The 72,089-nt window shown below is 48.4% G+C and overlaps 2 protein-coding genes and 1 pseudogene across 2 annotated transcripts in view; 1 reads left to right on the top strand and 2 right to left on the bottom strand.

Moving 5' to 3' along the window:
- higd2a (HIG1 hypoxia inducible domain family, member 2A) overlaps window positions 1–8,511 on the bottom strand; it is a 10,329-nt gene extending 1,818 nt beyond the window's left edge. Inside the window, exon 1 of the mRNA XM_072512181.1 lies at window positions 8,319–8,511. Coding sequence (XP_072368282.1) covers window positions 8,319–8,469 — 151 coding nt within the window. The 5' untranslated portion in view covers window positions 8,470–8,511. The remainder of the gene's footprint in view (window positions 1–8,318) is intronic.
- Window positions 8,512–8,768: 257 nt separating this feature from the next.
- On the top strand, window positions 8,769–21,524 carry nop16 (NOP16 nucleolar protein homolog (yeast)). Its single transcript, XM_072512180.1, has 5 exons — window positions 8,769–9,033; window positions 12,785–12,893; window positions 16,819–16,882; window positions 17,561–17,667; window positions 21,152–21,524. The coding sequence occupies exons 1-5, from the start codon at window positions 8,927–8,929 to the stop codon at window positions 21,290–21,292; spliced, it is 528 nt and encodes a 175-aa protein (XP_072368281.1). The 5' UTR covers window positions 8,769–8,926; the 3' UTR covers window positions 21,293–21,524.
- Window positions 21,525–35,977: 14,453 nt separating this feature from the next.
- LOC140427392 (ADP-ribosylation factor-like protein 9) lies at window positions 35,978–71,603 on the bottom strand (annotated as a pseudogene).
- Window positions 71,604–72,089: the final 486 nt, after the last annotated feature.

Here is a 72,089-nt window from a genome sequence, read left to right as displayed (position 1 = left end):
ATGTTTTATTGAAATTTTTTCCCCAAACAACAATTTTTCCCCTCTTACAAAGCAAACGCAACAATAACAATACAGAAATTTTAAACAATACACAAGTAACAAAACCCCTTTATCTTTGACCTAAACTAAACTAACCCCCCCCCCTTCCCCCTGGGTTGCTGCTGCTGGTCATCTGTCTTCCCTCTAACGTTCCCCTAGGTAGTCGAGAAATGGCTGCCACCGCCTGGTGAACCCTTGAGCCGATCCTCTCAGGGCAAACTTTATCTGCTCCAGTTTAATGAACCCCGCCATATCATTTACCCAGGCCTCCAGTCCGGGGGGTTTCGCCTCCTTCCACATGAGTAGGATCCTGTGCCGGGCTACTAGGGACGCAAAGGCCACAACGTCGGCCTCTTTCGCCTCCTGCACTCCCGGCTCTTCCGCAACTCCAAATAGAGCTAACCCCCAGCCTGGTTTGACCCGGGCCTTCACCACCCGCGAAATCACTCCCTTCCAATACCCTTCCAGTGCCGGACACGCCCAAAGCATATGTGCGTGGTTTGCCGGGCTCCCGCCACACCTCCCACATTTGTCCTCCACTCCAAAGAACATAGAACATACAGTGCAGAAGGAGGCCATTCGGCCCATCGAGTCTGCACCGACCCACATTAATCCCTCACTTCCACCTTATCCCCGCAAACCAATAACCCCTCCCAACCCTTATGGACACTACGGGTAATTTAGCATGGCCAATCCACCTAACCTGCACGTCTTTGGACTGTGGGAGGAAACCGGAGCACCCGGAGGAAACCCACGCGGACACGGGGAGAACGTGCAAACTCCGCACAGACAGTGACCCAGCGGGGAATCGAACCTGGGACCCTGGCGCTGTGAAGCCACAGTGCTAATCACTTGTGCTACCGTGCTGCCTAGTCTTGCTCCCGTTATGTGTGCTCTATGTAGCACCTTAAATTGAATCAGGCTAAGCCTGGCGCATGAGGAAGAGGAATTTACCCTGCTTAGGGCATCAGCCCACATACCCTCCTCTATCTCCTCCCCTAGTTCTTCTTCCCACTTTCCTTTTAGTTCGCCCACCGACTCCTCCCCCTCTTCCCTCATCTCTCGGTAAATCTCTGACACCTTGCCCTCTCCGACACACACCCCTGAAAGCACCCTGTCCTGTATCCCCTGTGTCGGGAGCAACGGAAATTCCCTCACCTGTTGTCTAGTAAACGCCCTCACCTGCATATATCTCAAGAAATTTCCCCGGGGCAACTTATACTTTTCCTCCAATGCTCCCAAGCTCGCAAAAGTCCCATCTATAAATAAATCTCCCACCCTCCTAATTCCCAACTGGTACCAGCTCTGAAATCCTCCATCCATTCTTCCTGGGGCGAACCTATGGTTGTTCCTGATTGGGGACCCCACCAGGGCTCCCCGCACCCCTCTCTGTCGCCTCCACTGTCCCCAGATATTCAATGCTGCCGCCACCACCGGGTTCGTGGTAAACTTTTTAGGTGAGATCGGTAGCGGCGCCGTCACCAGCGCCTCTAAACTCGTCCCTTTACAGGACTTTCTCTCCAGTCTTTTCCACGCCGCTCCCTCGCCCTCCATCATCCATTTACGTATCATTGCCACATTGGCGGCCCAATAGTAATCGCCCAAGTTCGGTAGTGCCAATCCTCCTCTGTCCCTACTACGCTGAAGGAACCCCCTCCTTACTCTCGGAACTTTCCCTGCCCACACGAAGCTCGTGATGCTCCTGTCTATTTTATTAAAAAAGGTCTTGGTGATTAGTATAGGGAGACATTGAAATACAAATAAGAACCTCGGGAGGACCATCATCTTAATTGCTTGCACCCTGCCCGCCAGCGATAGAGGCTGCATGTCCCACCTCTTGAAGTCCTCCTCCATTTGTTCTACCAACCGTGTCAGATTAAGTCTGTGCAAGGTTCCCCAGCTCCTAGCGATCTGAATCCCCAGGTATCGGAAGTTTCTTTCCACTTTCCTTAGAGGCAAGCCTTCTATCTCTCTACTCTGGTCCCCTGGATGTATCACAAATAATTCACTCTTCCCCATGTTTAGCCTATACCCCGAGAAATCCCTGAACCCCCTCAAAATTCGCATAACCTCTATCATCCCCCCCGCTGGGTCCAACACGTATAACAATAGGTCATCCGCATATAACGAGACTCGGTGTTCTTCTCCCCCTCTAATCACCCCTCTCCATTTCCTGGAGTCTCTCAATGCCATGGCCAGAGGTTCAATTGCCAACGCGAACAACAATGGAGACAGCGGGCATCCCTGTCTTGTTCCCCTATATAGTCGGAAATACTCCGATCTATGTCGACTACGCTTGCCGTTGGAGCCCCATAAAGAAGTCTAACCCAGCTAATAAACCCGTTCCCAAACCTCCTTAACACTTCCCATAAATACTCCCACTCCACCCTATCAAATGCCTTCTCTGCGTCCATTGCCGCCACTATCTCTGCCTCCCCCTCCACTGGGGGCATCATTATCACCCCTAATAGTCGTCGCACGTTAACATTCAGTTGTCTCCCTTTTACGAACCCTGTCTGGTCTTCGTGCACCACCCCCGGGACACAGTCCTCTATCCTCGATGCCAGTACCTTTGCCAACAATTTGGCGTCCACGTTCAATAATGAAATGGGTCTATAGGACCCGCACTGCAACGGATCTTTATCCCTCTTCAAAATTAACGATATTGTCGCCTCCGACATCGTCGGGGGTAGAGTCCCCCCTTTCCTGGCCTCATTGAACGTCCTCACCATCAACGGGGCCAACAAGTCCACATATTTTCTGTAATACTCCACCGGGAACCCGTCTGGTCCTGGGGCCTTCCCTGCTTGCATGCTTCCCAGTCCCTTAATAACCTTGTCCACCCCAATCGGTGCCCCCAGGCCTACCACCCCCCGCTCCTCCACTTTCGGGAACCTCAATTGGTCCAGGAACTGCCACATCCCCTCCTCTCCCTCTGGGGGTTGAGACTAATACAGTTCCTCATAGAAGTTCTTGAACACCTCATTTATCTTTCCTGCCCTTCGCACCGTGTCTCCCTTTTCATCTCTAATTCCTCCTATCTCCCTCGCTGCTGCCCTCTTTCGCAATTGATGAGCCAACAGGCGACTAGCCTTTTCCCCATATTCATACCTCCTCCCCTGTGCCTTCCTCCACAGTACCTTCGCCTTTCTGGTGGTCAGAAGGTCAAATTCCGTCTGGAGTCGTCTCCTCTCCCTGTACAATTCCTCCTCCGGGGTCTCTGCAAATTCCCTATCCACCCTTAAAATCTCCCCCAGTAATCTTTCCCTTTCCTTGGCCTCTGTTTTCCTTCTGTGGGCCCCAATGGAGATCAGCTCTCCTCTGACCACCGCTTTTAGTGCTTCCCATACCACTCCCACAGGGACCTCGCCGTCGTCATTGACCTCCAGGTATCTCTCAATACACCCCCGCACTCTTGCACACACTCCCTCATCCGCCATCAGTCCCACATCTAATCGCCAGAGTGTTCTCTGCTCCCTTTCCTCTCCTAATTCCAGGTCCACCCAATGTGGGGCATGATCCGAAACCGCTATGGCTGAGTACTCAGCTTCTTCCACCCTAGAGATCAACGACCTTCCCAAAACAAAATAAATCTATCCGGGAGTACACTTTATGGACATGGGAGAAGAAGGAAAACTCCCTAGCCCTAGGTCTAAGAAATCGCCATGGATCCACTCCCCCCATTTGGTCCATAAACCCCTTAAGTACCTTGGCCGCTGCCGGCCTTCTTCCGGTCCTTGAGCTGGATCTATCTAGCCCCGGGTCCAGCACCGTATTAAAGTCCCCTCCTAAAATCAAGTTTCCTACCTCCAGGTCCGGTATACGCCCCAGCATCCGTCTCATAAACTCATAAATCCCGCATCGTCCCAGTTTGGGGCATACACATTAACCAACACGACCTCCATTCCCTCCAGCCTGCCACTCACCATTACATATCTACCTCCGCTATCTGCTACGATGTTCTTTGCTTCAAATGTTACCCGTTTCCCCACCAAAATGGCTACCCCTCTATTCTTTGCGTCCAGTCCTGAGTGGAACACCTGTCCCACCCATCCTTTCCTTAGCCTAACTTGGTCCGCCACCTTTAGGTGCGTCTCTTGGAGCATAACCACGTCTGCCCTTAGTCCTTTCAAATGCGCGAGCACGCGGGCCCTTTTTATCGGTCCGTTCAGGCCTCTCACGTTCCACGTGATCAGCCTCACTAGGGGGCTACCTGCCCCCCTCCCGTGTCGACTAGCCATTACCTTCTCTAGGCCAGTCCCATATCCCGCCTCCGCGCTCCCGCTCGCTCCCCCAGCGTCGCACACCATCCCCGCCCGCCCACTCTTTAGCCATTTCCTTTTGGATTTCCGCAGCAGCAACCCAGTTGTCCCCCCCCCTCCCCGCTAGATCTCTTTCTAGCATGATTGCTCCCCCATATTACTTCCGTAAGTCAGCTGACTTCAACTGACCCCGGCTACTCCTGCTCACTCCTCGACCCCCCAGTGTGGGGAACTCCCACCCGCCTTGCGCCTGTCTTCCCGCCTTATTCTTTCTGGCGCAGGAACATCCCTTTACCTGACCCGCCTCTTATGGCGCAGCTCCCTTTCCCCTCCCCCTCCCCTTCCCCATTCTCCAACTATGTCCCGTCTTTCCCCCCTCACCGGCGCCCACATTTCCCCAATGTCTCCCCCCTTCCCAATTTACTTCTCAATTAACTTCAACCATAACATTAACAATAACATTTCCTGCAGCATCAGTCCCTCAGTTCCGATCCAATTTCTCTTCTTTGATGAAGGTCCATGCTTCCTCCGCCGTCTCAAAATAATGGTGTCTCTCCTGATACGTGACCCATAGTCTTGCCGGCTGCAGCATCCCGAACTTCACCTTCCTTTTATGCAACACCTCTTTGGCTCGGTTGAAGCTCGCCCTCCTTCTCGCCACCTCCGCACTCCAATCCTGGTATACCCGTACCACTGCATTCTCCCATCTGCTACTCCGCACCTTTTTAGCCCATCTCAGGACCTCTTCTCTATCCTTAAGGCGGTAAAATCGCACGATTATCGCCCTGGGTGGTTCTCCCGCTTTTGGTCTTCTCGCCGGAATCCGATTTGCCCACTCCACCTCCAAGGGGCCCGTAGGGGCCTCAGCACCCATCAGTGAGCTCAGCATCGTACTTGCGTACGCTCCACAGTCCACTCCTTCCACACCCTCAGGGAGACCCAGTATCCGAAAGTTCTTCCTTCGCGCTCCATTTTCTAGGGCTTCGATCCTTTCAGTACACTTTTTATGAAGTGCCTCGTGCGTCTGTGTCTTAACCGCCAGGCCCAGGATCTCGTCCTCAATATCTGTCACCTTCTGCTCCACCACGCGGAGCTCTGTCTCCTGGGTCTTTAATGTCTCCTTGAGCCCCTCAATTGCCTGTAGCAACGGGGTCAGCACCTCCCTCTTCAGCAGCTCCACGCACCGTCTCACAATTTCATCCTGCTCAGGCCCCCATGTCGCCTGCGCTTCATAATCCTAAATTCAAAGGTGTAAGTGTAGCTTGACAATTCAACTGTTTTCTTAGAATATGGTAAGTCATTTGGACAAATGTGGAATAATTAAGGGAGACCAGTATGGATTTTTAAGGGACAAATTGTGTTTAACTGACCTAATTGAGGATTTTGTTTGAGATGGGGTTGATGAGAATAATGCAGTTGATGTGGTATACATGGACTTCTGATAAGCATTTCATAAAGTGCCACATAACAGGCTTGTCAGCAAAGTCGAAGCCCGTAAAATAAAAGGAACAGTGGCAGCATGGATATGAAGTTGGCTGAGTACCAAAAGAGAGATATGGGGCTGGTTTAGCACAGGGCTAAATCGCTGGCTTTTAAAGCAGACCAAGGCAGGCCAGCAGCACGGTTCAATTCCCGTACCAGCCTCCTTGAACAGGCGCCGGAATGTGGCGACTAGGGGCTTTTCACAGTAACTTAATTTGAAGCCTACTTGTGACAATAAGTGATTTTCATTTCCTTTCATTTTCATAGTAGTGAATCATTGTTTTCTGCACTGGAGGAAGCTATTTAGTGATTTGCTATGAGGACTGCTGTTTTTTTTAAATCTAAAGTAACGATCTAAACTAAAGGAACAGAGTATAAAAGTAGGGAAGTGTTGTCGCAACTGTACAAGGCATTGGTGAGACTGCACCTGGAATACTGTGTACAATTTTGGTCCCCGTATTTGAAGAGTAATGTAGTTGCATTAGAGACAGTTCAAAGGAGGTTGACTAAATTGATATCCGAGGTTTTTTAAAAATAAACCTTAGGTACTCAATTATTTTTTTCCAATCAAGGGGCAATTTAGTGTGGCCAATCCACCTTCACTGCACATCTTTGGATTGTCGGGGTGAAACACACGCAGACAGGGGGAGAATGTGCAAACTCCACACAGACAGGGACCCCAGGGCTGGGATCGAACACAGGACCTCATTGCTGCAGGCAGCAGTGTTAACCACTGTGCCAACATGTCACCCTATATTCATAGAATCATAAGTTACAGTGCAGAAGGAAGCCATTCGGCCCATCAGGTCTGCACCGGCTCTTGGAAAGAGCACCCTACCCAAGCCCACACCTCCACCTTATCCCCATAACCCAGTAACCCCACCCAACACTAAGGGCAATTTAGCATGGCCAATCCACCTAACCTTCACATCTTTGGACTGTGGGAGGAAACCGGAGCATCCGGAGGAAACCCACGCACACACGGGGAGAACGTGCAGACTCCGCACAGACAGTGACCCAAGCCGGGAATCGAACCTGGAGCTGTGAAGCAATTGTGCTAACCACTATGCTACCATGCTGCCCATATTGATTCCAGAGATGAGGGGTTTGCATTGTGAAGAGAGATTGAGCAGCTTAGACCTATTATCTCTCGACTTTAGGAGAATTAGACGAGATCAAATTGAGATATACAAGATGATAAAAGGTATTGGCAAAGTAGACAAAGCGGATGCTTCCTCTTTGTGGGGCATTTTAGAACAAGAGGACACCGTTTTAGGATAAGGGGTAGCAGATTTTAAACACAATTGAGGAGAAATTACTTCTCTCAAAGGGCTGTGAATCTGTGGAATTCACCACCCCAGAGTGCAGTGGATGCTGGGACATTGAGTAAATTTGAGGAGACAGATTTTTAATTAGTAATGGGTCGAAGGGTTATGAGAATGGGCAGGAAAGTGGAGTTGTGGAGGCCAAGAGGAGATCAGCCATGATCGTACTGAATGGCGGAGCGGGCTCGAGGGGCTGAATTGCCTAATCCGGCTGTTAGTTCTTATGTACTTCCTCATTACTGCTCTGCCATTTAATGAGATCATGACTGGTCTGTATTTTAACTCCATCTACTCCCCTTTGTTTCATAATGCTTAAAATACTTACTAAGCAAAATCTATCAGTTTCAGTTTGGATATTTCCTGTTAACCTCCATCTTTAATAGTTGTTTGTGGGAGGGAGTTCAATATTTCCACCATCCCACTAGAATGGCACAGGGTTGGGAACCTTGGCAGAGTGACAAGGCTAGGAGAAATAAGGACAGTAATAAAGATCAGTAAAATGCAAAAATAAGATGGAGAGGCAAGTAGGTCCACAGGACAAATAAAAGTTGGGATGGTTCAAAATGGCAAGCCTAAAAAGGCTTTCTTTCTTAATGCAGAAAGCATTCAAAATAAGGCAAGTCCCGAAGTCCAGCCGGCGTGGGCCCCAAAGGTCCACAAGATGGCAAAAGTTGGTCCCGGGAAAAAAAGTTTGAAAAACACTGATTTAGAGCAATACTGAATTTAACACCATTCATCACTATAGTTAAATTAACCATCGGGATTAAATTAGGTCAATTTTTCCAGCCAGATCCTGTACGATGATTTTGTTTCTCAGAGTCGCACCAAAGTTCGATTGACCTGTATGAATTTGTATTTGAACAGACGAAAGAAATTTAGAGTACTTTTCATTTATATACAGTGCAAAAGAGAATCGCCAGTACATTTAACAAGTTGTGTAAGTAATTACTCTTCTTTGTTAGGGACTCAATGAAAGGTTAATAAACCCAATACCTAATGATCAGTATTCATTTGGTTCTTGGACAACAGCTCCACATGTCAATTGAACAGCAGTTGATCAGTATAGAACCGAGACTGACCATCTGAATTTTAACTCTTCATTACAGGAGGCTGGAGTCCCTCCTCCCCATTGCTCGAAGATTAATGATGGTCCCTTTCCCCCAAAGTCGTGACTCGATAACTTTCACTTAACCCCTGGGGCCCCACTCACCGATTGGCACGAACGGATTTTCCTTCGTTTTCCTGATAAACTTGTCCCGAAACCCTTCCTCCTTGGGTCTGGGCAGCGGGACAAAATCCTCGATGGCCGGCGGCTTGGTCAAATCGAGCATCGAAGCTGCAGAAAACAGCTTCCCCGACATCTTCGTCCGCCGAGTTGGAACACGTGACCAGAACCGCGAACGGGCGGGGCTGTTGGTCTCTGACTGACAGCTAACCACATTCCCCCATCATTCTGAAAGGCGGAGCCTCGGTCTGTGATTGACAGCTAACCACATCTCCCATCATACAGAGGCGGGGCTTGGGTCTGTGATTGACAGCTAACCACATCTCCCATCATAGAGGCGGGGCCTGGGTCGGTGACTGACAGCTAACCACTGATGGCCGATCATTATGTACGCGATCGTATTATCTTATAGCTGAATGATTTAATTAAAAGTTTACTGGGAAGATTACTGACCAGGTTAGTAGCAGAAAGGTGATTTTTAAAATTGTTAATAAAACAGAATTCTGGAACTGACTGGCGGGGAGGGTCAGAGGTCAACGTTGAGGCGCGGGGGCGAGACACGCGGCTGAGTTCGAGTGGACGCTTGGTGAAAAATGCCGAAAGCAAAAGGGAAAACCAGGAGGAAGAAGTTTGATTACAAATCCGATCGTAAGAAGCTCAAACGGAAGATGTTGAAGAAAGCGGTGCCGCGGATCGAGTGGTGAGTGTAAAGGTAGCCGGGGGCTCCCAGGCTGGCAGCCTGTGTTCACTCAGGAGGCCTTCTCCGCACCCAAGAGTCGCTTTTTAAAAGTGCTGGAAACTTCCAGTAGTCACCGGATTGTTAGGCCGCAGGGGGCGACCGTTGGGTCCTTGGTGCCTGTACCGGCTCTCCAAATGAGCATCAAGACTCATTGCCATTCCCCTCATCCTGCACATTGCTTCTCTTCCAGTAATCATCTAACGCCCTCTTGAATGCTTCAATAAACAGCAACCATTCGCTGTGTGAAACGCACCCCCCCCCCAATATTTGCTTCTTTTACAAATCACTTTAGATCTGTGCCGTCTTGTCCTGGATCCTTTTACAAGCGGTCAGGATTCAGTCTGAAAATGACCATGACCTCTCCAATATTTTATTTAATCTCCAGGTTACGCTTTCATTTTTGAACTTTTCCTCCTCCCTTGGGGTTTTTCTTCCTAGTGGGCTGCCTGTAATCCAACTCTCAAGAGTTTCTCTCTTTCTTCGGGGTCACAGCGTCAGGGACGCAACTTCAATTCCGGCCTTGGGTGACTGTGTGGAGTTACACTTTCTCCCCGTGTCTGTGTGGGTTTTCCCCGATGCTCCAGTTTCCTTCCAAAGTCCAAAGGTGTGCAGGTTAGGTGGATTGGCCATGCTAAATTGTCCCTTAGTGTCCAAAGATGTGCAGGTTAGGTGGGGTTATCGGAATAGGACAGGGAAATGGGCCCTGATAGGGAAAGGATCAGGCCGAATGGCCTCCTGCACTGTGGGAATTCTAAGGTTCTGTCACTGTTAATATTGGTTCAGTCGGCAATACCTTTGTTTTGCGTCAGAAGAGTGATTTCCCTAAATGTGGTATTGAGGGATTGCTATATTGAATCAGATGGTAAAGAAAAGTAAGACTTTCTCCAGTGCCTTATGCAGCATTCAGTTTTCAATGCAGACCAGCAAACATTTCTCACAAGCAGGGAAATGAATAAAAGGATAGGTTGATGGGTGAGTTGAAGTAAACAGTGGAAAGAGGTTCATGTGGAGCATACATGAATGTGCTGTATATTCAATCTAGAATTCATTACCTGGTCACTAGTCTTGCTGCTATTTTTGGGTAGAGTGCTGACTGACACCACCATCAGCCAATGGGTTGAAGGTGAGACAGTACTTGTGGCTTAACCTGCAACAAACAATCCATTTTACAGAAAGTAACTTTACAAAAAGAGGCCAATTGTAATGCCTCTACAGCAAAGAAAACTTATGACCAAAGTAGGGTGATTACGGTTAGGTCTCCCAATAAAAAGTGTTATTTTCTAATAATAACGTAGTTAGTGTATAAAATCAATTCCAATCGCTGACAGTATGATCGAATCATTAGCATTCAGTTGCATTGCGTACAAAACACCAGTGACTATATTTTCACAAGTATTTGGTTGTGGAACAAAAACAGAAAACACTGGACAATCTAAGCAGGTCTGACAGCATCTGTGGAGAGAGAAGGGAGCTAATGTTTTGTGTCTGAATGACTCTTTGTCACAGCTAGAGAACTGGAAATGGGGTCAGATTTATACTGGAGGGGGGGGGGGGCTTGATAGGGGGCCAGCATTAGGTGGAGATTGACAAAGATATGGACAGAAAGACAAAAGCAATGTAAATGGAGGCGATGAAGGGTTTCAATAAAGAGTTTCACAGATTACAATGTGTGAATGGCAGAAGAAAGGTGAATCATAGAATTTACAGTGTGTCAAAAGGCAATGAGGAACAGGGAACAGATGGCCCAAATGGGGTGGGCGGATGGGGGACAAAGGGAAATGGACATTAAAATGGGATTAAGGTGGAGGAGAGAGTTCACTGTCTGAAGTTATTGAACTCCATGTTAAGTCCGGCAGGCTGTAACGTGCCTAATCAGAAGATTACATTGGGCTTCACTGAAACATTGCAGCAGGCCAAGGACATGTAGACGTGAGAGCACAATGGTGAGTTGATTGTGGAGTAGTTTGGAATACCTTGAAGGCATGAAAGGTTGTGTTAGTCCATAGGTGGGATGGCATGAAATTATGGACAAACTTTCTGTGGTTTTGAAAATTGGTGAAATCAGAGGAAGAAAGGGACAGTTGGAAAAGATACTTTATGACATGGCAGAGTGGTGTACCGCATAGATACTTTCTAAAGTCATAGTCATTGAGCCATTACGGCACACAATGATTAAAAAGGCTGTGGACAAAAACATAGCTGACTTAGGAAGGTGGGGATGGCTGTAAGAGTGAATTAATAGATTTAGTAAAAAGGGGGGGGGGATAGATCTAACACCCAAATTAGAGTAAAATCATATGCTAGTCAAATGCTATTTCTCAAGGTCGTAACATCAACAAAACTTGCCAGCAAGGTTGCTTACTTGTTTGAAGAACAGACAGTTTTCTAGCTAGAAGATTACAAGCAAGTTTTTGGATATCAGCAGACTGTACCTCCAAAGGTTCCTCTAGGATAGTTTCCACCATGCTTGAATCATGATTAAATATTGTAGCCTGGGTCTCCTGTGGTTAGTTGGAAAAAGTCCACCACAACATGGCAAATTATATTTAAAGTGCACAAGGGCAAGATAATTAAACTAGGATCAGGAAGTAAATCATGGTTTTAAAAAAAAATCCTTTTTTAAAAATAAATGTAGAGTACCCAATTCTATTTTTTCCCAATTAGGGGGCAATTTAGTGTGGTCAATCCACCTAGCCTGCACATCTTTGGGTTGTGGGGGTGAGACCCACGCAAACACAGGGAGGTTGTGCAAACTCCACGAACAGTGACCCGGGGCCGGGATCGAACCTGACTCCTCAGCGCCATGAAGCAGCAGTGCTAACCACTGTGTTGCCCTTATGGTAAAATAAATTAATCAGAAGAGAGAAGATACACAGACATTTAGATTTAACTCCCTGATATAGAAGGTGGTGAATGTCTGGAATTTACTAGCAAGGGAGGTAGTAGAGGCAAAACTACTTTTTGAGTATTCTGCCTGAAGGTGGGTCTTGGAGATTATTTTCTGAACTGAAGCTAAGTGTGGTGACAGGTAGGGCGAAGAAATAGGCCTCGAATTTACTTCAGCCAAAACGCTGATCAACCCTCATGTTGTCAGTATTAATCTGATCGATACACTAACTGTCTAGCCAACTAACTAGGCCCCTTCTAGACAGGGAAATATTTATGGAAAAAATTGATATAGATATTTGAAGGAGCAGTCAGTTTGTTTGTAGAACTGGCCTGATTCATAGCGCCAAGGTCCCGGGTTCAATTCCCGCTTGGGTCACTGTGCGGAGTCTGCACGTTCTCCCTGTGTCTGCCTGGGTTTCCTCCGGGTGCTCCAGTTTCCTCCCACAAGTCCCGAAAGACGTGCTTGTTAGGTGAATTGAATATTCAGAATTCTCCCTCTGTGTACCCGAACAGGCGCCAGAGTGTGGCGACTAGGGGATTTTCACAGTAATTTTGTTGCAGTGTTAATGTAAGCCTACTTATGACAGTAAAGATTATTATTGTTATAAAGTTAAGATTCCATTCTGGCTCTGTCCTTATTTACATTTTTTTTTAAAATTGGTTCACACTTAGTTATCCTGTTTTAATGTTTATTTGCAGTAGTCTCAATTATTTTGCTGGAATATTCTTGGTAATATTTCTTACCACAAATTGTACAAATGATGACTTGATGCTTAATAACTGAGCGGCAAGTTGAACTGAAGATTTGACTTTCTTTTTAAAGTGCACAGATAAGAAAAGCATGGAACATCAAGAAATCAGTTGCTCAGAATTTAGCTGACATGGGTTTGGCATCTGACCCAAATCGCGCAATTCCCATTAAGAAGAACAAGGTATGTACAACTGTGATTCTGTATGATGCTCAAATCTTGCCTATTTACTGACAAACTCCTAAAATCTTTGTCATGAGTGTGACAAAGAATCATAGAATGAGGACTATATTCCACAATTAATACATAATCTGACTGCATGACCTATATAATGATTATTACTTGTTCCTAAAATGAAGAAAATCTTCTCATCTACATTCCCGCCTTAAGTTAATTTATGGGTCCTGAGGCTGAGGGAGTTCCACGGTATGAAGATGGGAATAAAATTGGGATGCTTGCAACAGTGCAGTCGATGGTGAGAGACCCATTTTAAAGGAGCAGACTAGCTGTTCCACTGAAGGTCTCAGCCAAGCCTTCTGCAGCTGAGTGTTGAAGGTTTAATGCAGGTACATCAGGGCAGTTGCTGCTGTTTTCAATGGCTTCTGCTAGCTTTAGTCCTGCAAATTGGCTGTAATACAGGGTCTTTCTGCTGCAACCTTTTGTATGGAACAAGAAATTATTTGTGTTAATGAAAAAAACAGCAGGTATGGGAATACAGATTGGGCTTTAAGCAGTGGTAGGCCTGAATGTCAGATATTTTCTCTCTTACTTTGCTTATTCTGCCCACATTACTGAGGAAAATCTTGGTCTAGGTTTCTATAGAAAGATATGGGGGTGGAGTCTCCATCAGCAGGATCCTCCGTTTCACTGGCAACACACTCGCGCCTGCGGCTTCCTGATGGTGTGGGGCTTCCCGCATGGGAAACCTCATTGGCTGCCTGTCAGGACGGAGAATCTCACTGCTGACGGGGACGCGCCGCACCAGAAAACGGGTGTGGCGGGACAGAGAATCCTGCCCATGATGTAGATGACCCAGATGGTTTCCCTCCTCCTTACTCTTCTGATCAACCATGTCATTGAAAGTGTTGTAGAACAAGAATACTTGTTTTTAACTGGCTTCTGTTTTTCCTTTTCATGGAGGCAAACTTATACCAGTTATGCTTAAAAGTAATGGAATAATCCCGCATTCTACTGGCTTCAGTGATTGTTGATTGGTTTGCGGGTTAGATTAAATTTTTTAAAATTGGTGCGGCACGGTGGTGCAGTGGTTAGCACTGCTGTCTCATGGCGCCAAGGACTCTGGTTCGATCCCGGCCCCAGTTCACTGTCCATATAGAGTTTGCACGTTCCCCCCTTGCCTGTGTATGTCTCATGCCCACACCCAAAGATGTGCAAGGCAGGTGGATTGGCCACGCGAAAATGCCCCTGAACAAAAATGTCTGCCTCCAATGCAATTCTCTTCAATGTGGAAAGACAGATGAGTGATAATCAAGATTTTATGACTTTGTCAAACAAAATCATATAGGTGCATATGGAAGAGATGCACTCTGTCAGCCCCTTTGTTTATGACCCATCATTAAACTGGTATGGGATATTGGTTGACTGAAATTGGACTTGTGCCTTGACTCGGAAGCGTGCACATTAGATCAGGGCTTTAAATTCTAGATTTATTAATGCATCTTTGTGAAAAGCCGTGTCTTTAATGTATTTCTATTTAACCCTGAGTGCAGCTGATCTGAATTTTACCTTTATTTTTGAGCTCTGAACCACTTGCCTTGGTTCAATTGGTAATACTTCTGCCTCTGAATTAAAAGTCCTGTAATAGATCTATGGTCACATTTTGTCCTGCTATTCCAGGAGCGCTGCTCTGCAGAAGTGCTACCCTTTGGGTGGGACCTCAAATCACACTTGTCTGTTCAGGTGGATGTTCAAAGTCTCATGGCAATATTCAAAGAACCTCCGAGAATTCTTTTGACCTGTCCAAAATTTTTACATTAGCAAATATCACCCAAAACAAATAACTGGCATTTAATTTCATTGTTTGTGTGACAGTTTTTTGTGTGCAAAATAACTGCAACATTCACCTACATAAGTGGTGCTTAACTTGTATCCTCCATCATAAATCTCGTGTGCTTGTTTGTTACTTCCTATTTTGTCCTTTTTGAATTTTGAGGAGCTGGAAGTTTTCAAAAGGCTCTTTCTGGTATATGTCTCATTGGTGCATACATCTTAATTCAGTACCAAGATTTACTTTTGTGTTTGCAGCTTGATCTATACACATAACAGAAGTATGGATTTATTTTTGTAACACTTGGAGGTTCAGTGGTACATAACCATATGACCGTGCGATTGCAGTGCACTTCAAAGCAGTATGTGAAGTGTATTGTGATTTCTGAAAAATGTGATGTGTATAAACTAAATTTCTATTAAACATGTACAAAATAAATTCTACAGATTATTTGAACTAAGTTGAATTGAGTTTTTACTTTAATCTTAGATTTTGGGTGATGGGCTTTGAACAGTTGTGATGATGTGGAATTCTGACATAATATTTTTATGGCATTACTTTGTTTTCATTTGGAATCAACATGATATACTTAATTGGGTGTGGGTATGTCATACTGTACAAGAAGTGGAGAATGTAAAGAACATTCCAGGAACTAATCCATACAACTGTAATGTAAAGGAAGATGGTTGTAGTTGTTGGAGGCCAATCATCAGTCCTGGGACTTCGCTGCAGGAGTCCCTCGGGGTAGTGTCCTAGACCCAGCCATTTTCAGCTTCTTCATCGATGACCTTCCCTCCATCATAAGGTCCCGAAGTGAGGATGCTTGTTGACGATCCAGCACCAGCAAGATGATAGTCATGCTTGGGATGATAAGTGGCAAGTAACATTTGCACTGCATCAGGGCCAGGTAATGACCATCTCCAACAAGAAACAATCTAACTATCTCCCCATGACAGTCAATGATGGAACAATCACTGAATCCCTTGCTGCCAGCATCCTGAGGGTTAACGCTGACCAGAAACTGAACTGGACCAACCATATAAATATCGTGGCTACACAGCCAGGTCAGAATCTGGGAATTCTGCAGGAAGTAACTCATCCTGACTACTCAAAGTTTGTCCACCATCTACAAGGCACAAGTCAGGAGTGTGATGAAATACTCTCTACTTGTCTGGGTGAGTGCAGCCCCAACAGTACTGAAACTTGACACCATCCAGGACAAAGCAGCCCTCTTGATTGATACCTTATCCATCACCTTAAATTTGCACTCGCTACACTATCGACGCAGAGTGGTAGCAATATGTGCCATCTACAAGATGCGCTGCAGTAACTCACCAAGACGCCTTCAACAGCACTAGAAGGACATGGGAACACCACCACCTGCAAGTTCCCCTCCAATCCACACACCATCCTGACTTGGAACTATATTACCATTCCTTCACTATTGTGGGGTCAAAATCCTGAAGCTCCCTTCCTAACAGCACTGTAGGTGTACGTACACCACAGACTGCTGCAGTTGAAGTGATTCACCGCCACCATATTAAGGCCAATTAGGGTTGGGCAATAAATGCTGACCTAGCCAGCGACTCCTACATCCTGTGAAAGAATAAAAATCAATGTTTTGTACTGTTTTTGTGCACAAAATGGGGAAGTAGTTTTAGAATAAATTAATCTAGTATTTCTGCATTTAGAATCATAGAATTTACAGTGCAGAAGGAGGTCATTCGGCCCATCGAGTCTGCACCGGCCCTTGGAAAGAGCACCCCACTTAAGCCCACCCCTCCAACCTTTTTGGACACTAAGGGCAATTTATCATGGCCTAACCTGTACATCTTTGGACTGTGGGAGGAAACCGGAGCACCCAGAGGAAACCCACGCACACACGGGGAGAACGTGCAGACTCTGCACAGACAGCGACCCAAGCCTGGAATCAAACCTGTGACCTTGGAGCTGTGAAGCAACTGTGCTACTATGCTGCATTTCTTTTGACAAGTGGGTGTTTTGCTCAAGTTATGGTTTGCTTATAAATAGTATTGTTGACAAATAATGGTGAATTGTGTAAATGATTCTTCACAATTCCGGTGTTAATTTGCTTTACAGAAAATTAAAATGGGAACAGCAACAAAAGGAAAACAAGTCAATATCAAGCCCTATGTCATTAAAGGTTTGTACCAGTTGTCATTTCTTTTAGATACCCGTAACGTCAGCATTATCAGATTTTTGTTTCCTGCCTTTTTTAAACTTTTGCAGCTGTTATTGATTTCACTAGGGAAGCTGTGAACTATATTTGTGTGGGGATTAGCTCAGGATGAGACTAATAGATGCATAGGCGGCACGGTAGCACAGTGGCTACCACTGTTGCTTCACAGCACCAGGGTCCCATGTTCGATTCCTGGCTTGGGTCACTGTCCATCATGTTCTCCCCGTGTCTGCGTGGGTTTCCTCCAGGTGTTCCGGTTACCTCCCACAAGTCCCGAAAGACGTGTTGTTAGATAAATTGGACATTCTGAATTCTCCCTCAGTGTACTCGAACAGGCGCCAGAATGTGGCGACTAGAGACTTTTCACAGTAACCTCATTGCAGTGTTAATGTAAGCCTACTTGTGACACTGATAAAGATTATTATTTTAAGAAATGTTGTTTTGCATTTTATTGTTGGAATGCTTAAATCTTATTCATTCTCTTGGTACAAATAATACTGAATAAATATCAGGTAATAAAAGTGGTGTTTAAAACTGACACTTGGGGGAACCTATAGATGAGCAAATGGCCTTGCTTAATTTTATTAATGTGAAGTTTTGTGAAATGAAATATAAACTACTCCCAAATTTCCCCCATTTCAGAGCTAGAGGCAGAGGCTAGCCTCCCAGAAGTAAAAAAGACTACCCTCTCCAGAGAATTTATTGACTATGTGCGACATATGATTGAGAACTACAAGGACAATTACAAGGTACGAAATATTTAAAAATAAGTTTCATGCAGCATTACTCAACTTTCAGAATATAGAGTTGGCAGGACACAAACCATTAAATAATTGCTCCTTGACAGAAGCAAAGGACCATTGTCTTAGTGGTGAGATCTAGGGTGAGATTTAACCACCGCGTTGAGCCCAGCGTGGATCTGGGCACGCCGGTTAAATAGCGGGAAAGGCTGAAATCTAGATTTGCGCCGGTCGTGAATCACTTTATCTAATCAAGCCACTCCCGATGGTGTGTTCCACGCCCAAATATGGTGAGTATATCATTAACCCTCAATTGCATTAATTTCCATCTCATTAGTGAGATTGCAGTCGAATACAACCGCCTCCCAGGAATTAACCAGCCCCCCCAGCGAGAAATCACGCAGGCATTGTTTAGTACTCCTTTTTTAAAATGTGCCGCTGAGGCGAACTGAGGTGAGTAGCCATTTCCATTTTCTGGCATGCAGCTCATGGGCACTCGAGCGGAGTCCTGGGATCCAGCAGATCTCCAACTGCTGACTCCCTTGGATGTTCCTGCCTGCAGCTGATGTGCATCAGCAATTGTGTGCTGCTCACCAGATTGTTCCCCAAAAGCCTGTTCACTCATGTCGCCCACTGAGGTATGTCTCTGCTGGTGGACGGTGGGGGTGATAACTGTGACTCTTCCCCAGAACTCGCCTCCAAAGTGTTCACTTAGGTGTGGGGGGAGCGAGTCCGGATGGCCCGGCCCCCATCAGATGGAAGTCCTGCGAGAGAATGGACATGTGGTCAGCGAGAGGGATTTATCATTTTGTCTGACATGAACAACTCATTTGAGACAGGTCATCTGGGTGAAGGGGCAGTGGATCCTCACCTCTGTGGGCGCAGGCCAACCTCACTGTCAGTGGCAGCTCTCTCCACAGTCAACCCCATTATTTCCAGGATCCGTTCCTCAGAGGGCCTGAGGACTCGAATCTCTGGTATTCTGCCCCTCCGTCTTTGCCCTATTGTACTTGTATGGGCTTCTTCTCATTCAGGGACAAAGAGAGGGCATTGTGAGCTGCACAATGTGCCAGAGGGGTGGGGTCCTAGAGCAGATGGCATGTGTGGGCACGGCACCTGGACATGAAGGGGCTATGCTGCTGGGTGCCAGTGAGTTCTGAGGAACAAGCATGAAGAATGGATTTGGGGAGGGTGCGTTGTATAAGCGAGTGATTTATGGAGGAAGGGTTGGGAATTCAAGGGGAACTGATGCCAGGAGGGAGGTGGTAACTTGCCCTTGCAGCTTGGTAGAGGTCGTTAGTCTTTTTCCGACATTGTACGGCTGTCCTAAGGCGGCCCTCCTCGTCATGTTGCCTGCACTGACAGCTGCTGTCATTGCCTCCCAAGCGGTATTGGTGACCCTGCCGTTGGTCCCCCGATCCCCTCTGGGGAACAGGATGTCCCACCTTGTATAGATGGTGCTGAGAGGCCTGGTGAAATCAGCAGCCCCAAAGTGAGGAGCAAGTCTCTGCGCTGCCATGCTTGTGCATTGACTGGGCGTGAGTGGTGAGGGAGCGTTTAAAAGCAGCTTCCCCTGGTTAGCGGCGATATGCTGACACACTAGTCCAGAAAATCAGATGACAAGAGAGCCAGTAATGGGGAGAATCTCGTGGAGGCTCACTTCCAGCACTAAGTGCTGTTAAATACGGGCCGCAATCTCGCCAAAGCAGCTGCCGAGAAACACCCCGCCTATCGTGCCCAAACTGGCACTTAGAAATGTTTCTGTTAAATCACGTCCCTCGTGTTTAATATGTGGAGGTGAATAATTGCTACATTTAAACAACTAGGTTAAGGGCAGCACGGTGGCGCAATGTTTAGCATTGCTGCTTCACGTCACCGAGGTCCCAGGTTCAATCCCGGCTCTGGGTCGCTGTCCATGTGGAGTTTGCACATTCTCCCCATGTTTGCGTGGGTTTCTCCCCCTCAACCCAAAGATGTGCAAGGTAGGTGGATTGGCTGCGCTAAATTGCCCCTTAATTGGAAAAACTGAATTGGGTGCTCTAAATTTAATTTTAAAAACTAGGTTAAAATTGGAACGAAGTTTGTAAATGAAAAATGAAATTAAAGATAGATGAGACTAAACCTAAAATCAATTCTAGGACGAGAAGATTAAGCAGTTGTCTCTCGACAACTGTTGGTTGCAGTGCTGAGAAACATGTGTCTATGCAACGCGATTTACTTTGAATAAAGGGCCTATACGAACGTGTGGCCAAGGCTGCACATAGCCCCATTTTTTACAATGGGGAGCTCGTACTCGTTGGAATGCCCCGTTGTAGCGAGAGGTCGGGAAGCCATTTTTAAATGGCTTCCTGATCTCCGAGGCCCACAAAATCCCTGACATCTCTCTCCCCCACCACCATGGCAGGCAACCCTGGCCCGGTCAGGTGCATGCAAAAAAATGCCAGCTTGGCATGCTGGCACCGCCGGGGTGGCATGCAGTGCCAGGGTACCAACCTGCCCAAAGGACATGCAGTTGGGGGCCTCCAATCCCCTTGGAGAACCCCCCCTGTGCCGTTCCGTTCCGTCTGGTCCCCATTTGGGAACACCTCCCCAAATGGCGCTCACCCAAGGTCCCCGAGGCGAAGGGATTGAATCCCAAAGCCTCGGGTACCTTGGGAATCTGCACGTTAGGGTAAGGCTTATTATACTGCCTCGCTCTAAAATGCAGATTTGCCAAAAATTCCCCATGCAACGTCTCGCGAGATTGCGTTGAATCTCATGAGGCGTTCCGAGCTGGGTAGATCTCGGCAGCAGGGTCTCGTGGCTTTCACCAACCACCCTGCACCACAGTGTGCTGCTTTTCTGGCGCAGCGTGGCTGGAAGATTGCGCCCACATTGTTATGAATGCATCAGTTTTTCTTTTTTGCCATATGAGAAATAAAACCACAATTGACATTTCAAAAAAACATTTAGAAAGATGGCTGAAAAAGTTAGAATGTGAAGCCGAAGCGTTTTACAGTTTTTGTTTTAATTTGAGAGCTTGGCAATATTCAGCAATCTAATATTGTAAAACTGAATAGCCAAATAATTATCTGGAATTCAGTAAAACTTCACTGTGTGTATGGGCAATCTGGGGGATGATAACTGATCCACCGGTGGATTTCACACAGCGTCAGCCTTGAGTGGGATTTTTGGATTGATGAGAGATTAGTAAAATAATGGGAAGGTCGAAGAGAGAGTAGGATGGACAATTGGATGTTTGTGTTCCCAAGGCAGTGGTAAAGAAGGTCTTGTTGCCTCCCCTGGCATCCTCCAAAGGGTCGAATCAAGGAAACCAGGCTTATCTAAGAGGGAGCCAAGCCTGCTATGGCAGCAAGAGTAGGAAGGTCACAGAGCACTGAATGTTTGGGATTCGTCAGGGCACGCTACTATACTATTTATGCACTGATTTACAATCACAATGTTGTTTTAAAATCAGAGCCATTGAACTCATGCTTCTCATTTTTCATTTTAGGCAATGGCAAGAGATGAGATAAATTATTACCAGGATACACCGAATCAGATCAAGCAAAAAATTGAATCTTACAAACGTTTTTATCCAAGTGAATACAGTGCTTTGGTTGCTTCTTTACAGGAGAAGATGGATGTAGCATGAGGCTGAATTTAAAAAAAAAACTGACTGCACTATTCAAGAACTACATTATCAGCCTTGAGAACTTTTTTTTTTTGTAATTCAGCTCCTGCATACCATTCTATTTTGCAGAGGGATCATATGTATGTTTCCCTAATGGACTATTGTAATGTTGAGATGAGAGCTATTTGCAAATTTTTATTCCTAGAAGTGAGTGGCGTGGCCTGCTCGTTGTCATTAAAATTATGGATCTGAAGATTGCTTTTTGATGAAGATTGAATTTTGTGTTTAAAAGTAACGAGCACTGAATATAATTCTGTGTAGTTCTATGTTGAGATAGTTTAGGTCAAACTGTTGCTAACTTTGCCTTAGTTTAATTGCTCTGTTTTATTACCTTTGCTCTTGAATCGCCAGGTACCTTTATGATACCGCCACGTGGTTCAAGTCCGAGTAATGATCAATAATCCAGTACACCGATTAGTAAGATTTAAATCAAAGCACATTTAATATACACAGTAATCACTACTCATGCACAAATTCTACGTTTAAGCTACTTCTACAACTAACAGGCCTATACTTAACTTGGAACTGGCCCACCACGTCAGGGAAACAAATGGCCTTTCGTTCGGGTTCTGAGCCTGCGGGATTCGAAGTTGATACAGATTGATAGCTAGGAGCGCCTATCTCGTAGCGAGCGTTGAAGTAAGACTTACAGTTTCGACCAGCTGCTGAAGAGTGAAGAGCTGGAGAAGCGGTGGAGAAGAAAGCGATTTGAACTTGGGGCTCAATTCTTATAGTCACCAGGGGCTTCCCGCCTTTCGGGGCGGACCCTGTACCTGGTCCCAAGTGATTGGACTTTGTCCCAATCGCTTGGTTCGATTTTCTCCAATGCTGGAGTGGTTCCCTGATCGATGGGCGGTCTTGAGGTGGTCGTTCACCTCCTTTTGTGTAGGCTTCTGCTGGCGCCGAAGAGTCTGGTTTTGCTTTGTGTGTCTGAATGTTGCTTATTGTTCCTGGGGATTGCTCATTAGTATGCAGATGGCTGTTGTTTTGTTATGCTGATGGTTGCTGGTATCGATAGTGTCTGGCCTTTCCAGAGGTAAATACACAGCCAACCTGCAGCTGCTGGTTTTTGTCTTGTTGGCTGACTTTCCCATCAGCCTTTGCCGTTCGCCATTTTGAATCGGGAATTGGCCATTTTAAGTGGCTACATTCCCTCCTTGTGATCCTAGCGTGAAGGATCACATAACTATGTTGCTTTCCATTCCCTGACCTGGGGGTAGGGAGGGGGGGCACTTCCTTCATGGCCTCTACACTGACCATAACTATGCAAAAAAACTTTTAACTGACAATTCTAAGGGCGCTATGTCAAACAGGGACATGCATTACAAAACAATAAACTGGGAACCTCTAACTATTCTTAATACACTACACTCACTTAAACATTTCATTATTCTACCTTCCTCAACCATACAACAAAATCATAGAAGTTTATACACAGTTTTCCTGGCTTGGCAGCCAAGCTCAGGATCGTACAATTTGCTCATGAACAGTTCTTTACATTTCTTTATTTACAATAAACGCAAGTGAATGCTCTTTATTATAGATCTCGGGGGTCTGGTCGTATCCGAAAATAGGGGATCTGATCCTATATACCGGGGTTCGAGCGCGATAGGCTCTCATCCATTTCCTTAGACGCATAGTCTGCACGATGCAGCAGAGTTTCGCTAATACTAGTAAGGTTTCTATTACATATGACAGAGTACCAGGTTATAAACCTGGCACACCAAGATGGTCTGGTGACTGGGCTCAGGGTACTGTGGGAAAGTGAAACATTAACAGCTGGGGGGCTTGAAGTCATGGGGTTCGCGTTAACTCGCAACCAAATGTCAATAAAGATGATGATCCGTGTGGAGGAAGTCCTCGTGGTGCTTCTTTTCTTCTCCGGTTCTGGAGTTCTGTGGAAACAAGCATAGTGTCTGTAACTATCTTTGTTTAACATCTCGTACGATAGTCTGTCTGTCCTTTAGTGCCAATTACTCCCTTTATAATTGGTAACTATGTGTGACTCCCTCATTTATTTTTCTCCAAAACCCGAATTTTAGGACACACTTTCAAATACTGAACCAGTGCGAGCGTCTCGCAGACTGTGCAATTTACCATCCAAATGTTTCAGGATGTAAATAGCATGTGGTTGGCAACCTAAGGGTTACCTGAAACAAAACAAAACGTTTTGAACTAAAATCTCCAAAATAAGGTGCGTATGGGCCGCGACGGGTAAGAGTTGGATGGAGTACACGGGTAGGACGGCTACCAATGCCGTGTCTCCCCTACCCAAGCGTAGTTGACCAGAGGGGGGTTTCCCAGGCAGGGCGGGTCCCAAGCCGTTTCTCCACTGCCTGAGCAACCGACAAGAACGGGCAAGAAATGTAGCCATTGTGGTGGGGCTGCCGTAGTGGTTCTTTCCTTCGAACCAGAAGGGCAGTTATGAACGGGCGTCTGGTACATGAACAAGTCTGCAGACAAGCTAGTTCCGCTGAACTAGTGTCTGACAATAGTGAGTCTCTGTGGGCAAGTCCTCAGTAGGCGTGGGGCCGTGAAATTTTTTTTTTTGGTCTGACAAACAACATTCAACAAACTTAAAAACAACATAAAACATGCGGCAGGTTCCATCAGAATACGGGACATCGTAAATCACATTTGGGCTGGGGTGTAACTAGCATATGGAGGGAGTGCAGCGTGCCCGAAGAAAAAAGGAAGGAGGAGTGAAACAAAAATGAAGTGGCCTTGCTGAGGTAACGCCATGAGAAGTGGTGGGTAAGCGCTCACAGTTTGCATGGGGCAGCTGGGACCTTGTAGCTGCTGTGGGTGGTGTTCTCTTTCATATCTGGGGGCTAGTCTAGCTGGTGAAGGTCTCCTGCAATCTCGGGTGAAGTGTCCTGACTGCCCACAGTTGTAACACGATCCCTGGGGCACATAAGGTGGAGCAGGCTCTCTGGTGCGTTGTTCCCTTGGGTATTGTTCCCTGGGTGGGGGGTCAGGGCTGTTGGTGGCTTTGCTGGTTTGGGGGGCATTTGTGGGCTGATTCCGTTGCTGTTTCAGGGGGGCTTGACATTCTCGTGCGTAATGTCCTAATTGTCCGCAATTATAACATTCCGGTGGTTCCTGTGGGGGGCTGTTCCTTCGTTTACCCATGCGGGGTTCTGGTGCATTTTAACTGGATGCATGTCTGCCTGCTCTTCCTGCTGTTCCTCGGGTTTCCTAACTGCGGGTTTGTTTTGTACAGACTGCTCCCAGGTGCGGGACAATCTTTTTAAAACCCATTTCTCATTGTGAGCTTCCTCTGAGGGGTCATAATTCTTACAGGCTTTTTGTCCTGCCTCTGTGGCATGGGAGATAAGGGTTGTTGTTGCTAACTTTAGCCTCAGTTTAATTGCTCTGTTCTATCACCTTTGCTCTTGAGTCGCCAGGTATCTTTATGATACCGCCACGTGGTTCAAGTCCGAGTAATGATCAATAATCCAACACACCGCTTAGAGTTAAATCAACGCACATTTATTATAGACAGCAATCAATACTTATGCATAAATTCTACGTCTAAGCTACTTCCTACAACTAACAGGCCAATACTTAACTTGGAAATGGCCCACCAGGTCAGGGAAACGAATGGCCTTTCGTTCGGGTTCTGAGCCTACGGGATTCGAAGCTGGTACAGATTGATAGCTAGGAGCGCCTATCTCGTAGCGATCGTTGAAGTAAGACTTATGATTTGAGCGGCTGTTGAAGAGTGCGGAAGGGTGGTGGAAGGGCCGATTTGAACTTGGACTCTATTCTTATAGTCCCCAGGGGCTTCCTGCCTTTCGGGGCGGACCCTGTACCTGGTTCCAAGTGAATGGACTTTGTCGCAATCACTTGGTTCGATATTCTCCAATGCTGGAGCGATTACTTGATCGATGGGCGGTCCTGAGGTGGTCGTTTACCTCCCTTTGTGTAGGCTTCTGTTGGTGCCGAAGAGTCTGGGTTGGCTTTGTGTGTCTAAATTGTTGCACATTGTTCCCAGGGATTGCTCATTGGTATTCAGATGGCTGGTGTTTTGTTGTGCTGATGGCTACAGGTATCGATCTTGTCTGGCCTTCGCAGAGGTGAATACACAGTTTACATGTAGCTGCTTGTTTTAGTACTGTTGGCTGATTTCCCCATCAGCCTTTGCCGTTTAAAATCGGGGTGAGCCATTCTAAATCGGGAGTTAGCCATTTTAACTGGCTACAGGGTGCGGGTCCATTTGGCCATACCGTCTTGGGACAAATGGGCGCGTTCTAAATTACCGAAAACTGCTGTGAAATGAATCCACAGGCGTCCAGCAAAGGCTGTGGGGTGCTCGGATTTCTTTTGCCTACATTTATTGAAGCCATCTACGGGGTCACCCCGGTTATACCCGATCGCATCCAGGATCGCGGTATGCATTTCTGCAAGGATGCCTCCTCCTACATTCTGTGGGTCGGGAAGGGCTGCTGCTACTGAAGGGTCAAAACTTAAAACGGTGAGCTTTACATGCTCTCGCTCATCCAGGCTGTACATGGTCGCCTGATGCTTGACTGTGGCAAATAAATGGTGGGGGTCTGAGGTGGGGAGGAACGGTGTGATCTTATCGCATGCGTCCCGTAATTGGGTCATTGGGGTGGAGTATAGAAATTCCACATCCGATGTGGCTGTGTGGGGGGTTGGGGCGCTTTCCTTTTTTGTGGCTTTCCCTGCGCACATGTTCCCTGAACATATCTCTGTGCTGTTTCGTTCAATTCTTCCCAATCAGGGCCATCTTCCTGATCTAATTTGTCTCCAAAGGTTTCCTGGAAACCTTTCTGAACTGAAAGCAGCGATTGCAGCTCTGCAATCTGCTTCCGGCACTTTGCGTGATCTAATGTGCTTTGTCTGTGTTCTGTGGTGGCAGCATGGAGTGCTCTTAATGCTGCCTTGAGGTCACTACACTGTCTCTGTAATGCCTCTATCTGCTTTTCCGTTTCTTCACGTACCAGGACTGCACGTTGCGTGTCCTGATAGGCCTTTTCGTATTGAGACTGGAAGCTGCTTAAGTGCACCACACAAGACTGGTGTGCTCTTTTGGCATCCACCACCTCTCCATCCTTTGCTGCCAACTTCCTTCTCCATTCCAAATTCTCCTTTTCTACCTCGCTTACATCGACCGTACTCATTCGATGTATGCCCTCAACTTCTTTCCGGAGCGTCCTAACGACCTCTTCTGTGCCTCGCAATTGTGCCAAGCAGGTCACGATTGCCATCGGCTTGCGAGCTTTCCATAAGCTCTTTTTGTGGATCTCACTCAGGTTCTCCCACCAAGTATGTCCAATACTCCCGGGACCTGATTCATCGTTGTCACAGAATTCATTCCAAAGGGGCCATCCTTTCCCTTTGAGATATTTCCTGATCTCTTCCTCCCAAATGGGACATTGTCCCACTCTACTGCTGCTGGTCGCTGCGACCGCAAATTCCTCTGGGTTCATTAGGCGCTGCATTGCCATCTTTCCTATCCGAATGCTGCTCTTCAAATTTGGGACAGGGGTATTAATCCGAATGGTGCTCTTCAAATTTGGGACGGTGTATTAAGGCGGTGTTGTAAATACGGGTACGGCTTTCGCTACTTTCCGAAATACAAACTTCTGACGGTTTTGTCGCAACAAAAAATCTTATCAGTTTGACCTTATCGCCCTGTTAGTTACGCATGCATACACACACTTCCGAATTATGAGTATTGATCAGAACTGCTTGAACACTTGTGGTTTTCTGTTTCCAATTGGATCTCTAATTCAAATTCTGGGTTCTCCCGGAGTGGTTTTCCACTTCTAGATCGGGTCCCACCAGAGTCGCCAAATAATGTTGCTAACTTTGCCTTAGTTTAATTGCTCTGTTTTATTACCTTTGCTCTTGAGTCGCCAGGTATCTTTATGATACCGCCACGTGGTTCAAGTCCGAGTAATGATCAATAATCCAGTACACCGATTAGTAAGATTTAAATCAAAGCACATTTAAAAAATATATATATATTTTATTCGAGTTTTTTGGCCAAACATAACAATACGTAGTGTTTCTTATACACAACAATAAAGCAATATAAATAGCCGTGGCCAGTTTTAAACAAATAAATAAATAATATATATAAAGAAAAACAAAACTAAATGGCAACTGCCTTGTCCAAAATAAATACTCTCCAAAATTACAGTCCAACAGTCCAATATACAATTACATATACCAAATACCTATACATGTACAATGACATCCCTGAGAGTCCGTCCGATTCCTTCTCCCCCCCCCCCCCCCCCTCCCCCCTGGGTTGCTGCTGTTATCTACTTCTTTTCCATTCCCTCTATCTTTCTGTGAGGTAGTCGATGAACGGTTGCCACCGCCTGGTGAACCCCTGAGCCGAACCCCTTATCACAAACTTAATCCGTTCTAACTTTATGAACCCTGCCATATCGTTTATCCAGGTCTCCACCCCCGGGGGCTTAGCTTCCTTCCACATTAACAATATCCTGCGCCGGGCTACAAGGGACGCAAAGGCCAACACGTCAGCCTCTCTCGCCTCCTGCACTCCCGGCTCTTCTGCAACCCCAAATATAGCCAACCCCCAGCTTGGTTCGCCCCGGACCCCCACCACCTTCGAAAGCACCTTTGCCACCCCCACCCAGAACCCCTGTAGTGCTGGGCATGACCAGAACATGTGGGTGTGATTCGCTGGGCCTCTCGAGCACCTCGCACACCTATCCTCTACCCCCAAAAATTTACTAAGCCGTGCTCCAGTCATATGCGCCCTGTGTAGCACCTTAAATTGTATCAGGCTTAGCCTGGCACACGAGGACGATGAGTTTACCCTACGTAGGGCATCCGCCCACAGCCCCTCTTCAATCTCCTCCCCCAGTTCTTCTTCCCATTTCCCTTTCAGCTCATCTACCATGATCTCCCCCTCGTCCCTCATCTCCCTGTATATGTCCGCTACCTTACCGTCCCCCACCCATGTCTCTGAGATCACTCTATCCTGCATTACCTGCGTTGGGAGCTGCGGGAATTCCCTCACCTGTTGCCTCACAAAAGCCCTCAATTGCATATACCAAAATGCATTCCCTTGGGGCAACCCATATTTCTCCGTCAGCGCTCCCAAACTCGCAAACGTCCCATCTACAAATAGATCTCTTAATTGTACTACCCCAGCTCTTTGCCATGCTCCAAATCCCCCATCCATTCTCCCTGGAACGAACCTATGATTGTTTCTTATCGGGGACTGCACCGAAGCTCCCGTCCCTCCCCTATGCCTTCTCCACTGCCCCCAAATTCTCAATGTAGCCACCACCACCGGGCTTGTGGTGTATTTCTTTGGTGAGAACGGCAACGGCGCCATCACCATTGCTTGCAGGCTAGTCCCCTTGCAGGACGCCCTCTCCATTCTCTTCCACGCCGCTCCCTCCCCTTCTCCCATCCACTTACACACCATTGAAACATTGGCGGCCCAGTAGTACTCACTTAGGCTCGGTAGTGCCAGCCCCCCACCTGTCCCTACTACGCTGCAAGAATCCCCGCCTCACTCTCGGGGTCTTCCCAGCCCACACATAACTCATAATGCTCTTCTCAATTCTTTTGAAAAAAGCCTTCGTGATCACCACCGGGAGGCACTGGAACACAAAAAGGAATCTCGGGAGGACCACCATTTTAACCGCCTGCACCCTACCTGCCAATGACAAGGACACCATGTCCCATCTCTTGAAATCCTCCTCCATCTGTTCCACCAACCGTGTTAAATTAAGCCTATGTAATGTACCCCAATTCTTGGCTATCTGGATCCCCAGGTACCGGAAGTCCCTTGTTACCTTCCTCAACGGTAAATCCTCTATCTCTCTGCTCTGCTCCCCCGGGTGCACCACAAATAACTCACTTTTCCCCATGTTCAGTTTATACCCTGAAAAATCCCCAAACTCCCCAAGTATCCGCATTATCTCTGGCATCCCCTCCGCCGGGTCCGCCACATATAGCAACAAATCGTCCGCATATAGAGATACCCGGTGTTCTTCTCCCCCCCCTAAGTACTCCCCTCCACTTCCTGGAACCCCTCAGTGCCATGGCCAGGGGTTCAATCGCCAGTGCAAACAATAACGGGGACAGAGGACATCCCTGCTTCGTCCCTCTATGGAGCCGAAAATAGTCAGACCCCCGTCCATTCGTGACCACGCTCGCCATCGGGGCCCTATACAGCAACTGTACCCACCTGATATACCCGTCCCCAAAGCCAAATCTCCTCAACACCTCCCACAAATAATCCCTCTCCACTCTATCAAATGCTTTCTCGGCATCCATCGCCACCACTATCTCCGCTTCCCCCTCTGGTGGGGGCATCATCATTACCCCTAGCAGCCTCCGTATATTTGTATTTAGCTGTCTCCCCTTCACAAACCCAGTTTGGTCCTCATGGACCACCCCCGGGACACAATCCTCTATCCTCATTGCCATTACCTTGGCCAGGATCTTAGCATCCACATTCAGGAGGGAAATGGGCCTGTATGACCCGCATTGCAGCGGGTCTTTTTCCTTCTTTAGGAGGAGCGATATCGTTGCCTCTGACATAGTCGGAGGCAGCTGCCCCCTTTCCCTCGCCTCATTAAAGGTTCTCATCAGTAGCGGGGCCAGCAAGTCAAAATATTTCTTATAGAATTCAACTGGGAATCCGTCTGGTCCCGGGGCCTTCCCCGCCTGCATGCTTCCAATCCCTTTCACGACTTCCTTCCTCTCAATCTGTGCTCCCAGCCCCACTCTCTCCTGTTCCTCCACCTTAGGAAATTCCAGCTGATCCAGAAAGCACATCATTCTCTCCTTCCCGTCCGGGGGCTGCGCTTCATATAATCTTTCATAAAATGCCTTGAACACTCCATTCACTCTCTCCGCGCCCCACTCCATCTCCCCCTCCTCATCTCTCACCCCCCCTATCTCCCTCGCTGCTCCCCTTTTCCTCAGTTGGTGGGCCAACCACCTACTCGCCTTCTCCCCATATTCGTACTGTACACCCTGTGCCTTCCTCCATTGTGTCTCTGCCTTACCCGTAGTCAACAAGTCAAATTCTATATGTAGCCTTTGCCTTTCCCTGTATAGTCCCTCCTCCGGTGCCTCCGCGTATTGTCTGTCCACCCTCAGCAGTTCTTTCAGCAACCGCTCCCTTTCCCTACCCTCCTGCTTTCCTTTATGTGCCCTAATAGATATCAGCAACCCTCTAACCACTGCCTTCAGTGCCTCCCAGACCACTCCCACCTGTACCTCCCCATTATCATTAATTTCCAAGTACCTTTCAATACACCCCCTCACCCTTAAACACACCCCCTCATCTGCCAATAATCCCATGTCCATTCTCCAGGGTGGAAGCTTTTGTTTTTCTTCCCCTATCTCCAGGTCCACCCAGTGTGGAGCATGATCCGAGATGGCTATAGCCGTGTACTCCGTCCCCGTCACCTTTGGGATCAGTGCCCTTCCCAAAACAAAAAAATCTATTCGTGAAAATACTTTATGTACATAGGAGAAAAACGAAAACTCCTTACTCCTAGGTCTACTAAATCTCCAGGGATCTACTCCTCCCATCTGCACCATAAAATCCTTAAGCACCCTAGCTGCAGCTGGCCTCCTTCCGGTCCTGGACTTCGATCTGTCCAGCCCTGGGTCCAGCACCATATTAAAGTCTCCACCCATTACCAACTTTCCCGCCTCTAGGTCCGGGATGCGTCCTAACATACGCCTCATAAAATTGGCATCATCCCAGTTCGGGGCATACACGTTCACCAATACCACCGCCTCCCCTTGCAGTTTGCCACTCACCATCACGTATCTGCCCCCACTATCTGCCACTATAGTCTTTGGCTCAAACATTACCCGCTTCCCCACTAGTATGGCCACCCCCTTGTTTTTTGCATCCAGCCCCGAATGAAACACCTGCCCCACCCATCCTTTGCGAAGTCTAACCTGGTCTGTCAGATTCAGATGCGTCCCCTGAAGCATAACCACATCTGCCTTAAGTTTCTTTAGGTGTGCGAGTACCCGTGCCCTCTTAATCGGCCCGTTCAGCCCTCTCACATTCCACGTGATCAACCGGGTTGGGGGGCTCTTTACCCCCCCCTTGACGACGAGCCATTTCCTTTTTCAATCCAGCTCCTCACCCGGTTCCCACGTAGCTGTATCCCCCCCAGGCGGCGCCCCGCCCCAACCCCCCTCCCCATACCAGCTCCCCCTTCTCCCCAGCAGCAGCAACCCAGTTACCCCCCCCCCCCGCTAGATCCCAAGCTAGCGTAATTGCACCCCCCATGTTGCTCCCAGAAGTCAGCAAACTCTGGCCGACCTCGGCTTCCCCCCGTGACCTCGGCTCACACTGTGCGAGGCCCCCTCCTTCCTGCTTCCCTGTTCCCGCCATGATTACCATAGCGCGGGAACAAAGCCCGCGCTTCCCCTTTTGGCCCCGCCCCCATTGGCCGGCGTCCACAGCTCCTCATCCTCCCTCACCCCCTCCCCCACGACATGGGGAAGAGAGAGAAGTTACAGGGTCGCAGGTTTAACAATCTGGGACGTCTTCTCTTCCCCCTTTTCCCCCCTTCATCCCACAAATTCACCCCCCCCCCCCTTTTGTCCCAAACGTTCTTTTTCTTCTGGCCCGCTCACTCCAGCTTCTCCTCGACAATAAATGTCCACGCTTCGTCTGCCGTTTCGAAATAGTGGTGTTTCCCTAGATGTGTGACCCACAGTCTCGCCGGCTGCAACATTCCGAATTTGACCTTCCTTTTATGCAACACCGCCTTGGCCCGATTAAAGCTTGCCCTCCTTCTCGCCACCTCCGCACTCCAATCTTGATACACGCGGATCACCGCATTCTCCCACCTACTGTTCCGAGTTTTCTTAGCCCATCTGAGGACCATCTCTGTCCTTGTATCGGAGAAATCTCACAACTATTGCTCGAGGCGTTTCTCCAGCCCTCGGTCTTCGCGCCATAACTCGATAGGCTCCCTCCACCTCCAGCGGACCCGTCGGGGCCTCCGATCCCATTAACGAATGCAGCATCGTGCTCACATATGCCCCGACGTCCGCCCCCTCTGCACCTTCGGGAAGACCAAGAATCCTTAAGTTCTTCCTCCTCGCATTGTTCTCCAGCACCTCCAGCCTTTCCACACATCTTTTGTGTTGTGCCTCGTGGATCTCCGTTTTCACCACCAGGCCCTGTATGTCGTCCTCATTCTCAGCAGCCTTTGCCTTCACGACCCGAAGCTCCTGTTCCTGGGTCTTTTGCTCCTCCTTTAGCCCCTCAATCGCTTGTAATATCGGGGCCAACAGCTCCTTCTTCATCTCCTTTTTGAGTTCATCTACGCAACGCCGCAGGAACTCTTGTTGGTCAGGGCCCCATATTAAACTGCCTTCTTCCGACGCCATCTTGCTTTGTGCCTGCCTTCCTGGCTGCTGCTCTAGAGGATCCACCGCAATCCGGCTACTTTCCTCTCTTTTTCCCACCCGTGTCCGGGGGGGATTCCCTTCTGGATTACCGCACAGTGTTATTTGCCGTTAAAATTGCCGATGGGGCTCCTATTAAGAGCCCAAAAGTCCGTTCCACCGGGAGCTGCCGAAACGTGCGACTTAGCTGGTCATCACCGCACCCGGAAGTCATCAAAGCACATTTAATATACACAGTAATCACTACTCATGCACAAATTCTACGTTTAAGCTACTTCTACAACTATCAGGCCTATACTTAACTTGGAACTGGCCCACCAGGTCAGGGAAACAAATGGCCTTTCGTTCGGGTTCTGAGCCTGCGGGATTCAAAGTTGATACAGATTGATAGCTAGGAGCGCCTCTCTCGTAGCGAGCGTTGAAGTAAGACTTACAGTTTCGACCAGCTGCTGAAGAGTGAAGAGCTGGAGAAGCGGTGGAGAAGAGAGCAATTTGAACTTGGGGCTCAATTCTTATAGTCACCAGGGGCTTCCCGCCTTTCATAGAATTTACAGTGCAGAAGAAGGCCATTCGGCCCATCGAGTCTACACCGGCTCTTGGAAAGAGCAGCCTACCCAAGGTCCACACCTCCACCCTATCCCCATAACCCAGCAACCCCACCCAACACTATGGGCAATTTTGGACACTAAGGGCAATTTAGCATGGCCAATCCACCTAACCTGCACATCTTTGGACTGTGGGAGGAAACCGGAGCACCCGGAGGAAACCCATGCACACACGGGGAGGGTGTGCAGACTCCGCACAGACAGTGACCCAAGCCGGAATCGAACCTGGGACCCTGGAGCTGTGAAGTAATTGTGCTATCCACATTGCTACGTGCTGCCCTGTACCTGGTCCCAAGTGATTGGACTTTGTCCCAATCTCTTGGTTCGATTTTCTCCAATGCTGGAGCGGTTCCCTGATCGATGGGCGGTCTTGAGGTGGTCCTTCACCTCCTTTTGTGTAGGCTTCTGCTGGCGCCGAAGAGTCTGGTTTTGCTTTGTGTGTCTAAATGTTGCTTATTGTTCCCGGGGATTGCTCATTAGTATGCAGATGGCTGTTGTTTTGTTATGCTGATGGTTGCTGGTATCGATAGTGTCTGGCCTTTCCTGAGGTAAATACACAGCCAACCTGCAGCTGCTGGTTTTTGTCTTGTTGGCTGACTTTCCCATCAGCCTTTGCCGTTCGCCATTTTGAATCGGGAGTTGGCCATTTTAAGTGGCTACAAAACATACACATTTTATAGCAGTACTTGAGTAGTTGTTGCATTGAATTACCAGTAAGCTTCATGTGTGGCCTGTGCTACAGCTGTGCTGGTTGTTGATATTGATTTTAATTATAAAAATGGACACAGTGAGAGGAAAGGGCTATTGAAAATTGTTTCTATTTCCTGACTCATCTATTTATTAACTCTTAAATTGTAAACTTCAAACTAGATTTCATGTCTCTAAGACATGATCTGCAGCTGATTTTGGAAAATAAAAGTAACAAATCTGCTTTAATCATAAATCCCACAGTAACATTGAATACTGTGATAATTTACATATTAAAGGGGTTAATTTTTCCATTTAGAAGGAACACCAGAACTAAAGGTCCTAAATATATAAATTAGTTACTAAAATCCGATAGGGAATGCAGGAGAATCATCTTCACCCCGAAAAATGAACTCCATAAGGAATAATGGAGGCAATTAACATTGATGCATTTTAGGGAGAGCTTGATAAGCAAATGTGAGACAGGAATACAGGATATGTTGGGATTAGGGCAGCATGGTGATCCAGTGGTTAGCGCTGCTGCCTCACAGTGTCAAGGACCTGGGTTTGATCCAGGCCCCAGACCACTATCCGCGTGGAGTTTGCACATTCTCCCCATGTCTGTGTGTGTCTCACCCCCACAACCCAATAAGATGTGTAGGGTAGTTGAATTGGCCATGCTAAATTGCCCCTTAATTGGGAAAAAAAGAATTAGGTACTTTAAATTTATATAAAAACAAGATATATTAGGATTAGATAAAGAGGATGAGAAGAAGTTTGTGTGGACCATAAACGCTGCTATGCATCTGGACATTCTGGCCTGTTTCTGTGATGTAAATACGATACTGCAAAAAGAATAGGCACAATTTAAACAAAGCCTGAAGTGCAGTGTTTTTGGAAGTACATTGAAGTTGTTGATGTTCACTCATTTATTTTCATCCCGCTATACGTTAATATCTCAAATATACTGTTAGTAGTAGGAAATCCAACTTCTATTAAGTCATTTATTACAAATAATTATTTTAAAGCAAATACTTCTGTTGAATTTGTGGCACACACAGTTGAACTATTTCATTTCTATAATTTAAAAAAAAATCTTCCTTCAGAATATGTTCCACTATAATGGCAAACAATGTCAACTTCAGCTGATGTCTTTTTTTATAATGATTTACATCAATTTTATTTTTAAGTTAATAGAAAAGGTTGAAATCAATGGGAGGACTAAGACACGGAGAAAGACTGACTTGGAAGTTGGAAATTGCAGATATTTAACTAGAAAACAAACCCCTACATATATTGGCTTTCATGGCTTTCCAGTTGTCACAAAACACTTGACAGCCAATGGATTTTGGTTTGAAGTGCTATCAAGCAAACACGGTAGTGAATCTGCCAGGGCTAATTGAAAACACCAAAGGAAGTTGAAAAAGTAATAATTTTGTAATAATTCTTTTCACACGAGTGCTTTGGGTCTGGAATGCACTGCCTGGATGTATGGTGGAGGCAGGCTCAAACAAGAGAACAGATTATTGGAAGAGAAACAAACAATGTCCAGGAGTACAAGGGAATGGCGCAAAGTAATAATGCTCATTTGGAGAGCTGGTGCAGACACAATGGGCTGAATTGCCTTCTTTTGCGCCATAACAATTGTGATTCTGTCAGGAGGATACATTTCACTACCACAAAAATGACATCATACTCAAAGAACTGAAAGTCAGTGTAGCGATGGAAGGTTGTTCTTGCACTCCAGAACTACTATGTAAAAAAAAAACTAGTACTCCATTTCTTGCAAAGGTAAATCCATTCCTTGCTTTCTCCATCCCCCTTTCCCAACCTGATCTGGCTGAATAAATTATGAAATGACAGCTGAATTACATTAAATATTACAATATTATCCAGTAAATAAATTTCTAACAATCCTCCAGAAATATGAATTGATGTTTGCTCAGCTTTTCTGCAAAATCAACTGAATGAGAAGTTCCTTAATGCCATAGATACTTTGGGATTTCTGTTCCATTCTCAGTGATGTTAGAAGCCATGAGGAAAAGTTTATTTCAGGAGTCACATCATGGAGTAGAAGCTTTCTATGACGATCAGGGGTGAAATTCTCCGGAAATGGCGCGATGTCCGCCGACTGGCGCCCAAAACGGCGCAAATCAGACAGGCATCGCGCTGCCCCAAAGGTGCGGAATGCTCCGCATCTTTGGGGGCAGAGCCCCAACCTTGAGGGGCTAGGTCGGCGCCGGACGAATTTCCGCCCCGCCAGCTGGCGGAAAAGGCCTTTGGTGCCCCGCCAGCTGGCGCGGAAATGACATCTCCGGGCGGCGCATGCGTAGGAGCGTCAGCGGCCGCTGACAGCTTCCCACACATGCGCAGTGGAGGGAATCTCTTCTGCCTCCGCCATGGTGGAGACCGTGGCGGAGGCGGAAGGGAAAGAGTGCCCCCACGGCACAGGCCCGCCCGTGGATCGGTGGGCACCGATCGCAGGCCAGGCCACCGTGGGGGCACCCCCCGGGGCCAGATCGCCCCGCGCCCCCCCCCCAGGACCCCGGAGCCCGCCTTGTCCTGCCGGTAAGGTAGGTGGTTTAATTTACGCCGGCGAGACAGGCATTTTAGCAGCGGGACTTCGGCCCATCCGGGCCGGAGAATCGCGCCGGGTGGCCCGCCAGCCGGCGCGATTCCCGCCCCCGCCGAATCTCCGGTGCCGGAGACTTCGGCAACCGGCGGTGGCGGGATTCACGCCAGTAGAAGCAGCCCCATCAAGGTCCTATGAACAAAAATAATGTAACTATTGAAACTGGTTACAAAACATTTTACTGAAGTACAGTTAATGAATACAGTGAGTTTATTAATCACTGATGGTAAAAGTGGAATCATCAGTCAAAGATGTCAGGAAAATATCTAGAAACTGGCTGGAGAAATGGTGCAGGAAGAAGGGCTTTAGATTTCCGGGACATTGGGACGTTTTTTGGGGATGATGAACCTGTACAAGTTGTACGGTTTGCACCTAAACCGAAATGGGACCAGTGTCCTTGCAGGGAGGCTTGCTAGTGCTGTTGAGGCAGGGGCCTGGGATCCTGATAGAAGGTTCAGCAGGGATAGATGCACAATCAAAATTAGAAGAGAAAGTGAGTCAGGATGGCATAGAATGTCTAGATTGGTTAAGTCACAAGGGAGTTTGGCAAGATTGGATGGTACTTATTTTAATGCAAGGCATCTGACTAACAAGGCAGATGAATTGTGGGCACAAATTATAACATGAGGGTATGGTGTTATTGCTGTCACAGACATGTTGAGAGAGGGGCAGGATTGGCAGCTCAATATTCCAGGATGTAGGGAGAATACAGGACCCATACATTCCAATCAAGAAAAAGAGTGGGAACAACAAATCCAGTGAACCCTGGATATCGAGGGATATACAGCATTGGAAGGGAGGAGGATGGCAGATATTGAGGGCTCAAAACAGAAGGCCAGGATACAAATGTTTAAGAAGGTATATGGTATGTTTGCCTTCATTAGCTGAGTAAGAAGTCTTACAACAGGTTAAAGTCCAACAGGTTTGTTTTGAATCACTAGCTTTCGGAGCACAGCTCCTTCCTCAGGTGCTCCGAAAGCTAGTGAATCAAAACAAACCTGTTGGACTTTAAACTGGTGTTGTAAGACTTCTTACTGTGCTCACCCCAGTCCAACGCCAGAATCTCCACATTTTTATTAGCTGAGGCATAGAGTTTAAGAGCAGGGAGGTTATGCTGGAACTACATAAAACGTTGGTCAGGCCACAGCTAGAGTATTGTGTGCAGTTCTGGAATCCACATTATAGGAGGGATATGAAAGCACTGGAAAGGATGCAGAGGAGATTTACCAGGATGTTGCCTGGGTTGAAAAGTTTTTGTTATGAAGAGGGATTGGATAGACTTGGGTATTTTGCAGAAGAAACTGAGGGGGACATGATTGAGATGTATACAATCATGAGGGGCATAAATAGAGTAGACAGGAAGACATTTTTCCACTTGGAGGGATCAATGTCCAGGGGGCATAGAATTAAGGTAAGGTAGGAGGTTTAGAGAGGTTGTGAGGAAAAACGTTTTTGCACAGAGGGTGGTGGGAGTTTGGAATTCACTGCCTGATAGGATGGTGGAGGCAGAGACCCTCATAACATTCAAGAAGCATTTAGATGTGCACTTGTGATCGCAAGGCTGGGGCCAAGTGCTGGAAAATGGGATTAGGATAATTAGGTGGTTGTTTTTGACCGACGCAGATGCGATGGACCAAAGCGGCTTTTCAGTGCTGTAGGACTCTATGACTCTATAAATTCTTGTTATAGTATAGCAGCACAGATTTCAAACGGGAAGGTCATGCTTGATTAACCTTGAATTCTTGAAGTAACAACACTGATAAGGGTAACACAGTAGACAAGGCATTGGGATTTCCAAAAGACCTGACCTATGACCATAGCCAGAACACATGCAATCGGGGAACAAATAGCACAACAAAGAGTAAATTGGCTACAAAGCAAAAGAGAAGGGATAAAACCTAGTTTTTAAAACTAAATTTAGAGTATCCAATTTCCCCCCCCCCCAATTAAGTGGCAATTTAGTGTGGCCAATCCACCCACCCACCCTTCACACCTTTTGGGTTGTGGGAGAGAAACCCACGCAAACATGGGGAGAATGTGTAAACTCCACACGGACAGTGACCCAGGGCCGGGATCGAACCTGGGACCTCGGCGCCGTGAGGCAGCAGTTCCAACCACTGCACCACCGTGCCACCCACGTGGATAAAACGTAGTTACTAGGACTGACATAATAGGAAGTGGTGTTCCATGTGAGCTTCCTTCCATCTAACACCATCAGCACATTCTTGTCAAAGATTGATGGTTTACAATTTACATAAATAATTTGCACTCATTAATTGGAATAATTTGCACTCGTGAATTGGAAGTACCATTTTAAATTTGTCAATGATACCAATTTAGGGTTTCTTCAAGAAGAAGAGAACTGCATCAAAATACAGGTCAGTTAATAAACTTGTAGAATTTGGCCGCAGTATTTATATGACCACTCCAGTTCAGTTTGTGATCAATGGTAACCCCTAGGATGTTGATAGTAGGTGATTTAGTGATAGTAACACAATTCAATATCAAGGGGCTTTGGTTAGATTCTATCTTGTTGGAGATGGGTAGTGCCTGGCACTTGTGTGGTGCAAATGTTAACATGCCAATTCTCACCCCAAGCCAATGTTGGCCAGTTCGTGCGGCATTGGCTCAGATTGCTTCAGTATCTGAGGAGTTACGAATGCTGTTGGAACACCAGCGAAGGTAATTGATGAAGCAGCTGAAGATGGTTGGACCCAGGACACTCACCTGAAGAACTTAAACAATGTCTTGGGACTGAGATAATTAGCCTCCAACTACCACAATTAGTACCAAACAGTGGAGTTTTCCCCTCGGATTCTCATTTGACTTCAGTTTTTTGCCATATTTGGTAAAATGCTGCCTGGATGCCACAAAACTTTGTAAATTCAATAGATTCTCAGCTGAAATGCCACAGAAATCATCCATGGAATAAAAATGAGAGCCAGACCGTACTCCTCGAGATGAGTTACTTTTAGGGAATGAGACAAAGAAGCTTGCTGCTCAGCTACCCATTCTCATTTCTGCTATCCTGCTGCCTACATAACAGAGGACTTCTTTCAAATACACATTACCCATTTATTTGCTAATAACACTACTGGTACCAATGGATCTTGTCTCAGCAGCCGATGCAGTTCCTGTCAAGCAAGAGGCAAAGGCAAACGTTCCTGGTCTGCAGAATTCACCACATAAATCAACATTTGGGCTTTGTTCAGGTAGAGATTCCAGTATGACCTCCAACTGTAAAATAAAATGCATCTTCAAGAACTAAATAGGATATTTTATGTGGGTTTTTTTGGATTAAAGGAATGTACTATGCAGACTGCAACTTGCAGTTTCTTTTTTTTCTAAACAAACAATTTTATTGAGGTATTTTTGGCATTGTAAACAGTAACAATATACATTAGTGTGCAAATATCAATTACAAAAATATAGTGCAAATAACAGTTCCTCTCGCACATAGACCTGCCTATTCTTCCCCCCTACTCTACACTATTCTACCGCCCCCCCCCGCTCTGACGATTAGTTCCCCACGAAGAAGTCGATGAACGGTTGCCACCTCCGGGCGAACCCCGATAGTGATCCTCGTAAGGCGAACTTGATTTTTTTCCAAGCCGAGAAAACTTGCCATATCCGACAGCCATACTTCGGTCTTTGGGGGCTTTGAGTCCCTCCAGGCCAACAGTATTCGTCGCCGGACTACCAGGGAAGCGAAGGCCGCAACGTCGGTCTCTAACCCCTTCTGGACTCCCGGGTACTCCGACACCCCAAAAATCACCACCTCTGGACTCATCGCCACCCTTGTTTTCAGTACCCGGGACATGACATCCGCAAATCCCTGCCAGTACCCCCTGAGTTTTGGCTGGTCCTCCCGCACATCGAGCACACTTGTCCTCCAGCCCAAAGAATTTACTCATCCGGGCCACCTTCATGTGGGCCCGGTGAACTACCTTGAACTGAATCAGGCCGAGCCTGGCACATGTTGCGGTTGCATTTACCCTCCTCGGAGCGTCCACCCATATGCCTCCCTCCAATTCCCCACCAAGCTCCTCCTCCCACTTGAGTTTCAGTTCCTCGGTCCCCGTGTCCTCCGCCCCCATAAGCTCTTTATAAATATCCGAGACTCTCCCCACTCCTACCTCGCCCCTGGAAACTACCCTGTCCTGGATCCCCCTTGGTGGAAGGCGTGGAAAGGACGGGACCAGTCTACGTATGAAATCCCGCACCTGCAAGTACCGAAAGTAATTTCCCCTTGCCAGCCCGAACTTCTCCTCCAGCGCCCTCATGCTCGCGAAGCTCCCTTCCAGGAACAAGTCGCCCATCCTTCCCACCTCCGTCATGCTTGAAACCCGCCGTCCATCTTCCCCGGGACAAATCGGCGGTTGTCGCATATTGGGGACCAGACCGACACTCCCACTTCCCCCGCATGCTTCCTCCATTGGCCCCAAATCCGCAGAGCTGCCACCACTATAGGGCTGGTGGAGTACCTGGCCGGCGGGAGCAGCAGAGGAGCCGTGACCAGGGCTGCCAAGCTGGTGCGCCTGCACGAAGCAGCCTCCACCCGCTCCCAAACCGACCTCATACCCACCATCCATTTCCTTATCACGGTTATGTTAGCCGCCCAGTAGTAGTTGCTGAGGTTCGGCAACGCCAGTCCCCCCTCGCTACGGTTCCGCTCCAGCATTCCCCTCTTTACCCGCGGGGACTTCCCCGCCCAAACAAATCCCAGGATGATTTTATTGATCCTTTTAAAGAAGGACCGCGGAATGAAAATAGGGAGACACTGAAAAATAAACAGGAATCTCGGGAGGATCGTCATCTTCACCGTCTGTACTCTCCCCGCTAGTGACAGCGGGAGCACATCCCATCTCCGAAACCCGATCCTCATTTGCTCCACCAGCCTAGACAAGTTCAACTTATGCATCCTGCCCCAGTCCCGTGCCACTTGTATCCCTAAATACCTAAAACTTTCCCCAACCAGCCTAAACGGTAGCTCCCTCAGCGTATTCTCCTGACCCCTCGCCTGCACCACAAACATCTCGCTCTTTGCCATGTTCAACTTGTACCCCGAAAACCGGCCAAATTCCCCGAAGATTTCCATAATCCCGTCCATCCCTGCTACTGGATCCGACACGTACAAAAGCAGGTCATCCGCGTAGAGCGAGACCTTGTGTTCTACACCCCCCCCCCCCCCCCCCCCCCCGACCATTCCCTTCCCTTCCATCCCCTTGCTGCTCTCAGAGCAATTGCCAGTGGTTCTATGGCCAACGGAAACAGCAATGAAAAGAGGGGGCATCCCTGTCTTGTCCCACGGTATAGTCGAAAATACTCAGATGTCGTCCGGTTCATCCTTACACTAGCCTCCGGGGCCTGATATAGCAGTCTAACCCAGTCCACAAAGCCTTCCCCAAACCGTCCCACCCCACCTGGTCAAAAGCCTTTTCGGCATCCATTGCCACCACTACCTCCACCTCTCTGCCCTCCGGGGGCATCATAATCACATTGAGTAGCCTTCTTAGGTTGGCTACTAGCTGCCTGCCCTTTACAAACCCCGTTTGGTCTTCCACAATCAATGTTTGGTACACAGTCTTCGATTCTGGACGCCAGGATCTTGGCCAGTAGTTTAACGTCAACATTAATCAAGGAGATTGGCCTATAGGACCCACAGGTTTCCGGATCTTTATCCCGTTTTAATATCAGCGAGATGGTGGCTTGTGACATCGGCGGGGGTAACACCTCATTGTCCCTCACCTCATTAAACACCCTAACCAGCACTGGCCACACTATCCCCGAGAACTTTTTGTAGGACTCCACTGGATACCCGTCCGGCCCCGAGGCTTTACCTGACTGCATAGCCTTCAGGCCCCCCATTACCTCTTCAGCCTTAATCGGGGCCCCCAGCCCTTCTACCATCCCCCTGCCCACCTTTGGGAAGGTCAGCCCATCGAAGAAGCGCCTCATCCCCTCCGGCTCTGTGGGGGGGTTCCGAGGTATACAGCTTGCTGTAAAAGTCCCTGAATACCCTGTTCAATCCTGCCGGGTCTCCAACTTGGTTCCCTGCCCCATCCACTACCGTCCCTATTTCCCTGGCCGCCTCCCTCTTCCTAAGTTGCTGTGCAAGCATTCTGCTGGCTTTCTCCCCATATTCCTACACCATGCCCCTTGCCTTTCTGAGCTGCTCTATGGCCATCCCAGTGGATAGCGCCCCCAGCTCCGCCTGCAGTTTCCGTCGTTCCCTAAGTAACTCTGCCCTCGGGGACTCCGCATATTCCCTGTCCGTCCGTATCATCTCCTGAACCAGTCTGTCCATCTCCGCCCTGTCTGTTCTGTCCCTATGGACTTGGAATGAGATCAGTTCCCCTCTCACCACTGCCTTCAGCGCCTCCCAGAGCACCACTGCTGAGACTTCCCCTGTATCGTTGGCCTGCAGGTAGTTCTGCACGCATTTCCCCACTCTCTCACACACACCCTCATCTGCCAACAATCCCACCTCTAACCTCCATTGTGGGCGCTGGTAACTTTCTTTGCAGACCTGCAGGTCGACCCAATGTGGAGCATGGTCCGAAATAGTGATCGCCGAGTATTCTGTAGCCCTCACCCCCTCCAAAAAGTCCCTACTCATAATAAAGAAGTCAATACGAGAATAATACTTGTGAACATGTGAATAGAATGAGAACTCCTTAACTTGCATTTTCTAGCATTACTCAAATGTTGTAAAGTGTCTCAAAACGCGAAGTGAATGCTGAACTGGAAGAAAAAGGGCAAGAATCTGAAGTCCGTTGTGATAAAAAGGTTTTTAATAAGTAGAGAGGATAGTAGTAACATACAAAATTTATCTTTATTCAATGTTTATGGTATAATTTACACTAAAGAACAAACTGAGGCTCAATTCTTGATTGAATGCCAATGATAAACTGTCATACCAACAAAATTCCCCATATTTTCTGTATTCATTCACGGGATGTGGGTTTCACTGGCAAGACCAGCATCGATTGCCCATTCCTAATTGCCCTCAAGAAGGTGGTGGTGAGCTGCCTTCTCAAACCGCTGCAGTCCATACGGTGTAGGTACACCCACAGTGCCATTAGGGAGGGAGTTGTAGAATTTTGACCGAGCCACAGTGAAGGAATACCGATATAGTTCCAAGTCGTTTTTGTGAGTGACTTGGAGGGTGTAGCGCACAAAGACTCACGCGAGACGAATAGAGATGAAGTCGATGAGGCTTTATTAAGCGTGACTTGTTCCCCGCAGTTCAGTAACAGACTGGCCTGCGGGGGAGAACTCCTGGTTCTTATACTCCGCCTTCAGGGCGGAGCTAGAGGTCAACAGCCAACCAGGACCCGGGATCTGTCAGCCAATGACATCACGGCTTCACAGTCCCACATGACCCCTAATGCATACTACCACATTCACCCCTTGTTAAAAATGAACCCGGCGGGGTGGTGCTTCGCATGGTGGTAGGGGTTTACAAGGCTGGTCCTGGGAGGAAAACCTTTGCATGTCATCACAGTATGTACAGGGTTTTTTTTTTTGTTTTGCACTATTTACAGTAGTCGTAAGGGGGAAAAGAAAAAAAAGTTCTCGTTAAAGTCCACAACATTGTAGTGTTACATCGATGCCACGAGTCGGTCGGGCGGTCTGGTCATCCTTGTCGATCGCCTCGGCCCCGGTGGTGGTGCTTGTTCCCGTGTTGTCGTCTCCGGGAGCCTGACGGTTTCTGCTTCAGCTTCACTTCTGGTCGGACCTGGGAGGAGGACCGATCCTCCCGGGAAGGGGGCGGTGGCGGGGTGCGCCGGTGGCAGGGAGGGGGTGATTGGTGTCGGGGCGGTGTGCGTGTTGCCGGCGGGCGCCAGATCTCGCAGGGAGACCGTGTCCTGTCGGCCGTCGGGGTACTCCACGTAAGCGTACTGCGGGTTCGCGTGGAGGAGGTGAACCCCCTCGACCAACGGGTCCGACCTGTGCGCCCGCACATGTTTTCGGAGCAAGATGGGTCCTGGGACCGCCAGCCAGGTCGGCAGCGACGTTCCAGAGGAGGACTTCCTGGGGAAGACAAGGAGGCGCTCATGAGGCGTTTGGTTAGTGCTAGTACACAGTAGCGACCGGATGGAGTGGAGAGCGTCCGGGAGGACCTCCTGCCACCGTGAAACTGGGAGGTCCCTGGACCGTAGGGCCAGTAGGACGGTCTTCCAGACCGTGCCGTTCTCCCTCTCTACTTGCCCGTTCCTCCGGGGGTTGTAGCTGGTCGTCCTGCTCGAGGCTATACCGTTGCTGAGCAGGAACTGGCGCAGCTCGTCACTCATGAAGGAGGACCCCCTGTCGCTGTGGACGTATACGGGGCAACCGAACAGTGTGAATATGGTGTTAAGGGCTTTAATGACTGTGGCCGCTGTCATGTCAGGGCAGGGGATGGCGAAGGGGAAACGGGAGTACTCGTCCACCACATTCAGGAAGTATGTGTTGCGGTCGGTGGAGGGGAGGGGCCCTTTGAAATCCAGACTAAGGCGTTCAAAGGGACGGGAAGCCTTGATCAGGTGCGCACCATCCGGCCTGAAAAAGTGCGGTTTGCACTCTGCGCAGATGTGGCAGTTCCTTGTGACTGTACGGACCTCCTCCACAGAGTAGGGGACGTTGTGGGACTTTATAAAGTGGTAGAACCGCGTGACCCCCGGGTGGCAGAGGTCCTCGTGGAGGGCTTGGAGGCGGTTAATTTGTGCGTTGTGCCACGGGATAGGACATCGGACGGCTCGTTCAGCTTTCCGGGACGGTACAGGTTCTCATAGTTGAAGGTGGAGAGCTCGATCCTCCACCTTAAGATCTTGTCGTTTTTAATTTTGCCCCGCTGTGCATTATCGAACATGAAGGCTACCGACCGTTGGTCCGTGAGGAGAGTGAATCTCCTGCCGGCCAGGTAATGCCTCCAATGTCGCACAGCTTCCACTATGGCTTGGGCTTCCTTTTCCACTGAGGGGTGGCGGATTTCTGAAGTGAGGAGGGTTCGGGAGAAAAAGGCCACGGGTCTGCCCGCTTGGTTAAGGGTGGCCGCTAGAGCTACATCGGAGGCGTCGCTCTCGACCTGGAAGGGGAGGGACTCGCGATGGCGCGCATCGTGGCCTTTGCGATATCCGCTTTGATGCGGCTGAAGGCCTGGCAAGCCTCTGTCGACAGAGGGAAGGTCGTGGTCTGTATTAGGGGGCGGGCCTTGTCTGCGTACTGGGGGACCCACTGGGCGTAATATGAAAAGAACCCCAGGCAGCGTTTTAGGGCTTTTGAGCAGTGAGGGAGGGGAAATTCCATGAGGGGGCGCATGCGTTCGGGGTCGGGGCCTATTATCCCATTGCACACTACATATCCCAAGATGGCTAGCCGGTTTGTGCTAAAAACGCACTTGTCCTCGTTGTATGTGAGGTTCAAGGCTTTAGCGGTCTGGAGGAATTTTTGGAGGTTGGCGTCGTGGTCCTGCTGATCGTGGCCGCAGATGGTTACGTTGTCGAGATACGGGAACGTGGCCTGCAACCCGTGTTGATCAACCATTCGGTCCATCTCTCGTTGGAAGACCGAGACCCCGTTTGTGACGCCAAATGGGACCCTTAGGAAATGGTATAATCGCCCGTCTGCCTCGAAGGCTGTGTACTTGCGGTCACTTGGGCGGATGGGGAGCTGATGGTAGGCGGACTTGAGGTCCACGGTGGAGAAGACCTTATATTGGGCAATCCGATTGACCATGTCGGATATGCGGGGGAGAGGGTACGCATCTAGTTGTGTGTACCTGTTGATGGTCTGGCTATAGTCTATGACCATCCTTTGCTTCTCCCCTGTCTTTACTACTACCACCTGTGCTCTCCAGGGACTATTGCTGGCCTGGATTATGCCTTCCTTCAGTAGCCGCTGGACTTCGGACCGAATGAATGTCCGGTCCTGGGCGCTGTACCGTCTGCTCCTAGTGGCGACGGGTTTGCAATCCGGGGTGAGGTTTGCAAACAAGGATGGGGGCTCAACCTTGAGGGTTGCGAGGCCGCAGATAGTGAGTGGGGGTATTGGGCCGCCGAATTGGAAGGTTAGGCTCTGCAGATTGCACTGGAAGTCTAATCCCAGTAATGTGGGCGCGCAGAGTTGGGGAAGGACGTAGAGCCTGTAGTTTTTAAACTCCCTCCCTTGCACCGTTAGGGTCACTATGCAGAAGCCTTTAATCTGTACGGAGTGGGATCCTGCAGCTAGGGAAATCTTTTGCGCACTGGGACGGATGGTCAAAAAACAGCGTCTTACCGTGTCGGGGTGGATGAAGCTTTCTGTGCTCCCGGAGTCGACCAGGCATGGTGTCTCGTGCCCGTTTATCAGCACCATTGTTGTCGTCGTCTGGAGCGTCCGGGGCCGTGCTTGGTCCAGCGTCATTGAGGCCAGACGTGATCGTAGTGCTTGAGCGTCTTCCTCGAACCCCGTGGAGCCGTCGACACTGGGGTCCGTTGTTGCGGTCCAAGATGGCGGCGGGGGTGAACAAAGTGGCCGCCCCCATGCATCGCACATGGCTGGGGGTCACAAGATGGCGGCGGGGGTGGACAAAATGGCCGCCCCCATGCGTCGCACAGGGCTGGGGGGTCCCAAGATGGCGGCGCCCCTCCTCCCCTCGTGGTGGCCGGGACCCAAAATGGCGGCGCCTGCGGGTCGCACATGGGGCGCTGGGGGGGTTGGGGAGCGTTTGAAATGCGCAGGACTCCTTGTTCTCCGGGGACAGCGGTGGCCGGGACCCAAAATTGCTGCGCCTGCGGGTCGTACATAGGGCGCTGGGGGGGGTTGGGGAACTAACTTGATAGAGTTTTTACTAACTTGATAGAGTTTTTCGAGGAGGTCACTAAGATGATTGATGCAGGTAGGGCAGTAGATGTTGTCTATATGGACTTCAGTAAGGCCTTTGACAAGGTCCCTCATGGTAGACTAGTACAAAAGGTGAAGTCACACGGGATCAGGGGTGAGCTGGCAAGGTGGATACAGAACTGGCTAGGCCATAGAAGGCAGAGAGTAGCAATGGAGGGATGCTTATCTAATTGGAGGGCTGTGACCAGTGGTGTTCCACAGGGATCAGTGCTGGGACCTTTGCTCTTTGTAGTATATATAAATGATTTGGAGGAAAAAGTAACTGGTCTGATTAGTAAGTTTGCAGACGACACAAAGGTTGGTGGAATTGCGGATAGCGATGAGGACTGTCGGAGGATACAGCAGGATTTAGATTGTCTGGAGACTTGGGCGGAGAGATGGCAGATGGAGTTTAATCCGGACAAATGTGAGGTAATGCATTTTGGAAGGTCTAATGCAGGTAGGGAATATACAGTGAATGGTAGAACCCTCAAGTGTATTGAAAATCAAAGAGATCTAGGAGTACAGGTCCACAGGTCATTGAAAGGGGCAACACAGGTGGAGAAGGTAGTCAAGAAGGCATACGGCATGCTTGCCTTCATTGGCCGGGGCATTGAGTATAAGAATTGGCAAGTCGTGTTGCAGCTGTATAGAACCTTAGTTAGGCCACACTTGGAGTATAGTGTTCAATTCTGGTCGCCACACTACCAGAAGGATGTGGAGGCTTTAGAGAGGGTGCAGAAGAGATTTACCAGAATGTTGCCTGGTATGGAGGGCATTAGTTATGAGGAGCGATTGAATAAACTCGGTTTGTTCTCACTGGAACGAAGGAGGTTGAGGGGAGACCTGATAGAGGTATACAAAATTATGAGGGGCATAGACAGAGTGGATAGTCATAGGCTTTTCCCCAGGGTAGAGGGGTCAATTACTAGGGGGCATAGGTTTAAGGTGAGAGGGACAAGGTTTAGAGTAGATGTACGAGGCAAGTTTTTTACGCAGAGGGTAGTGGGTGCCTGGAACTCGCTACCGGAGGAGGTAGTGGAAGCAGGGACGACAGGGACATTTAAGGGGCATCTTGACAAATATATGAATAGGATGGGAATAGAAGGATACGGACCCAGGAAGTGTAGAAGATTGTAGTTTAGTCGGGCAGCATGGTCGGCACGGGCTTGGAGGGCCGAAGGGCCTGTTTCTGTGCTGTACATTTCTTTGTTCTTTGTTAGAAACGCGCAGGACTGCTTCTTCTCCTGGGACAGCGGCGACCTCCCGGGACCGGCACACAGCCGCGAAATGGCCCTTTTTCCCGCAGCTCTTGCAAATCGCTGCGCGGGCCGGGCAGCGCTGCCGGGGGTGTTTCGCCTGGCCGCAGAAATAGCAGCGGGCCCCCCCGGGACGACTTGGAGTCTGAACTGCGCAAGCCTGTGGGGTGGGGGGGGGGTGTTTGTCGCGACGGGGGTCCACGGAGCCCAAGGGGCTGCCGCGCGGTCGGGGCCGTACGCGCGGGCGTTTCGCGCGGCTACATCCAGGGAGGCTGCAAGGGCCTGAGAGTCCCAGCGACTCTTTTTCCAAAAGTCTTTGGCGGATTTGGGGAGAGGTCATACCTGCGACAAAAGCATCGCGCATCTACATGTCCATGTGTTCAATCGCGTTTACCAGTGGGCAGCTGCAGGCCCGTCCCAAAATTAGCAGCGCGGCGTAGAATTCGTCCAGCGATTCTCCGGGACTTTGCCGTCTCATTGCGAGTTGGTAGCGTGCGTAGATCTGGTTCACTGGGCGAACATAGATGCTCTTGAGTGCTGCGAACGCCGTCTGGAAAGCCTCTGCGTCTTCGATGAGAGGGAAAATCTCCGTGCTTAACCTCGAGTGCAGGACCTGTAGTTTCTGGTCTTCTGTGACCCGGCCGGGGGCCGTTCTGAGGCAGGCCTCGAAACAAGTCTGCCAGTGTTTGAAAACTGCTGCTGAGTTCACTGCGTGGGGGCTGATCCTCAGGCATTCCGGGATGATCCTGAGCTCCATAGTCCTTTAAGCACGCTTAATAAATTGTAGCGCACAAAGACTCACGAGAGACGAATAGAGATGAAGTCGATGAGGCTTTATTAAGCGTGACTTGTTCCCCGCAGTTCAGTAACAGACTGGCCTGCGGGGGAGAACTCCTGGTTCTTATACTCTGCCTTCAGGGCAGAGCTAGAGGTCAACAGCCAACCAGGACCCGGGATCTGTCAGCCAATGACATCACGGCTTCACAGTCCCACATGACCCCTAATGCGTACTACCACAGAGGGGAGCTTCCTGGTGGTGGTGTTCCTATGTATCTGCTGCCCTTGTCCTTCCAGATTATAATGGTCATGTGTTCGGAAGGTGCTGTTAAGGAGTAACTGCACTGTAAATTCTATGATATCTGAGTCTTGGTGAGTTCCTACAGTGCTTCTTGTAAATGGTACACACTGCTGCTCCTATGCATTGCTGGTGGAGGGAATGAATGTTTGTGGAATGGATGTCACTGAAGCAGGATCCTTTGTCCTGGATGGTGTCAAGGTTCTGGAGTGTCATTGGAGCCACACATCCAGGCAAGGGGAGAGTATTCTATCACATTCCTAGCTTGTGCCTTGTAGATTGTAAACAGCTTTGTGGAGTCAGGAGGCGAGTTACTCCCTGCAGGATTCCTAGCCTTTGATCAGTATAGCCTGACTGCTACATGAACTGATCTGCCTAGATAGTTCTAACTATGAATTTCTATACTGCTTACCACAACACCCTGTACCATCTGTAAACCTCCAGTGATCAGTTGCACCCATTGTATTTCTGTATGCTACAGTAAAATATCTAATTGCAAGGCTGTATGTCATACAGGTGAAACATGTACAATTTAGTTAAAAGGCTGTTCTCTTTACACTTTAAGTACAACGTTCTATTGTAAATAATCTTTCTCCATTTTCCAACCTGTTCAACAGCAGGGTTTCCATCAATCTTTATTTCTGCCAGATCTGTTGGATTCTCTCCTCTGGACTACTGCTTGACATTTAATGATGGTTTGTAGTTAATTTTAACTTAAGTTATCCATCATCTTGAAAGTTCTACACCAAAGATTACCAGCATTCTTGATTTTGTGGCCAAAGTTACACACTTCACACAAATATTGTTGATTGAAAATTAAATTCCTCCCACATGCACTGAAGCAAATATTTTTTATTTTTATCTTGTTTATATTAACTTAGTGGTTCTCAATTTTGTCATGATATTCAAACATACATCATAACACATACATAATGATAGACAGACCAACAGACCAATTAGCACACATAACACGACAGCTAATCACAGACAAGAGCAGACACAGTATAAAACAAGAAACACGACACTTCCTGGGCAGTCCATCTGGAGACAGCACAGGGCCAGGAACTCATAGCAAGACACTCACACAGTCACAACGTGCTGAGTACCAAGTCTGATGTATAAATAGTTTAATGGAATAAAACTGCTTTGTACCAAACGCAACCGTGTTGGTTTGCCTGTACCTCAGAGCACCCAACACTTCATGATACCAGGAATGAATCGATACCTACCGGCAAATCTGCCATCCTGAGCCATGGACACCCGCAACAAACTGCAGCCGTTGCAAGTCGCTGGGAACCTGGGCACAAATTGGAAGCTCTTCAAGCAGTGCTTCGAACTCTTCATGCAAGCCAATGAAAAACAGGGCGCCTCGGACGAAACGAAGATTGCCATGCTCCTCACTACCGCAGGTCAGCACGCCATCGATGTATACAACTCCTTGGTGTTCGCGGAAGGCGAGAACAAAGCTAAGTATGACACGGTCCTCCTCAAGCTCGACAAGCACTTCAACGTTGAGGACAATGAAAGCTTTGAGAGGTATGTCTTTCAGCAGCGCCTGCAAGGTAAGGATGAGCTCTTTCAGTCCTTCCTGACGCACCTCCGCATACTCGCGCAGTCCTGCGGTTACGACACCACCTCAGAGTCCATGATCCGGGACCAGATCGTTTTTGGCGTTGCCTCCAGTGGCCTACACCAGCAGCTTCTAAAAATTAAAGGCCTGACCTTAGCAACTGCAGTTGAAGCCTGTGTCCTGCATGAGAATGCGCCTAGCCGCTATGCCCAATTTCAGGCGACCAAATCAGCACGGAGGGGGTCGCATGCGATCGAATCGGCAAGCCAGGCCGCCCAAGAGGCTGAACGCGTCCAGGCAATCGAGTTTCTCCCGGCTCGCGGCCCGGACGAGGGCGGCCGTTTCGCGCGCTTTTTAAGGCCTCCCGCGTTTGTGCGCGCCAAAACCTACGGCAACACTGAGGGACGTGCTGTGCAGGCGCGCCCGACGCAAGACCGAACTGCGCATGCGCAGTGGCGTAACGAACGCCATGACATCATGACGTGTGGCAACTGTGGAGCTGCACATTTAAAAGGACAATGCCTACGCTGTGGCAAGATGGGCCACTACGCTGCCTACTGTCGAGCGGCTCAACTTGTTGATCTTCCACATCTCCGACAACCTCGCAGGAACGTGCGGACCATTCAGCCTCCACATCACGACATCCAAACCGACGACACAGATGACCAAGACGCCTTCCGGGTTGCGGTCATTGATGCGAACCGGGTCAACACCATCAATCCGGGCGATGAATGGAGTGCCACCCTAACGGTCAACCCGAATTTGTCGCCCACCTACTAGACTGGACTTATGAGACTGTTCACACGTCAAACTTTTGCAACCACTGTTTTATAACATGTCTCTGTTTTATCGTTACAGGCTTCGTTTGATCGTTCCAAATTTCCACGTTGTTCTTCTTTTGTTATGGTACAACCTCGTTAGCATGTCACACCTGACATCGCCCCTTGTATATAGTTAAGCCCCATGTACATGATGTAAATATTACGCACACACACACACCTTTAGCTGCACTCAGGACACATTTATATTTATAACCACGTAGGCACATAATCTTGTAAAAAAAGGGGGGATGTCATGATATTCAAACATACATCATAACACATACATAATGATAGACAGACCAACGGACCAATTAGCACACATAACACGACAGCCAATCACAGAAAAGAGCAGACACAGTATAAAACAAGAAACACGACACTTCCTGGGCAGTCCATCTGGAGACGGCACAGGGCCAGGACCTCATAGCAAGACACTCACACAGTCACAACGTGCTGAGTACCAAGTCTGATGTATAAATAGTTTAATGGAATAAAACTGCGTTGTACCAGTCGCAGCCGTGTTGGTTCGCCTGTACCTCAGAGCACCCAACACTTCAAATTTTTTGTTTCCTTTTTCATCATTAATGGCTTCCCAAATTCATAATCTAATCTGACACACTCTAAAGAATTCAATTTTATCTTCAACAGCTTCTTTCATAGGACATAACCTTAGTGCATATAAAACTTTGAATTTCATTAACAATGTGATAGCTGAATCACTGTGCCCTGTTCTCTAATCAGCTTGGTGTGTCTATATTAGGAAACTTTCAATTCCTCAGAAATATAGCTTCTTCTATCTCTCGCTGATCTAACTAGCATCTGTACTTTAGAAGGCCCACCTTTATCTCTTAATTTGTGGAAATGTTGACCTTGCTTCTCCGCTCTGACTTCAATTAGCACTTCACGGGGCAGCACGGTAGCCTTGTGGATAGCACAATTGCTTCACAGCTCCAGGGTCCCAGGTTCGATTCCGGCTTGGGTCACTGTCTGTGCGGAGTCTGCACATTCTCCCCGTGTGTGCGTGGGTTTCCTCCGGGTGCTCCGGTTTCCTCCCACAGTCCAAAGATGTGCAGGTTAGGTGGATTGGCCGTGATAAATTGCCCTTAGTGTTGGGTGGGGTTACTGGGTTATGGGGATAGGGTGGCGGTGTTGACCTTGGGTAAGGTGCTCTTGCCAAGAGCCGGTGCAGGCTTGATGGGCCGAATGGCCTCCTTCTGCACTGTAAATTCTATGATAATCTATGACATCTATCTCTTTTGTGCCAAATACTTTTTTTATATTGCTTCTATATCTGTCAAGGTTATTTTAGGATTCTTATTCTAATGGAAAGAGTTAGTCGTTTCCTTCTGTTCCTCCCAAACTGAAAATAATCCATTCTATAGATTTTCTCTTTTCTTTACTCCAATGTCAAAATTAACTAATATTTTGTTTCCCAGGATAACAAAGCTGTGCACACTTTAACTTGCTCTGACCTGCAGACTTTTTGACTTGACCTAATCACCAATATTTTGTCTCCGCTTATTCTTCAACTGTGTTGTGTCTTTGCATTTTGCCTTGGTTTCGCAATAACATCTTGCATCTCATTAACTATCTCGAGTAGGGCAGCACGGTGGCACAGTGGGTTAGCCCTGATGCCTCACGGCGCCGAGGTCCCAGGTTCGATCCCGGCTCTGGGTCACTGTCTGTGTGGAGTTTGCACATTCTCCCCGTGCTTGCGTGAGTTTCGCCCCCACAACCCAAAGATGTGCAGGGTAGGTGGATTGGCTACACTAAATTACCCCTTAATTGGAAAAAATGAATTGGTGTTGCTAACTTTTGGTTGGCTCTTAATTCGTAATTTGCTCTGTTTGTTTAACCTTTGCTCTAGAATCGCCAGGTATCTTTATGATACCGCCACGAGGTTCAAGTTCAAGTACTGATCAATAACTCAACACACCAATTAGTAAGATTCAAATCAAAACACATTTATTATATACAGTAAGTCACTACTTATGCATACACTCTACTTTCTAGACTATTTCTATCACTAAATGGCCTATACTTAGCTTCGGAATTAGCCCACCAGGTCAGGGGAACAAATGGCCTTTCGTTCAGGTCCCGAGTCTGCAGGATTCAAAAGCTGGTATGGACTTGTAGCTAGGAGCGCCTATCTCGTAGCGAGCGTTGACTGGAGAGACTTACTTGGTTGGTGCAGCAGCTGGGCAGGTCACTGTCAAGGGTTGATTCGCGTTGCTGAGTGACCCTGCCAAGAAGGACGCTTTGAACTTGGGGACTCCATTTTATAGTCCCCAGGGGCTTCCCGCCCTTTGGGGCGGACCCCGTACCTGGTTCCAAGTGATTGGACTGCGTTCCGATCACTTGGATCGATTTCTCCAATACTGGAGTTGTTCCCTGATCGCTGGGCGGTCCCTAAATGTCCGTTGGCCTTCCTTTGTCTTGGCTCCTGCTGGTGCCGAGGAGTCTGGCTTGGCCTTATTCATCTGAAGTGTATCAATTGTGCCTGGGAATCGCTCATTACTATGCAGATGGCTGCTGGTTTCAGTGCTGTCTGGTTTTTGCAAGTTCCAATACACAGGAGTTCTGCACTTGCTCGTTTTTGCCTGTGTTGGCTGAATTTCCCTTTAGTCTTTGCGGTCCTCCATTTTAAGTCGGGACGTGGCCAACCCAGGTGGCTACACTGGGCACTCTAAACTTTTTTTAAAACTATCTCAAGTTACAGGATTGTTTTTCCTGTGGATAACAACAACTTGTATTCAAATAGCGCCTTTAAAGTTAAAAAAAATTCCAAGACAAGAAACACGGGAGTATTATAAAACAAAATATGACATTCATCATATAAGGAGATGTTAGGACCGATGAACAAAAGTTTGGTCAAATAGAGATTTTAAATAACTTTTTTCCCACAACTCTTCTGGATCCCGCAGCCTGCATGCTGTTTGCAGAATACTGTACTCACTTTCAAGGAAATCCAATTTTTAGCCTCCTGTGTGTATGCAGATGGCATTAAAACCTTGAGTAGGTGATGTGCTACGCTTCACTGTGTGGTTGGCCAAACAGTTGAGAATGCTGGTTTTTCAAGCACCATCTAAACCAAGAACCAGAATCTGCTTTTCTGTAGGTTGGGTCTATTTGAAAAATCATCCGATTAATAAAGAGACAAGCTATGCAATGAAATATACATCAAGCAAATTAATGAAATTACAGTAAGGGGTGGCACTGCGGCACAGTGGTTAGCACTGCTGCATCACAGCGGCAGGGACCCAGGTTCAATTCCGACGTCGGGTGACTGTCTGCATGGTTTTCCTCCGGGTGCTCCGGTTTCCTCCCACAGTCCAAAGATGTGCAGGTTAGATCGATTGACCACGCTAAATTGCCCCTAGGTGGGGTTTCCGGGAATGGTGGGTGTTTGGATTGGGCCTAGGTAGGGTGCTCCTTCATAGGATTGGTGCAGATGGGCTGAATGGTCTCCTTCTGTACTGTAGTGATTCTATGATTCTATGAATACATAAGAGGATAAAAGGGAGCAGGCATAACATGTAACAAGACAACACAACCCATCTAATATGCTGGACACACACAGATTCTTCCATCATCAATATATTTGATTCAAACCTTCTGTGAAAGGCCTTCAATTTTCCCCATTTCAGCATACATACATTATTTAATTGCCTATTTCAATATAATGTGAGAGGCTGAGAAATATTCTGGATTACTTTGTATACTGGGATGTAGAGATTGTGCAAAAGGCTCCATTGAGTAACATTTACTGCTGTCTTAATATGCACCCATGCACATCATGAGGTAAAAGCAGGCAGTGACAGACACCCAGGTGAGCCAATCAACATACAGAACAGAACACGACCAATCACCAGACAGAACACCAGAGGGGGGCTTCCAACTATAAAACACACGAGGCATCAGCACTCCGCCTCTTTCCACTTGTGACAACTGTAGTGACAGTCAGGGTGTACAAATCATTCAACACCTTCTACATGTGGATCTGAGCTAGCCTGGTCTAGATAGTTAATGTTAGTTTACTTAGCGTAGTAGAGAGTCAACCCACAGGCAGTTGTGTGCTTCGTTACTGAAGTTCAATAAATCTTATTGAACCAACGCCTACGTTTAGTGTTTGCTTGATCATTTCACTGCATCGTGTTGCAGTCCGTGTTACCCCAGGATGAATAACATGACATGATACCAGGTGTGGCTACTGCTTCTAAGTAATTTACCTTCGAAAATTCACTGACTATCAGCAACTGCCTTCCAGCCGCATGGAAAAGATCCTGGCACCTTCTCAGCTCCGGATCTCCGGGAACCTTGGTGCCAACTGGCAGGTCTTCAAGCAGAAATTCAGTCCATACCTTGAGGCCTCGGGCCTCGAAAGTGCGTCCGATGTCCGGAAAATCATGCTGCTACTGTCGACTGCAGGGGACCAGGCCATACAAATCTTCAATTCACTCACTTTTGCGGATGGTGAGGACAAGACCAAGTTGCAGACAGTCTTAGCCAAATTCGACAGTCACTGTGAGGTCGAGATGAACGAAGGCTTCGAGCGTTATGTCTTCCAGCAGCGCCTTCAGCGTAAGGATGAGCCTTTCCAGTCTTTTATCACTCATCTTCGCATTCTAGCGCAATCCTCCAACTACGGTGACACCGCTGACTCAATCATCAGGGATCAGATCGTATTTGGCGTCCACTCCGACGCCCTGCGGGAGCAGCTCCTAAAAATAAAAAATATGACCCTGCCAGTGCAAAGTCCACGAAAAGTCGCTATTCCTGCCTTAAGTCGACAGAGCAGGACCAACTTGCCTCCCGCGAAGCTGAGAGTGTACAGGCCATCGTCCGAATGTGGCGCCAGAGCATCGATGAAGGCGGCCATTTTGCACGCTTTTCCAGGGGTCCCACGCATGCGCATCATGGTCGGCAGAACGAAGCGGCCGAAGACTACACTGTACAGGTGCAAGCGGTGGCTCGCCGCACTGCGCATGTGCGACAACGCAACGAGTGGCACGACGTCGACGTGATGACGTGCCCCAACAGCGGCACCGCCCATTTAAAGCGGCAATTCCCTGCAAGAGGCAGGTGATGTCTCAACTGCAGAAAGCTTGGCCATTATGCAGCTTTTTGCAGGTCTGCACCTCCGATAGGGGGCCAGCGATCCTAGTTCCAACGCAGATGTGTTCGAAGTGTGCAGCAAGGGCTGCTGGATTTGGAACCTGATCCCATCACAGATCCAGAGGACGACTGCCCAGAGTCCCCATATCGAGTGGGCATCATCACCATGCATGACAAGGCGTCCTCGCATTCAGCAACACACACACCCATCCTCAATGTGGATTCTGCGGACGAGTGGCGTGCCACAGAACAAGTCAACGATTGTAGCATCCGGTTCAAGCTGGACACCGGTGCTTCGGCCAATCTAATATCCCAAGCAGATCTTGCTCGTATCCAAAGGCAGCCAACAATTCTTCCACCGGCCGGCCAGTTGTTCGACTACATTGGAAATGCCATCACTGCGTTAGGGTCCTGTCACCTGCATGTATCCAACAAGGCCATCAAGGCCACTTTGCGGTTTGAGAAGCCCGGCAAGGCTTCTCTGCTTGGTGCCCATGCATGCAAGCTACTCCATCTCGTCCAGCGTGTTCATGCCATGTCCTCTGCCAACAGCACTCTTCAGGCCGACATTGAGGAGCTACTATGGCAATACCCGGATGTGTTCAGTGGGATGGGTACGCTGCCCTACCGCTATAAAATTCTACTCCGGCCTGATGCCACGCCTGTCATCCATGCGCCATGCCGGGTGCCGGCGTCCCTAAAAGACCGTCTAAAGGCGCAGCTGCAGGAGCTCCAAGATCAGGGAATAATATCCAAGGTGACGGAACCAACTGACTGGGTCAGCTCGATGGTCTGTGTCTAGAAGCCCTTTGGAGAACTGCACATTTGTATCGATCTCAAGGATCTGAACTGCAACATTATGAGGGAACACTACCCGATCCCGAAGCGGGAGGAGCTGACAAGTGCGATGGCACATGCTAAATTCTTTACAAAGCTGGATGCATCATGTGGCTTCTGGCAGATACAACTGGACGAGTCCTGCAGGAAGCTCTGCACGTTTAATGCACCCTTCGGAAGATATTGCTATAACCGCTGTCCGTTTGGTATTGTTTCGGCCTCCGAAATCTTTCATTGAATAATGGAGCAAATGCTAGAGGGCATTGACAGTGTGCGGGTTTATGTTGACGACGTCATCATATGGTCCACGACCCCGGAGGAACATATTTCTCGCCTGCAACAAGTCTTCAGGCGCATACATGCCAACGGCCTGAAATGAAATAAAACCAAATGCTCCTTTGGCATGTCGTCAGTTAAGTTTCTGGGTGATCAGATCTCCCAGCAAGGCGCGCAACCAGACTCGGACAAAGTCAAGGCCATCAACACAATGAAGACCCCAGAGGACAATTGCAATAGTGGCTCCTCAATGTCGGCCTGAAGAGTGCTGTTGGCAGAGGACATCCCCTTTTCCTGGGGATGGTAAATTTTTGGGGGAAGTTCATTCCCAACCTCGTGTCACACATCACGACCCTCAGGCACCTGGTGAAGAAGTCCACCACTTTCCAGTGGCTACCTGCACAACAAGCAGAGTGGCTTGAGTTGAAAGCGATGCTGACCACCGCTCCTGTTCTAGCTTTTTTTGACCCAGCGAGGGAGACTAAAATCTCCACAGACCCCAGGACGGCATTGGGGCGGTGCTCCTCCAGAAGGATGACACCTCGTCCTGGGCTCCAGTGGCCTACGCGTCAAGGTCCATGATCCCCACTGAGCAACGATATGCTCAAATAGAGAAAGAATGGTTGGGCCTTCTCACTGGCATCGTGAAATTCCACGATTATGTCTATGGTCTCCCGAACTTTACAGTAGAGACGGACCACAGACCCCTAGTGCACATTATACTCAAGGACTTAAATTACATGACACCCAGGCTCCAGCGCATTCTCCTTCGACTCCGCAGGTATGATTTTGAACTGGTTTATACACCTGGAAAGGAGCTAATCATCGCGGATGCCCTGTTGCGTGCCATCACCTCGCCATGTGAGCAGGTAGACTTCATACACGACATTGAGGCACAGGTGCAACTGTGTACCAGTACCCTCCCGACATCCTACGAACGCCTCGTCATCATTCGAGGAGAGACCGCCAAGGACCCTCTTCTGCAGCGGGTCATACATCACCTCACAAATGGCTGGCAGAAAGGGCAATGCCCCCAATACTGTAATGTAAAGAATGACCTAACTGTGGTCGAGGTGATCCTCCTGAAATTGGATCGCATCGCCATTCCGCGCAGCCTCCAGAGCTTGGTGCTCACGCAGATGCACGAGGGACACCTCGGTATTGAGAAGTGCAGGCGCAGGGCCCGGCAGGTTATCTATTGGCCCGGCATCAATGAGGATATATCAAACATGGTCCTCAGTTGCGCGACCTGCCAGCGCTTCCAGTCTGCTCAGCCCAAAGAAACGCTCCAGCAGCACGAGATCGTGACCTCTCAGTGGTCTAAGGTCGGCGTTGACCTTTTTCACGCCAACGGGTGTGACTACGTCCTGATAATTGATTACTTCTCCAGTTACCCCGAGGTAGTGAAACTGTCTGACCTAACATCCAGGACTGTCATAAAGGCCTGCATGGAGGCATTTGTCAGTCATGGAATCCCGCTCACGGTTATGAGCGACAACGGTCCCTGTTTCTATAGTCAAGAATGGTCCAACTTCGCAAAGCAATACCACTTCCAGCACATCACCTCAAGCCCGCATTACACGCAATCTAATGGGAAGGTTGAAAAAGGGTTCCATATCGTGAAGCAGATGCTCTGTAAGGCTGCGGAATCGGCTTCTGACTTTAACCTTGCGCTCCTGGCGTGCAGGGCAACCCCTCTGTCCAACGGTATGTCTCCGACTCAGCTCCTTATGAATCGTAACCTGCGGACGACGGTTCCGGTCATTCATGTACCTGACCTGGATCACCTTCCAGTGCTGCAAAAGATGCAGATCAGAACCCGGCAAAAGCTAACATATGATGCTCATGCTACTGATCTGCCTGTGCTCTCTCCGAAGGACGCTGTTCGCGTCAAGTTGCCTGGTGGAGGCTGGTTAGCTCCAGCTGTTGTTGTTCGACAGGCTGCTCCCAGGTCGTTTGTGGTTCGCATGGCTGATGGATCTATTGTCAGGCGCAACAGAAGGGCACTACGCAAACTTGCCTGCCCACCACCGGATCTCACATTACCAGATGTCGTTCTGCCTTATCCGGACACCTCGCTCCGCGAGGCCACCAACCTGGCTGCATGCCAACCTGTCAAGACACCATCATCCCTGCCTCCACCTCTCAGGCGGTCCACAGGAATCCGACGACAGCCCAACTGGACTTATAAATAGTTCCTTTGTATATATACTGTTATGTTTCTTCACGCTAGACACCTTACATGTACATATCCATTCACTCACCAATTGCTGTTTATAGTTACTTTTGTAAATATGTCGTATATGCTCTAAGCAGCCGACAAATTTTTTTTTTTAAAAGGGGGATGCCACAATATGCACCCATGCACATCATGAGGTAAAAGCAGGCAGTGACAGACACCCAGGTGAGCCAATCAACATACAGAACAGAACACGACCAATCACCAGACAGAACACCAGAGGGGGGCTTCCAACTATAAAACACACGAGGCATCAGCACTCTGCCTCTTTCCACTGGTGATAGCTGTAGTGACAGTCAGGGTGTACAAATCATTCAACACCTTCTACACGTGGATCAGAGCTAGCCTGGTCTAGATAGTTAATGTTAGTTTACTTAGCGTAGTAGAGAGTCAACCCACAGGCAGCTGTGTGCTTCGTTACTCAAGTTCAATAAATCTTATTGAACCAACGCCTATGTTTGGTGTAAGCTTGATCATTTCACTGCATCGTGTTGCAGTCCGTGTTACCCCAGGGTGAATAACACGACAAGTGCTACCCCCAAGGCAGGCCAGCAGCACGGTTCAATTCCCGTACCAGCCTCCCCGAACAGGCGCCGGAATGTGGCGACTAGGGGCTTTTCACAGTAACTTCATTTGAAGCCTATTTGTGACAATAAGCAATTTTCATTTCAAAATTATATCCACAGTATCCTAATCTAAGCCTTCCTCCATAGTTAAAAGGAAAACAATGAAGGAGCTAAAATCAGAAGCGAGAAAGGTAAAGTAAAAGAAAATGTATATGAGAGAGAGTGAAGGAGATTTACCAGAATGGTTCCAAGGATGTGTCAATTGAGCTACAAGAGGACTTCCGGTGGCGGCGATGTGCTGAGCGGACGCACATCAGGTGGCTCTCCTCCCAGTTGGACCCAACACAGTGAATTTACTTGAGTTTTTGGTCCAAAAGGCCACCTAAAACCACCCGAATACAAAAGGCACCAAGAGCGCGAGAAGGAAAGAGGATTCCTGTGAACAACAGATAGAGGGGACAGCGAAAAGTCGGAAGCATAAGCGAAGGAAAGGGGCAGGAACAGCGGGCGAGCAGACCGGGGCCCCACGAGGCGAGGCGGAGGCCCAGGTAAACCAGGAGAGGGAGAGATCAGCAACGTTAACAGCAGAGCAGGAGCAGACAACGACATCACGCCCCCCTCCCCCCCTCCATCTTACACAGGGGGACGGATGGAGGAACGTTTTGAAAAAGAACTAATCGCCATGAAGGAAGCGATCAAGACAAAGTTCCAGGTGGTGATGAAGGAGGCGGTGACGGAAGCGATAGCCACCCTTCCGCGCACGATAGAAGACCTGTGACGGAAGGTGGAGGCCCAGGAGGAGACGATCCTGGACCTGGAGAAGGCGTCAATGGACCAGAACGACAGGATCGTGGAAGCCGAGGTGAAGAGGTTGGTGGCGGCACAGGGGAACCTAAAAGGGAAGGTCGAGGACCGGGAGAATAGGACCAGGCGGCAAAACGTCCGCATCATGGGCAGTGCAGTAGCACAGTGGTTAGCATAGTTGCTTCACAGCTCCAGGGTCCCCGGTTTGATTCCCAGTTTGGGTCACTGTCTGCGTGGAGTCTGCACGTTCTCCCCGTGTCTGCGTGGGTTTTCTCCGGGTGCTCCGGTTTCCTCCCACAGTCCAAAGATGTGCAGGTTAAGTGGATTGGCTATGCTAAATTGCCCTTAGTGTCCAAAAAGGTTAGGTGGGGTTACTGGATAACGGGGTTCGAAGTGTGGGCTTAAGTGGGGTGCTCTTTCTAAGGGCCGGTGCAGACTCGATGGATCGAATGGCCTCCTTCTGCACTGTAAATTCTATGATCGTGGATCTGCCAGAGGGGATTGAGGGACTGGACCCAACGGGCTACATCGCCCAAATGCTGAGCAATCTAGGTGGGATGAAAGACTTTCCAAACCCCCTAGAGATGGATAGGGCACACAGGTCGCTCTGGCCTAAACCCAAAACTGGGTAGCAGCCGAGGGCGATAATTGTGAAGCTGCACCAATTCCAAGACTGGGAAAAAATCCTGAGGTGGGCCTGACAGACGAAGTCATGCTCGTGGGAAGGGCGTAGAATCAGGGTATACTAGGACATTGGGGCGGACCTGGCAAAAAAGCAGGCCGAATTCAATAGAGCGAAATCGGCGCTCCACAAGAAAGTGGTGCGATTTCGCATGCTATTCCTGGCCAGACTCTGGGTGACATACCAGGGGAAGGAACATTGCTTTGGCACCCCGGCGGAGGCCGATGAGTTCGGAAAAACAAACAACCTGGAGGGAGAGCAGACACTGCAGCGGTGAAAGTGGCAGGGACAGAGAAAGAAAGGGAATGAGAGTAGAGGACGGACTGAAAACAAAAACTGTAATATGGACTATGTTTTTGCGCGGGACTGTGCGGCCTCGTTTTCATGTTTGCCTCTTTTCTCAGTTTGAAGATGGGAAACAGGGAAAGGGGAGCGAGAATAGGGGAAGCAGACAAGGGGGTGGAGATGGGTAGGTAAAACAGGGCCAGGGCTAGACCAGCACTGGGAGGGGAGCCACCATACTAGCGAGGAGGGTTAGCACGGGATGACAGGCAGTAAGGGTGGCCGCAGCACACCTCTCAGGGGAGAGGGAGCGTCAGCCAAAAGGGGGGTGGTGGGGAGACAGGGCAGCAGCAGGAGGGATAGGGGCAGGGGGAACGGAGACAGGAGAGATTCTTAAATATTTACAGTTTGTACACTTTATCCACAACAAGACTCCCTTGGGTCTTAATTTCTCCTTTATCCTTAACAAAATCTCCCTGATTTTCCCGATTGAAAGAATCCTGAATTCAGTGGAGCCTAAACAATGGATTAGCAAGTTTTTTTTTTTTCTTTTTAAAAATAAATTTAGAGAACCCAATTTATTTTTTCCAATTAAGGGGCAATTTAGCGTGGCTTATCCATCTGGCCTGCACATCTTTGGGTTGAGGGGGTGAAACCCACGCAAACATGGGGAGAATGTGCAAACTCCACACGGACAGTGATCCAGAACCGGGATCGAACCTGGGACCTCAGTGCCGTGAGGCTGCAGGGCTAACCCACTGCGCCACCATGCTACCCCTGATTAGCAAGTTCTGTGAGGTTTTGAATTCCTGAGCCTGCATCACCATGCTGTGTGTCCTGCAGGCAAGCGAAAAAGCTTGGCTATCAAGATTGATGAGGAAACATGGAATAACATATGGACTACGTTGGTAATATTTTGGTTTGCAATAAGATGAGGGCGGCCAGTTCAGGATGCTGTACTCATATTATGCCTGATCTTGAGACACACGTTTGATCCTGCTTTATCTCAAATGTGCCTAAAGTGTCAGGTAGTCGAGGTCATATGGGCCTTTCAATCCTATCGATCAGGTATGGTCAGAAAACTGGAGAGGAGTTTGATAGAGCCTTAGAGTCTAATCCTGTATTTCTGATTCTGGGTCTCTCGGGTGGGAGAATCATGGATTCTAATGGAAAAAGGCTATATAATATTCTGACCTTTGCGGCTTGTAAGAATATCCTATGCTCTGGATTAGTGACCAATATTGCTCCATCCAAAACTGTTATAGGCTGATTATGGAATGCATCCACATGGAATTTTTGACATCTGTTCAAAATCTGATGAGCTCCGTAAAGTATGAGACCTCTTATCTTAAATTTATAGGGTCCACTTTGGCTGACTTGCTTCTGTCGGGCTTTCCAAGGGTGAATTAAGTCAGTGGTAGGGAAATTACTGGAGAGAATTCTTCGAGACAGGATCTACTCCCATTTGGAAGCAAGTGGATGAATAGCGAGAGGCAGCACGGTTTTGTGAACGGGATGTTGTGTCTCACTATCTTGACAGAGTTTTTCGAGGAGGTCACAAAGATGACTGATGCAGGTAGGGCAGTGGATGTTGTCTATATGGACTTCAGTCAGGGCGTTAACAAGGTCCCTCATGGCAGACTGGTACAAAAAGTGAAGTCTCACGGGATCAGAGGTGAGCTGGCAAGATGGATACAGAACTGGCTAGGTCATAGAAGGCAGAGAGTGGCAATGGAAGGGTGCTTTTCTGATTGGAGGGCTGTGACTAGTGGAGTTCCACAGGGATCAGTGCTGGGATCTTTGCTGTTCGTAGTATATATAAATGATTTGGAAGAAAATGTAACTGGTCTGATTAGTAAGTTTGCGGACAACACAAAGGTTGGTGGAATTGCAGATAGTGATGAGGACTGTCAGAGGATACAGCAGGATTTAGATTGTTTGGAGACTTGGGCGGAGAGATGGCAGATGGAGTTTAATCCGGACAAATGTGAGGTAATGCATTTTGGAAGGTCTAATACAGATAGGGAATATACAGTGAATGGTAGAACCCGTGCGACTGTCAGAGAGATCTAGGTGTACAGGTCCACAGGTCACTGAAAGGGGCAACACAGGTGGAGAAGGTAGTCAAGAAGGCATACAGCATGCTTGCCTTCATTGGCCGGGGCATTGAGTATAAAAATTGGCAGGTCATGTTGCAGCTGTATAGAACCTTTGTTAGGCCACATTTGGGAGTATGGTGTTCAGTTCTGGTCGCCACACTACCAGAAGGATGTGGCAGCTTTAGAGAGCGTGCAGAAGGGATTTACCAGGATGTTGCCTGGTTTGGAGGGCATTGGCTGTGAGGAGAGGTTGAATAAACTCGGTTTGTTCTCACTGGAACGAAGGAGGTTGAGGAGCGACCTGTTAGAGGTCTACAAAATTATGAGGGGCAAAGACAGAGTGGATAGTCAGAGACTTTTTCCCAGGGTAGAGGGGTCAATTACTAGGGGGCATAGGTTTCAGGTGCGAGGGGCAAAGTTTAGAGATGTACGAGGCAGGTTTTTTACATAGAGGGTAATGGGTGCCTGGAACTCGCTGCTGAAGGAGGTGGTGGAAGCAGGGACGATAGTGACGTTTAAGGGGCATCTTGACAAATACATGAATAGAATGGGAATAGAGGGATATGGGCCCCAGAAGTGTAGAAGATTTTAGTTTGGATGGTCGGCGCAGGCTTGGGGGCCGAAGGGCCTGTTCCTGTGCTGTACTTTTCTTTGTTCTTTGTTCTTAATTCATCTTATTTCAATTCAATTAATCTCATGTTGTTAGGCTGAATTGCTACACTTTGGGGTGTGCAACCTGTGGTGTTATCCTTCTGTAATAATATAATCTTGTCCTCTTTTTTTCCCCCCACTCACTGTGGTACCTCACTGTTGATTTGATCCAGCATTTAAGCCCGGGGCACTGGTTCCTCAACTGACCTGTTCAGAATTGATTCTGTATTGTTTTGCTTGTATTTATGCTGGCAATAACTCGGTTCTGTCTATACCCATTCTGCACCAATTCTGTTATTTGTTACATTTGTTAAAAAATTGGAAAAATCCAATAAAAATTAGATTTTTTAAAAAGTTTCTGGTTCAGGCTGCTGATAGTGGGGGTTTCAGTGATGGTAATGGCGTTTTGTTTTTAATTTTAGAGTATCCAATTATTTTTCCAATTAAGGGGCAATTTAGCATGGCCAATCCACCTACCGCACACTTCTTTGGGTTGTGGGGGTGAGACACACACAGGCACAGGGAGATTGTGCAAACTCCACACACACAGTGACCTGGGGCTGGGACCAAACCCTGGTCCTCAGCGCCATAGGCAGCAGTGCTAACCACTGAGCTGCCCAATGGTAATAGTCTTGAATGACAAGGGGGAAAGATCTCTCTTGTGAAGATGTTCTTTACCTGGCACTTGTGGTGCCAATCTACTTGCCACTTATCATCTCAAGCCTATATGTTTTCTAGGTCTTGCTGCATACAGGCGCAGACTGCTTCAGTATCTGAGGAGTTGTGAATGATACTGAACATTAAATGAATATTTCTGATGATGGAGGTAAGGTTATTATGAAGCTGAATATGGCTGGGCTTTGGACACTTTTGTCCTGGGACTGAAGTAATTAGCCTCCAACAACCACAACTATCTTCCTTCGTACTAGGTATAATTCGAACCAGTCAAAAGCTTTCCGCCTTATTCCCACTGCCTTCAATATTGCTCGTCTCCAAGACGTCACACTCGGTTAAATACTGCAATGATATCAAGGACATTCGCACACACCTCAAGTTTGGAATTCAGCTCCTCTGTCCGTGTTTGGACCGAGGCTGTAATAAGATCTGGAATGGAGTGGCTCTGGTCCAGCCCAAACTGAGCAGTGAGCAGATTATTGTTTAAAAAGCCATACAATACCTTCCATCGCTTTGCTGATATCGAAAGGTGAACTTGGTTGGTTTGGCTTTGTCCTGCTTTAATTTTCATGATGTTAGGTAGATGTCAATGTCAAAATGATACTGGAACAGCTTGGCCAGGGGCATGGCAAGTCCTGGAGTACCAAATCCTATAGCCTGAATTTTGTCTGGTGCTATATCCAATTCTTTCAGCCATTTTTTGATATTATAAATTCAACAAAAAAAAAAAATGGGGGGAAAATAAATAAATAATTTCAAGTGGAAGGAACTAAATTGGTATCTGTGATGTTGGGGACCTCAGGAGGAGGCTAAGATGGCTGAAGATGGTTGCAATGTAAAAAATAATAATTTACGGGATGTGGGCATCATTGGTTAGGCCAGCATTTATTGCCCATCCCTAGTTGCCTTCAGAAGAAGGTGGTGTGAGCTGCATTCGTAAACCTCTGCAGTCCCTGAGGTAAAGTGTTCTCATTTGTGCTGGGCTCCCCATTATTGAAGATGGAGCCTTTGTATCCGGTTAGTTGTTTAGTTGTCCAGCACCATTCATGAATGGGTGTGGCAGGACTGCAGAGCTTTGATTTAATCCGTTGGTTGTGCAATCTGCCTTTAACACGGTGCTTCCACTGTTTGCATTGATCTCCATCTATGTTGTAGTTTCACAAGATTGACACCTCATTTTTAGGTCTGTTTGGAGCTACTCCGACATACTCTCCTGCACTCGTTTAACTTGGGATGATCTCCTTGTTTGATGGTAATGGTAGAACAAGGTACGTACTGTGCTTTGGTTACCAATCATAATTGAATGGATTTTGCTGATGGCCCACTGTATCTCACAGATGCCCAGTTTGAGCTGCTGGATATTTTCTGAATCTATCCTATTTTGCCATGATTGTAATGCTAAATGGAAAATGTGTCTTTAGTATGAAGCTGGGGCTTCGTTTCCACAAGGACTGTGAATACTGTCATGGGCAAATGCATCTGCAACAGGTAGATTGGCAAGGACAAGATAAAGTTGATTTTTGTTTCTTGCTGTTTCCCTCACTTCACAAACATATAGACCCAGTCTGACAGGTATGTGCGTGACATTGACAAAGCCAGCACTTGATACCCATCCCTAATTGCTCTTGAACAGAGTGTTCTGCTTGCTGTTTCAGAGGGCAGTTAAAACACATTGTTTGGAGTCTGGAGTCTCACATAGACCAGACAGCTAATTTTGTTCCCTGAAAGATTTTCACAACAATCAATTATGGTTTCAAACAAAGTTTGTAATCCCAGATTTATTAATTGAATTTCACTACATTCTGTGGTGGAATTTGAACCCACATCTGAAGAGCATTAATATGGGCCTCTGGATTAATTGACAGGATATACTTAGGAATGGTAATGTGGTAGTCTGGGACAGTAACCGTAAGATACAATCTGCATGTTTGAACAGCATATTTGAACTATTTGGAGTATCAGAGCATCCGGAGAAAACCCCCGCAGACATGGGAGAAAGTGCAAACTCCACACAGATGGTTACCCATGGCCGATATTGAACCCAGGTCCCTGGCGCTGTGAGGCAGCTATGCTAACCACTGTGCCACCCACATGATCTGCACATTTGACATGTCAGGCGGTTTGACTAGTTTGTGGGACAATTCTCCCAATTGCCTCCTGGAAGATTATTGTAACAACATCGATTGAAATTCTCTACCTCCTACTTTTACTTCACAAAACAAAAAGAAATTAGGCTCATTAGACAACTTATCCTTACAAATCTATGTTGGCCTCAGCTCAATCAGTCTAAGTATAGTAAGAAGTCTTACAACACCAGGTTAAAGTCCAACAGATTTGTTTCAAATCACTAGCTTTCGGAGCACTGCTCCTTCCAAGGGCGTCGCAATGTTTCAATCTTCTGTATAAAGAAATACCAAACCACATAATCGTAATAGGATTGGATATCGACCGCTGCCAACTCCCCTTTCCCCCTGTGCACAGAGAGTGAAAATGCACCGACTGGACTAGTTAGCTGCCTTTTACCTCTTTGAGACTATCATACTCTTCCTCGGAATTACGCTTTTTGCTGTTAAAGTACTTCCACAAGATGAACACAACGCTGCCCATGATTGCAATTACACCACTGATTCAACGCAGGTAAGTTGTTCCCACGTTGTAGAAACTGTCATGATATTCAGGTAAACATCATAGGACATACATACTGATGGACAGATCAACGGACCAATCAACTCACACACAACACCACAGCCAATCACAGGCAAGAGCATACACAGTACAAAACAGGGAACACAACACTTCCTGAGCATTCCAGCAGGAGACAGCTCAGGGCACAGAGCTCATAGCAAGCCACTCAGACATCCACCATGTGCTGAGTGCCACTACAAGATAGTATTAGGAATAGGTCCACAGATTCTAGGGTTATGATCGAACCTCAGTAACCAGTTTACCACTGTAAATAAATGTTAGTAATAAAACTGAGTTGTACCATTCGCAACCGTGTTGGTTCGTCTGTGTAGCAGATTACCCAACACATCAGAAACTAGGACAAGAAACATCTCCTCGCTTTGTATTCTGCCACCACTTGGCTGCCTGAACGTCACGCCGCACACTCACACCCAATTTCATTTTGACTTACCATGTCCCATGAGGACCAAAAAAAGTCAGAGGCACGTTTAGGATTTCCTGTGCGTTGCGAGATTACACTTACGGTTTGATTGGCCCCAATAGTAAAATAATTTCTAGATCATAGCAAATAGGCAAGGGAAGAAGATACCTCAAAACTTTACAGCAGAGAAGCGAAGACGGTATGTGCTCATTTATTCTTCATTCATTTTCCAGCTGGACTCTCGTCAGTGATGAACACCATTGTAATTTTGACTGCTTACGTCTCAATGTCTGCTCAGGAAAACAGCATATTATGTAAAATATCATCAACTGGGACATTCTGGGCGAAATTCTCCCCCAACGGCGGGATGCCCGCCGACTGGCGCCGAAGCCGGCGCCAATCAGACGGGCATCGCGCCGGCCCAAAGGTGCGGAAGGCTCCGCATCTTTGGCGGCCTAGCCCCAACATTGAGGGGCTAGGCCGACGCCGGAGGGATTTCCGCCCCGCCAGCTGGCGGAAATGGCGTTTGTTGCCCCGCCAGCTGGCGCGGAAATGCGGCGCATGCGCGGGAGCGTCAGCGGCCGCTGTCAGTTTCCCAGCGCATGCGCGGGAGCGTCAGCGGCCGCTGTCAGTTTCCCGCACTTGCGCAGTGGGGAGAGTCTCTTCCGCCTCTGCCATGGTGGAGGCCGTAGCGGGGGCGGAAGGGAAAGAGTGCCCCCACGGCACAGGCCCGCCCGCGGATCGGTGGGCCCCGATCACGGGCCAGGCCACCGTGGGGGCACCCCCCGGGGTCAGATCGCCCCACGCGCCCCCCCAGGACACCGGAGCCCGCCCACGCCGCCTGGTCCCGCCGGTAAATACCAGGTTTGATTTACGTCGGCGGGACAGGCAATTCCTGGGCGGGACTTCGGCCCATCCGGGCCGGAGAATCCAGCGGGGGGTCCCGCCAACCGGCGCGGCCGGATTCCCGCCCCCGCCCAATCTCCGGGAGCGGAGACTTCGGCGGGGGCGGGGGCGGGATTCACGGCGGCCAACGGCCATTCTCCGACCCGGCGGGGGGTCGGAGAATGACGCCCCATATCTCATAAAAAACGATTTGGCTTGTTCAAAACAAAACAAATCTTTTATTTCCATTTCTATGAATCTATTTAGGGGGGGAGGGGAGCTTGGAAACAAAATGAAGTATTTCCCACTATCAAAAATATTGTAAGCAAAATATCCTGGTGATTCTCCGTCAGCCGACGCCAAAATTGGGAAATGTGATTCGGCGGAGAATAGCTTCCAATGCCAAAATCATGGCAGGACCCGATTTGACGCCAAATCGAGATTCTCCATTACCTTGAAAATGGAGTCAATGGGCGCAATTCTCCCCCCAGGTTGCTGCTGCTGCTGACCGACCTTCCTCTAACGCTCCGCGAGATAGTCTAGGAACGGTTGCCACCGCCTGTAGAACCCCTGCGCAGACCCTCTCAAGGCGAACTTAATCCTCTCCAACTTTATGAACCCAGCCATATCGTTTATCCAGGCCTCCACGCTGGGGGGCTTCGCCTCCTTCCACATTAGCAAGATCCTTCGCCAGGCTACTAGGGACGCAAAGGCCAGAATGCCGGCCTCTTTCGCCTCCTGCACTCCCGGTTCGTCCACTACTCCAAATATTGCTAGCCCCCAGCTTGGCTTGACCCGGACTTTCACCACCTGAGATATTGCTCCCGCCACTCCTCTCCAGAACCCCTCCAGTGCCGGGCATGACCAAAACATATGGACATGGTTCGCCGGGCTCCCTGAGCACCTTCCACATCTGTCTTCTATCCCAAAGAACCTACTCAACCTCGCACCCGTCAAGTGCGCTCTGTGGACCACCTTAAATTGTATCAGGCTGAGCCTGGCACACGAGGAGGAGGAATTAACCCTACCTAGGGCATCAGCCCACAGACCTTCCTCGACCTCCTCCCCCAGCTCCTCCTCCCATTTACCCTTCAACTCTTCTACCAGCCCTTCCCCTTCCTCTTTCATCTCCTGGTGCATTTCCGACATCTTACCCTCCCCAACACATGCGCCCGAGATCACCCTGTCTTGAATTTCTTGTGCTGGGAGCAACGGGAATTCCCTCACCTGTCGCCTTACAAAAGCCCTCACCTGCATATATCTAAAGGCATTTCCCGGGGGCAACTCAAATTTCTCCTCCAGTACCCCTAGGCTCGCAAACGTTCCGTCAATGAACAGGTCCCCCATTTTTCTGATCCCCGGCCGATGCCAGCTCTGGAACCCCCCGTCCATCTTCCCCGGGATAAACCGATGGTTACCCCTGATCGGGGACCACACCGATGCTCCCATTGCACCCCTGTGCCGTCTCCACTGGCCCCAGATCCTTAGCGTTGCCGCCACCACCGGGCTCGTGGTATACTTTATCGGCGAGAGCGGCAGCGGTGCCGTCACCAACGCCCCCAGACTCGTTCCTTTGCAGGACGCCATCTCCATCCTCTTCCATGCCACCCCCTCTCCCTCCATAACCCACTTGCG

The sequence above is a fragment of the Scyliorhinus torazame genome, chromosome 7 (assembly GCF_047496885.1).
Source record: "Scyliorhinus torazame isolate Kashiwa2021f chromosome 7, sScyTor2.1, whole genome shotgun sequence".
In the NCBI taxonomy this organism is placed as follows: Eukaryota; Metazoa; Chordata; class Chondrichthyes; order Carcharhiniformes; family Scyliorhinidae; genus Scyliorhinus; species Scyliorhinus torazame.
The sequence above is the reverse complement of the archived record's forward strand: the minus strand, read 5'-3'. Positions and strand labels throughout refer to the sequence as shown.

Coding starts and splice junctions, on each gene's coding strand:
- nop16 (XM_072512180.1), top strand. CDS start 8,927: ATGCCGAAAGCAAAAGGGAAAACCAGGAGGAAGAAGTTTGATTACAAA. Junction 9,034..12,784: donor GCGGTGCCGCGGATCGAGTG/GTGAGTGTAAAG, acceptor TTCTTTTTAAAG/TGCACAGATAAGAAAAGCAT. Junction 12,894..16,818: donor TTCCCATTAAGAAGAACAAG/GTATGTACAACT, acceptor TTTGCTTTACAG/AAAATTAAAATGGGAACAGC.